Source organism: Xenopus tropicalis, chromosome 8 (genome assembly GCF_000004195.4).
Source record: "Xenopus tropicalis strain Nigerian chromosome 8, UCB_Xtro_10.0, whole genome shotgun sequence".
Classification (NCBI taxonomy): Eukaryota; Metazoa; Chordata; class Amphibia; order Anura; family Pipidae; genus Xenopus; species Xenopus tropicalis.
The window spans coordinates 144195794-144253273 of record NC_030684.2 but is presented as its reverse complement, the minus strand read 5'-3'; the positions used below and the strand labels follow the sequence as shown (position 1 = coordinate 144253273).

General features: G+C 51.7%; 1 protein-coding gene across 1 annotated transcript; it reads right to left on the bottom strand.

Moving 5' to 3' along the window:
* Positions 1-11384: 11384 nt before the first annotated feature.
* Positions 11385-55200, bottom strand: npr1 (natriuretic peptide receptor 1). The gene is made up of 22 exons (XM_031891394.1): positions 54294-55200; positions 38311-38510; positions 33932-34045; positions 31362-31497; positions 29264-29355; positions 29042-29177; positions 28787-28871; positions 23382-23502; positions 20824-20898; positions 20601-20678; positions 17611-17715; positions 17456-17527; positions 16193-16352; positions 15807-15962; positions 14982-15150; positions 14760-14906; positions 13645-13768; positions 13493-13561; positions 12362-12536; positions 12175-12273; positions 12004-12095; positions 11385-11915 (listed from the first exon to the last, which is right to left on the bottom strand). Exons 1-22 carry the CDS (start codon positions 54985-54987, stop codon positions 11853-11855), a joined length of 3162 nt encoding a protein of 1053 aa, XP_031747254.1. The 5' UTR covers positions 54988-55200; the 3' UTR covers positions 11385-11852.
* Positions 55201-57480: the final 2280 nt, after the last annotated feature.

The window sequence follows — 57480 nt, the reverse complement described above, 5'->3', positions numbered from 1 at the left end:
GGGCCAAAGAGCTTGCATTCTAATTCTTGTGACTGAGGCACCATGGTAACCCCTGGAACTATAGCGGGGTGACTGTTACCCCAATGTTTCTATATATCTGTAACCTTGTTATGGGCTAAGGGGGCCCAGCCTGAAGGCCAGTTAGGGGGGGATTTGGGGTGAGTGCTTATTTGTGCCCTGGGTACCCCTGGAACTATAGCGGGGTGACTGTTACCCCAATGTTTCTATATATCTGTAACCTTGTTATGGGCTAAGGGGGCCCAGCCTGAAGGCCAGTTAGGGGGGGATTTGGGGTGAGTGCTTATTTGTGCCCTGGGTACCCCTGGAACTATAGCGGGGTGACTGTTACCCCAATGTTTCTATATATCTGTAACCTTGTTATGGGCTAAGGGGGCCCAGCCTGAAGGCCAGTTAGGGGGGATTTGGGGTGAGTGCTTATTTGTGCCCTGGGTACCCCTGGAACTATAGCAGGGTGACTGTTACCCCAATGTTTCTATATATCTGTAACCTTGTTATGGGCTAAGGGGGCCCAGCCTGAAGGCCAGTTAGGGGGGGATTTGTGGTGAGTGCTTATTTGTGCCCTGGGTACCCCTGGAACTATAGCGGGGTGACTGTTACCCCAATGTTTCTATATATCTGTAACCTTGTTATGGGCTAAGGGGGCCCAGCCTGAAGGCCAGTTAGGGGGGGGATTTGGGGTGAGTGCTTATTTGTGCCCTGGGTACCCCTGGAACTATAGCGGGGTGACTGTTACCCCAATGTTTCTATATATCTGTAACCTTGTTATGGGCTAAGGGGGCCCAGCCTGAAGGCCAGTTAGGGGGGGATTTGGGGTGAGTGCTTATTTGTGCCCTGGGTACCCCTGGAACTATAGCAGGGTGACTGTTACCCCAATGTTTCTATATATCTGTAACCTTGTTATGGGCTAAGGGGGCCCAGCCTGAAGGCCAGTTAGGGGGGGATTTGGGGTGAGTGCTTATTTGTGCCCTGGGTACCCCTGGAACTATAGCGGGGTGACTGTTACCCCAATGTTTCTATATATCTGTAACCTTGTTATGGGCTAAGGGGGCCCAGCCTGAAGGCCAGTTAGGGGGGGATTTGGGGTGAGTGCTTATTTGTGCCCTGGGTACCCCTGGAACTATAGCGGGGTGACTGTTACCCCAATGTTTCTATATATCTGTAACCTTGTTATGGGCTAAGGGGGCCCAGCCTGAAGGCCAGTTAGGGGGGGATTTGGGGTGAGTGCTTATTTGTGCCCTGGGTACCCCTGGAACTATAGCGGGGTGACTGTTACCCCAATGTTTCTATATATATCTGTAACCTTGTTATGGGCTAAGGGGGCCCAGCCTGAAGGCCAGTTAGGGGGGGATTTGGGGTGAGTGCTTATTTGTGCCCTGGGTACCCCTGGAACTATAGCAGGGTGACTGTTACCCCAATGTTTCTATATATCTGTAACCTTGTTATGGGCTAAGGGGGCCCAGCCTGAAGGCCAGTTAGGGGGGGATTTGGGGTGAGTGCTTATTTGTGCCCTGGGTACCCCTGGAACTATAGCGGGGTGACTGTTACCCCAATGTTTCTATATATATCTGTAACCTTGTTATGGGCTAAGGGGGCCCAGCCTGAAGGCCAGTTAGGGGGGGATTTGGGGTGAGTGCTTATTTGTGCCCTGGGTACCCCTGGAACTATAGCAGGGTGACTGTTACCCCAATGTTTCTATATATCTGTAACCTTGTTATGGGCTAAGGGGGCCCAGCCTGAAGGCCAGTTAGGGGGGGATTTGGGGTGAGTGCTTATTTGTGCCCTGGGTACCCCTGGAACTATAGCGGGGTGACTGTTACCCCAATGTTTCTATATATCTGTAACCTTGTTATGGGCTAAGGGGGCCCAGCCTGAAGGCCAGTTAGGGGGGATTTGGGGTGAGTGCTTATTTGTGCTCTCGGTACCCCTGGAACTATAGCAGGGTGACTGTTACCCCAATGTTTCTATATATCTGTAACCTTGTTATGGGCTAAGGGGGCCCAGCCTGAAGGCCAGTTAGGGGGGGATTTGGGGTGAGTGCTTATTTGTGCCCTGGGTACCCCTGGAACTATAGCGGGGTGACTGTTACCCCAATGTTTCTATATATCTGTAACCTTGTTATGGGCTAAGGGGGCCCAGCCTGAAGGCCTCTTATTAAAATGCACAAGAGATGCCCAGGTCCCACCAACAGACATTTCATCTGGTATGACTTTTGGCTGAAGAAACCCCCTGAGATGGATGACGCCTTATTCAAAACAAAAGTAAGGGCACTAGGGCATCTTTGCATTGCCTTATGGTGTCCTCATTGTGCCATTTATCTGCCTCTATGGCTGTTGGTTGAGGGTGACCTACCTGAGGATCACGTCTACGTCTAGTAGGCCAAGACCATTTGTTCAATGACGTTCACCTGGCTGAGGGTAGTTCTACCACAGATTTGTTTGGTGGCTACCAATGAGATCTTTACCCATTTGGCAACTTATTGGCCCATGTATGGGGCCCTCCTGATGGTCTGTCTGGCTGAGAATCAGCCAAATATATATGGATCAGGTTATATAAGGACCACATTGCAGGTTCCTCTCCTAATGGGTCTCAGGAACCCACTGTGATCTAATTGTTACTCAGGTAACTTCCCATTGGATCATCCCGAATAGGCCCAGCCCATTAGTTGCATCTTTAGAGGTTCAGTTATCTTTCCAACCATAATATTGCTCATGGTGGCCCCCATTGGAGTCATTGGAAGGTTATGGGTGAACCACGGCTTGGTTTCCAGAAGAACTTGGTCATATTGGGAATCCTTTGTGCTGCTTTTGTAGAGACAACAGGCCTTGCCCATGATTGATACCCACCTGGCACAGTCAGTATTGCCCCCAATAGAGGGTGACGCCCAGTATAGTACTGTGCCCCCTATGAGGGTATAATATTGTGGTGGGACATGTTGTCCTTAGAAAGGTGGCTCCTAGTAGAACTTCTGCTCTTGGACCTGAACCCAATGACATCCCACTCGGGGACCCAAACAAAGTCACATGATGCATAAGTATAACCAGACCCGCCCCTCACTTTCCCTCCAGTCGTTCTACAATTAACCTTTTATTTATTTTTTTTTTTTTCTAGGTCCAGAGCTGTGTTCTTGGCCGGTTCCCCAGGACTCTTTGTTCAGAAATCCCATTTAGTGTATTTGTACAGTGAGTGCATGTCGAGTGGCCGAGTGTTTCCTGGAACAGCTGAGTATTCATCTCACAGGGGAGTGGGTCGGGAACAATGGAGAACCGGTGGGGGGGGGGACAGGATCAGAGAGCATCTTGGGTATTAATCCCAGGGCACTCTGGATATTACCCGGCCCATTACTACTTAGGGGATTATCCACCCCTTGACTTAATGTAATTACAGTTCAGAACTCCTGAAGGTCCCAGGTCTGATACCTACGTGTTCATGGGAGATCTGGGGCACGTTCATCTTCTGCGTCTGTGGGGGAATCCGTGCAACTCACCGAGATTATAGTGAATGTAGAACCACCCCAATACTGCCCCATGTTGCCCTTCTGCTCCTGTAGAACCGCAAAAAGCAAATGGCACTCAGGGCTTAGAGGAAAAATTCCTTTTTAAAAAAGATTTTATTTGCGAAACAATGCAACGTTTCGAGGCAACATAGCCCCTTTATCAAGCCTCGAAACGTTGCATTGTTTCGCAAATAAAATCTTTTTTAAAAAGGAATTTTTCCTCTAAGCCCTGAGTGCCATTTGCTTTTTGCGGTTCTACTGGATGTTGGGAGGGTGCCGATCCCTCTGGCAATGTGCACCGGGCGTTCTGATTTGGAGAGCTAGGGTGTGCGGAATAAGCCTCTGTTGTGCCCTTCTGCTCCTGCCCAGACTGGAGTCTCACCCAAATGGTGCCAAGCAGTGTTGGCTGCAAGTAGGTGAGGGCAACCCTGGCTTTTCTCATGAACAGTGCCCAACCCCAAACCCCCTACTGGGGGCTACACCCTGGTACAGTTGCTTTAACCTAAAAGCTTGGCCACCCCTGGCCAAAACCCCCTTTGGGTTTGACCCAATGCCCACACTGACTAATTTGCCTCTATGCCCATAGGTCCAGCTACCTTATACCCTCTCATACCCTCCCTATTGGGTTATAAGTTGGCCATGTAGAGCTCTTAGCACCCAACTCTGTAGGCACTGGTTTCCCCCCAACTTTCTATGTGCAGTGGTCTGTGTGTTATGGACAGGTTGGTACCCCTGGGGCTCTCTGTCTTTATACCCCTAAATTATTTGGGGCCTGACCTAAACACTACCTGTTTCTCCATCTGGCCTCTTTGCTACCCAGGTCCAGCTGAACCCCCCAATCCTGACCCTGGCCTATGTCAGCCATGTCTGTCCTGCTGAGGTTCCTATTGGTGGTCTCCCCAGCAGAACTGGTGTAGTCAACCTGTAATAGAAAGATGGGGGCAGAGAGGGAGCCCCATCCTTGTTAAAGACCCCGACAGATTCCTGGTCCAGATTAGTGGGGGGAACCTTGGAATGGAAGTGGTTTGGGGCTGGTAGGGGGCACATTTGACCATAATGGGGCCTAATCAAACAATGGTGAGTACCCTCCGGCCCTTCCTGCTGCTGCCTGGCATTTCCAACTTAACTACCCACCTGTACCCCCAGCTCCTTCATCAAGGATTTGCCCAACTGATTCAGTTCTGTTCCCTTCCTCAATAGTCGGGCAAATATTCTTTGGTGCCAGGGCAATTAGTCCCTTCCAGGGGGGCAATCTGTCCTGTCTGGCTGTATTTATGGTGCCACAGCTTCTCTATATTCTACCTCTCCCCTAATTGCCCCCTAGTAGGGGCACATTTGACCATAATGGGGCCTAATCAAACAATGGCGAGTACCCTCCGGCCCTTCCTGCTGCTGCCTAGCATTTCCAACTTGACTACCCACCTGTACCCCCAGCTCCTTCATCAAGGATTTGCCCAACTGATTCAGTTCTGTTCCCTTCCTCAATAGTCAGGCAAATATTCCTTGGTGCCAGGGCAATTAGTCTGTTCCAGGGGGGCAATCTGTCCTGTCTGGCTGTGTTTATGGTGCCTCTTACACACAGGCTCCTCTCTATTCTGCCTCTCCCCTAATTGCCCGACCCGCTGTGCGGCTGAATTAGTGGCCAACGGGGGGAGCCGGCGCTTATTTATCTCCCCGCTCGCTGGATCTATTATCTGCGTGCCAGGGACTCGCTTGTTTATTGCCCTCACAGCCCTTCGGCTGCCGCTATTGTTTTTAATTAAACCTGAGACGCGGGCGGCCGTAAATATGTGCTGGGGGGCAGAGTCCTCCAATCAGATTGGGGGCATTAGGGAAGGGCAAGTGAGTCAGGGGAGGAAGGAAAGCTGGGGCATAAGATGGGCAAGGGGCGAGAATAAACAGGAAAGTGATGAGTGGGGAAGGAAGGAGATAAAGAAGTGCAGAGGGGGCGGATGGGGCGATGAATAGGAGCAGTAACATGGGGGGGGCAGGGAGATACCAAAAGGCCGGCCGGGATTATTTTCTCCTGTCAGTCACTGGATGGGGGATATTATAGTCCAAGCCTGTCCACCTCTTGCTGCCTTTAAACACATGGTAACCATCAGCGGGGTCTCCCCACGGGCCCCCTGTCTGGCCGATGAGCCCAAGCCATTTCTCATTGCTCTTACACAACCCCGGCCCTCCATTAATCCTGCTCATAGCCCTGGGTTAGCGGGAAACTCTCATCAGTTCTTACTTTGCCTTTTAACCCCCCCTTATCTGACTCTTACTATTGCTATCTGCTGCCTATCTGCTGAGCTGGGCAGGCTCACTTTATGGCCTGCCCCTATATATTAGGTACCTACCTAGTGCTACCAACCCCTATTTCTGTAGGGAAATGAGAGCAGGGCAGGCAGTAACCCTTCCAACACTTTCCCCTGTCTCTGCCCCTATATATTAGGTACCTACCTAGTGCTACCAACCCCTATTTCTGTAGGGAAATGAGAGCAGGGCAGGCAGTAACCCTTCCAACACTTTCCCCTGTCTCTGCCCCTATATATTAGGTACCTACCTAGTGCTACCAACCCCTATTTCTGTAGGGAAATGAGAGCAGAGCAGGCAGTAACCCTTCCAACACTTTCCCCTGTCTCTGCCCCTATATATTAGGTACCTACCTAGTGCTACCAACACCTATTTCTGTAGGGAAATGAGAGCAGAGCAGGCAGTAACCCTTCCAACACTTTCCCCTGTCTCTGCCCCTATATATTAGGTACCTACCTAGTGCTACCAACCCCTATTTCTGTAGGGAAATGAGAGCAGGGCAGGCAGTAACCCTTCCAACACTTTCCCCTGTCTCTGCCCCTATATATTAGGTACCTACCTAGTGCTACCAACCCCTATTTCTGTAGGGAAATGAGAGCAGGGCAGGCAGTAACCCTTCCAACACTTTCCCCTGTCTCTGCCCCTATATATTAGGTACCTACCTAGTGCTACCAACCCCTATTTCTGTAGGGAAATGAGAGCAGAGCAGGCAGTAACCCTTCCAACACTTTCCCCTGTCTCTGCCCCTATATATTAGGTACCTACCTAGTGCTACCAACCCCTATTTCTGTAGGGAAATGAGAGCAGAGCAGGCAGTAACCTTCCAACACTTTCCCCTGTCTCTGCCCCTATATATTAGGTACCTACCTAGTGCTACCAACCCCTATTTCTGTAGGGAAATGAGAGCAGAGCAGGCAGTAACCCTTCCAACACTTTCCCCTGTCTCTGCCCCTATATATTAGGTACCTACCTAGTGCTACCAACCCCTATTTCTGTAGGGAAATGAGAGCAGGGCAGGCAGTAACCCTTCCAACACTTTCCCCTGTCTCTGCCCCTATATATTAGGTACCTACCTAGTGCTACCAACCCCTATTTCTGTAGGGAAATGAGAGCAGGGCAGGCAGTAACCCTTCCAACACTTTCCCCTGTCTCTGTCCCTATATATTAGGTACCTACCTAGTGCTACCAACCCCTATTTCTGTAGGGAAATGAGAGCAGGGCAGGCAGTAACCCTTCCAACACTTTCCCCTGTCTCTGTCCCTATATATTAGGTACCTACCTAGTGCTACCAACCCCTATTTCTGTAGGGAAATGAGAGCAGGGCAGGCAGTAACCCTTCCAACACTTTCCCCTGTCTCTGTCCCTATATATTAGGTACCTACCTAGTGCTACCAACCCCTATTTCTGTAGGGAAATGAGAGCAGAGCAGGCAGTAACCCTTCCAACACTTTCCCCTGTCTCTGCCCCTATATATTAGGTACCTACCTAGTGCTACCAACCCCTATTTCTGTAGGGAAATGAGAGCAGGGCAGGCAGTAACCCTTCCAACACTTTCCCCTGTCTCTGCCCCTATATATTAGGCACAATATAGCCAATCGGAACCAAGCCCGGGCTGAGCCTCCCCATCAGAGCGGTTCCCCATCAGAGCGGTTCCCCCCCCCCCGGCAGACAGGTGCAGAGGATGTGAGTTGGGCCATAAGAGGAGCTAATTGGCCGGGTCACTGAGGACAGAGGCAGAGACAGTGAATGAACAAACTGTTCTGGAACACGGAATAAATCTCTCGCCTCTTTATTATCCCTAATAGCTGCACCCGCTCTGTATCTGCCCTACATTTTAATCAGCCGCTGTCAGAGCCGCGGGCCACTGTCGTGCATCTATCTGTGTCATCCCCGGCAACGCAACGCGGCGCTAACAGATTGTACCACGATTGGCGCTTATCACTTATAGGGAAAAGAAACCCCTAGAATTAAAGGGGAACTGCACCCAAGAATAGTGATCAGCGTAATGATAGATAATCTAATTCTCAGCAATTTCCCTTTCCCTTCTCTGCACTGCTGGTTCTGACTCCTGATACAACTCCCCAATATCCATTCATTCCTCATTCTCACTGGGTTTATAGTTATGTGTAACTGTCACTGTGTCTGTCCCTTTCCCTTCCCTGCACTGCTGGTTCTGACTCCTGATACAACTCCCCAATATCCATTCATTCCTCATTCTCACTGGGTTTATAGTTATGTGTAACTGTCACTGTGTCTGTCCCTTTCCCTTCTCTGCACTGCTGGTTCTGACTCCTGATACAACTCCCCAATATCCATTCATTCCTCATTCTCACTGGGTTTATAGTTATGTGTAACTGTCACTGTGTCTGTCCCTTTCCCTTCCCTGCACTGCTGGTTCTGACTCCTGATACAACTCCCCAATACCATTCATTCCTCATTCTCACTGGGTTTATAGTTATGTGTAACTGTCACTGTGTCTGTCCCTTTCCCTTCCCTGCACTGCTGGTTCTGACTCCTGATACAACTCCCCAATATCCATTCATTCCTCATTCTCACTGGGTTTATAGTTATGTGTAACTGTCACTGTGTCTGTCCCTTTCCCTTCCCTGCACTGCTGGTTCTGACTCCTGATACAACTCCCCAATACCCATTCATTCCTCATTCTCACTGGGTTTATAGTTATGTGTAACTGTCACTGTGTCTGTCCCTTTCCCTTCCCTGCACTGCTGGTTCTGACTCCTGATACAACTCCCCAATACCCATTCATCCCTCATTCTCACTGGGTTTATAGTTATGTGTAACTGTCACTGTGTCTGTCCCTTTCCCTTCCCTGCACTGCTGGTTCTGACTCCTGATACAACTCCCCAATATCCATTCATTCCTCATTCTCACTGGGTTTATAGTTATGTGTAACTGTCACCGTGTCCTGTCCCTTTCCCTTCCCTGCACTGCTGGTTCTGACTCCTGATACAACTCCCCAATATCCATTCATTCCTCATTCTCACTGGGTTTATAGTTATGTGTAACTGTCACTGTGTCTGTCCCTTTCCCTTCCCTGCACTGCTGGTTCTGACTCCTGATACAACTCCCCAATATCCATTCATTCCTCATTCTCACTGGGTTTATAGTTATGTGTAACTGTCACCGTGTCTGTCCCTTTCCCTTCCCTGCACTGCTGGTTCTGACTCCTGATACAACTCCCCAATACCCATTCATCCCTCATTCTCACTGGGTTTATAGTTATGTGTAACTGTCACTGTGTCTGTCCCTTTCCCTTCTCTGCACTGCTGGTTCTGACTCCTGATACAACTCCCCAATACCCATTCATTCCTCATTCTCACTGGGTTTATAGTTATGTGTAACTGTCACTGTGTCTGTCCCTTTCCCTTCCCTGCACTGCTGGTTCTGACTCCTGATACAACTCCCCAATATCCATTCATTCCTCATTCTCACTGGGTTTATAGTTATGTGTAACTGTCACTGTGTCTGTCCCTTTCCCTTCCCTGCACTGCTGGTTCTGACTCCTGATACAACTCCCCAATATCCATTCATTCCTCATTCTCACTGGGTTTATAGTTATGTGTAACTGTCACTGTGTCTGTCCCCTTCCCTTCCCTGCACTGCTGGTTCTGACTCCTGATACAACTCCCCAATACCCATTCATTCCTCATTCTCACTGGGTTTATAGTTATGTGTAACTGTCACTGTGTCTGTCCCTTTCCTGCACTGCTGGTTCTGACTCCTGATACAGTCGCAGTTCCCCTTTAAGTTTACGGATAAGCCGCCAGGCTCCATAGGAACTGCAGGGGTTTGCGCATGATAAATACCAGGAAATAAATAAATAAATGAGCCCCGACCCCCCTGACCCATATCCCGGGGGGGCAGAGATTGCTCCAGACCTGCGTAATGTCCCCGTATGGGGGAACAGATGTTGGGGGCCCCCCTGGCAGACAGATGTTCCCTACACCTCGCTCCCAGGGTAAATAGTTGGCGTTTGGGATCCCGGCTCAGCGGGTCGGCGCCTTTTATCTGCCGAGGAATGTTTATCTCCTCTCTGTAATATTCCGCATTCTGCGCACGTCGGGGCCCATTCCCACACGGATCATTGCTCCTCATTCACCGACACACGCGCTGCCACTTACTGATACTGAGACGCGATTAGAGTGTAAGCTCTTCAGGGCAGGACTGAGTGATACCTGCCCCTCTCTTATCTGCTATGTAAATGTGGGCCCCCCAGCTGGAACAGCGCCCCCCTGGCTACAAAGGGGGGGCAGTGAGGAGGAATGGGATTTAGGGAGGGGGCCCTGGGATTTAGGGAGGGGGCCCTGGGGTTTAGGGGGGGGGTGCTGGGGTTTAGGGAGGGGGCGCTGGGGTTTAGGGGGGGTGCTGGGGTTTAGGGAGGGGGCCCTGGGGTTTAGGGGGGGGTGCTGGGATTTAGGGAGGGGGCCCTGGGGTTTAGGGGGGGGGGTGCTGGGGTTTAGGGAGGGGGCCCTGGGGTTTAGGGGGGGGGGGTGCTGGGGTTTAGGGAGGGGGGCGCTGGGGTTTAGGGAGGGGGCGCTGGGGTTTAGGGAGGGGGCCCTGGGGTTTAGGGGGGGGGGGGTGCTGGGGTTTAGGGGGGGGTGCTGGGGTTTAGGGAGGGGGCGCTGGGGTTTAGGGGGGGGGGTGCTGGGTTTAGGGAGGGGGCGCTGGGGTTTAGGGAGGGGGCCCTGGGGTTTAGGGGGGGGGGGTGCTGGGGTTTAGGGAGGGGGCGCTGGGGTTTAGGGAGGGGGCGCTGGGGTTTAGGGAGGGGGCCCTGGGGTTTAGGGGGGGGGGGTGCTGGGGTTTAGGGGGGGGTGCTGGGGTTTAGGGAGGGGGCGCTGGGGTTTAGGGAGGGGGCGCTGGGGTTTAGGGAGGGGGCGCTGGGGTTTAGGGAGGGGGCCCTGGGGTTTAGGGAGGGGGCCCTGGTGTTTAGGGTGGGGGCGCTGGGGTTTAGGGAGGGGGCCCTGAGATTTAGGGAGGGGGCGTTGGGGTTTAGGGAGGGGGCGTTGGTACCAATACAAAACAAAAGCAGCCACTGCTCCTGGCAGGGTGAGAGTTTTAGTTCAACCACAACTTCTGGGCCTGCCGGCTGGAGGGGTGGGGGGCGGGGGGGGGGCACAGTCTCCAATCCGAATGCTTTTAATTCCCTGCAGCAGGAGAAGATGTTCAGGGAGAACAAATTGCCCAATTACCCCGACCTCCCATTCACTTAATCACTGCGAGACGCGCGCCTGTAGCTCAGAGACAGCCAATGAGCAGCCGGAGGAGCGAGCGTGTGATTAGTTGGCAGGGACATGGGGGGGGGGGAATTAGGCGGCTCTGCTCCTATTGTACCCGGGGGCAAAGTGGCACACCAAACCAGCTGCCAGTTACAGCAGTGCCACAAAGAGAGACTGCGCTGTGGGCACTACTGAGCCAGTAATATATGCCAGTCATCAGGGCACATTACCCAGCATCCCCTGCCAGCCTGTGCGCCTATACACCAGTAAGAAAACAGAATTTCCCCACCCCCTTTCCTTTCGGGCATTAATTGGCACCACCGGGAGCCGCACCCAGTTAATTAATCTTTATGGCAGTAAAACGAGGGTGTTTCACATTTCTGGGCACAGGGATACCCCCCCCCCAGGATTATGGGGGGGTCTGCGCCCTCTTCTCTTGCCTGGGGCCAATGGGTCTCCCAATCAGTCTCCAAGAGCTCAGTAGGATTGTGGGAGCCTCCAGGGCTGCGGCGGAAAACATCATAGCAACGACCCCCCCCCAGTCGCTTCTCATAGCAACGACCCCCAGTCTCATAGAAATGGCCCCCCAGTTGGTCCTCTCTTGGCGTTGGCTACGTGTCCTGGGTCCATTTGGCATCAGGTTGGGGCACGAGCCACTGGGTCCGGAGACGTCCCCCCCCCACAGCACCCCAATAATGTTCTCTGTTGGGGATGAGGAGGAATTTAGTGGCCACAACCCACAGATAAAAGTTGGGGGGATCGGGGTCCCCCGTTGTCACAGTTGGAAGAGCCAGTCCTTGTCACCCGTGTGTGATACTGGCGCACTCCCCTTGGAGCCAATAGGTCCTCACCTTGCCCTTGCCCTGGAGGGGGGGGGGAAGACAAGATCATGTGACTATGGCCTACAGGTAGGACTGCCTTGTGATTGGCTACCCTGTGGGGCCTCATTACCTTCATCTCCACGTCGCCCCTCAGCTCCAGGACGAAGCAGTTGAACTCCTCCAGGACGCAGTGCGTGGCCGTAGAGACGTGGATCTTCAAGGCTGAAACAAAACAATGGGGTTAAATACGGGCCCCCCAGCAGATGCGCTGTGCATGCTGGGAGCTGTAGTTCTGCCTCACCTTCCCCATTGGATTCCATCCGTGACGCGGTGTTGACGGTGTCGCCAAACAGGCAGTAGCGCGGCATTTTCAGGCCAACGACACCGGCGCAGACAGGACCTGGGAATGGGGGGACACGAGGGGTCAGATAATGGGGTGACAGGCAGCATCCCCCAGTAACTATAATACGGCCCCTGCTGTGACACACCTGTGTGGATCCCGATCCGAAGTCGCAGCTGCTGATTGGGCCGGTGGCGGATTTTGAAACTTTTCACGGCGTCCAGAAGGGCGAGGGACATACGGGCGACTTCCCGGGCGTGGAGTTTCCCGTTCCGCACTGGCAGCCCCGACACCACCATGTAAGCGTCGCCAATGGTCTCCACCTGGGGGGGGCAAGAGAGGTGTGTAAGGGGGGGCAGGATGGGGGCAATGGGTGTAAGGGGGGTAATAGGTGTCGGGGGGGGCAGGATACGGGCAATGGGTGTAAGGGGGGCAGGATGGGGGCAATAGGTGTCGGGGGGGCAGGATACGGGCAATGGGTGTAAGGGGGGCAGGATGGGGGCAATAGGTGTCGGGGGGGCAGGATACGGGCAATAGGTGTCAGGGGGGCAGGATACGGGCAATAGGTGTCAGGGGGGCAGAATACGGGCAATAGGTGTCGGGGGGCAGGATACGGGCAATAGGTGTCAAGTGGCAGTATAGGGGCAAAAGGTGTAAGGGGGGGCAGGATGTGGGCAATAGGTGTCAGGGGGCAGTATACGGGCAATAGGTGTCAGGTGGCAGTATAGGGGCAAAAGGTGTAAGGGGGGGCAGGATGTGGGCAATAGGTGTCAGGGGGCAGGATACGGGCAATAGGTGGCAGTATAGGGGCAAAAGGTGTAAGGGGGGCAGGATGTGGGCAATAGGTGTCAGGTGGCAGTATAGGGGCAATAGGTGTCAGGGGGCAGGATATGGGCAATAGGTGTCAGGGGGCAGGATATGGGCAATAGGTGTCAGGGGGGCAAGATATGGGCAATAGGTGTCGGGGGGGCAGGATACGGGCAATAGGTATAAGGGTGGCGGCAGGATAGGGGCAATAGGTGAGTGATGGGGGGGCAATGGGCTATAGGTGAGTGTCGGGAGGCAGTATATGGGCTATAGGTGAGTGTCGGGGGGCAATGGGCGAGTGTCGGGGGGACAATATATGGGTAATAGGTGAGTGTTGGGGGCAGTATAGGGGCAAGAGGTGAGTGTCGGGGGCAATAGGTGAGTGTTGGGGGCAGTATAGGGGCAATAGGTGAGTGTGGGGGGCAGTAAATGGACAATAGGTGAGTATAGGGGCAATATTGCTGTTTCTCACCTTGTACACATCGAAGTTGTCTATAATGGCATCGAAGCAGGTGTACAGGTCATTCAGCAGCGTCACCACCTGGGGGAGGAGAATGGTATCATTATGTGGGGGGCACAGCTGGCTGGGGGGTCAGTAACCCCGAGAGGATATTCCTGGGGTACCTGCATTGGGGTGCTCTCTGCCGACAGCGCTGTGAACCCCACAATGTCACTGAAGTAAATAGTGACGCTGTCAAAGGCTTCGGCCTGTACGGTCTCCCCTCTCTTCAGCTGCTCGGCCACTGAACTGGGGGGCAGGAACGGGGCGACAGTCAGACGGGGACCGGCTGGGGGATTAGAGGGGGGCTAGGGGGACCAATCGGAGTCTAAAGGGGGTAATGAGGATTCAGAAGAGATTAGAGGGGGGCAGTGAGGATTAAGGAGAGAGTAGAGGGGGGTTAGGAAGAATAAGGGGGTATTAGAGGGGGCAGTGAGGAATACAGAGAGTAGAGGGGGGCTAGGAGGAATATGGGGGAGATTAGAGGGGGCAGTGAGGATTAAGTAGAGAGTAGAGGGGGCAATGAGGATTAAGGGGGCAGTGAGGAATACGGAGAGTAGAGGGGGCAATGAGGATTAGAGGGAGCAGTGAGGAATACGGAGAGTAGAGGGGGCAATGAGGATTAAGGGGGCAGTGAGGAATACGGAGAGAGTAGAGGGGGGCAATGAGGATTAGAGGGAGCAGTGAGGAATACGGAGAGTAGAGGGGGCAATGAGGATTAGAGGGAGCAGTGAGGAATACGGAGAGTAGAGGGGGCAATGAGGATTAAGGGGGCAGTGAGGAATACGGAGAGAGTAGAGGGGGGCAGTGAGGATTAGAGGGGGGCAATGAGGATTAGAGGGAGCAGTGAGGAATACGGAGAGAGTAGAGGGGGGCAATGAGGATTAAGGGAGCAGTGAGGAATACGGAGAGAGTAAAGGGGGGCAATGAGGATTAGAGGGAGCAGTGAGGAATACGGAGAGTAGAGGGGGCAATGAGGATTAGAGGGGGCAGTGAGGATTAAGGAGAGAGTAGAGGGGGGCAGTGAGGATTAGAGGGGGGCAATGAGGATTAGAGGGAGCAGTGAGGAATACGGAGAGAGTAGAGGGGGGCAATGAGGATTAAGGGAGCAGTGAGGAATACGGAGAGAGTAAAGGGGGGCAATGAGGATTAGAGGGGGGCAGTGAGGATTAAGGAGAGAGTAGAGGGGGGCAGTACTACATGATGCAGAGATATTGGGGGGGTAGGACTGCACACTCACTGGGGCAGGATCTGGTAGAGCAGTGCCTCGGCCTTGCGCTTCTCCTCCAGGTAGGCCTGAGTGCGGTCCTCCACCAGCTCCTCCAGGTTGTTGGCGTATTGCTCCATGCGGGACAGCAGGTTATCCAGGATGTTGGTGCTGCTCTCTCTGGGGGGGCAAGTCAGGGCAATGTCACAGGGTAAGTGGGCAAATCACACAGGGGCCGGGGCCCAACGCTCTCACCTGTTGAACTTGCGCAGTTGCACCTTGATCTGGTTAAACTCGGGCCTCTCAAAGGGGTCCTCCGCCCAGCAGCGCTGCATCAACTGCCCCAGCTCCTGGATATGGCAGTACAGGTTGGTGCAGGGGCGGAATATGGGCTTCTCTCTACTCCTCACCCGCTCTATGATCTCTGGGGGAAGGGGAGGAGTGTAAGGCTGGGGGGGGGGGCAAATAGGGGAGGGACCGTCAGGGGCCCAAATAGGGGAGGAACCGTCGGGGGGCCCAAATAGGAGAGGAACCGTCGGGGGGCCCAAATAGGAGAGGGACCATCAGGGGCCCAAGTAGGAGAGGAACCGTCGGGGGGCCCAAATAGGAGAGGGACCATCGGGGGGCCCAAGTAGGAGAGGGACCATCAGGGGCCCAAATAGGAGAGGGACCGTCGGGGGGCCCAAATAGGAGAGGGACCATCAGGGGCCCAAATAGGAGAGGGACCGTCAGGGGCCCAAATAGGAGGGGAACCGTCAAGGGGCCCAAATAGGAGAGGGACCGTCAGGGGACAGGTATAAGAGTGTAGGCAAGAGAGCTGATAGGAGGGCAGTATAAGGGGAGAGCTGATAGGAGGGCAGTATAAGGGGAGAGCTGATAGGAGGGCAGTATAAGGGGAGAGCTGATAGAAGGGCAGTATAAGGGGAGAGCTGATAGGAGGGCAGTATAAGGGGAGAGCTGATAGGAGGGCAGTATAAGGGGAGAGCTGATAGGAGGGCAGTATAAGGGGAGAGCTGATAGGAGGAGCCAACAGAGAGGAGATTGGGGGAAAGCCGTAACCAGTAAAACCCACATTCCCACCTTTCGGGCTGTAGTCGGCATTGTCCACATAGAACACCCCGTTGCGCAGGGCAACCTCCTGTAGGATGATCCCAAAGCTGTACACGTCTCCCTTCTGGGTGCCCTGCGGGGGCGGAGTTTCCATTCTCAGCAGCTCGGGGGACGTCCACAGCTTCTCTAGGGAACAGCGGGAAGCACAAGAGCGGTTTGGACCATTCATCTGAGGGGTCATATTGACCCTCCCCCCCCCCCCTTTATCTTTGGGTTGCTGGAGTACAATTAAAGGGTAAATATTCAATAGCCAGTGTGAGCTGCCATATTGCTCCTCGTCAGAGCAAACAGACTTCATGGATTTCGCCAAATACCCCCCGTCCCCCAATCCTGCGCCCCATTCCCAGCTGTCTCACTAGCAAAATAGGCATGGATGTCCTCAGAATCGGGCGAGCAGCGGAAACTCGCCAGGCCGTAATCCGTGATCTTCAGCACGAAGCGACTGTCGACGACGCAGTTGGACGACTTGAGGTTCCCGTGGGTCACAATGACGCTGTTGTGCAGAAAGAGCATCCCCTGGGGAGACATTGGGGGGAAAGGGGCGGAGTCAGTGGCCTATACACACGGGTCCAGACGTCAGGAGCCTTTGCAGCAATGCCATTAAGCAAGGATTATAGCAAAAGGGTCTTGTCTGCTTTTGGCATTCGCTGTGTGTGCCCCCTAGGGGCAGAATGAAACCTCTATTGCTACACACAGAAGTTAAAAGGGAGGTTTTATAGAATGGCCAATTCTAAGCAACTTTTCAATTGGTCTTCATTATTTATTTCTTATAGTTTTTGAATTATTTCCCTTCTTCCTCTGCCTCTTTGCAGCTTTCAAATGGGGGTCACTGACCCCGGCAGCCAAACCCTATTGCTCTGTGAGGCTCCAGTTTTATTGTTATTGTTACTTTTTATTCCTTATCTTTCTATTCAGCCCCTCCCCTATTCATATATCAGCCTCTCATTCAAATCACTCCCTGGTTGCTAAGGTAATTTGAGCCCTAGCAACAGTATATCTGACCCCGGCAGCCAAACCCTATTGCTCTGTGAGGCTCCAGTTTTATTGTTATTGTTACTTTTTATTCCTTATCTTTCTATTCAGCCCCTCCCCTATTCATATATCAGCCTCTCATTCAAATCACTCCCTGGTTGCTAAGGTAATTTGAGCCCTAGCAACAGTATATCTGACCCCGGCAGCCAAACCCTATTGCTCTGTGAGGCTCCAGTTTTATTGTTATTGTTACTTTTTATTCCTTATCTTTCTATTCAGCCCCTCCCCTATTCATATACCAGCCTCTCATTCCAACAGCTCCCTGGTTGCTAAGGTAATTTGAGCCCTAGCAACAGTATATCTGACCCCGGCAGCCAAACCTTATTGCTCTGTGAGGCTCCAGTTTTATTGTTATTGTTACTTTTTATTCCTTATCTTTCTATTCAGCCCCTCCCCTATTCCTATATCAGTCTCTCATTCCAACCACTCCCTGGTTGCTAAGGTAATTGGGACCCTAGCAACCATATAGCTGCTGAAACTCCAAAATGAAGACCAATTGCAAACTGTCTTGGAATATCTTGCTTGGTAAGATGTATAATAAATCTAAGGCTCTCATTTCCCAGCATATGGCCCCGCCCCCTTGTTACCTTCACAATGTCGTTAATTAGCGAATATCTGAACATCCAGTCCAGCGTGATGCTCTCGTTCTCCAGAATGTCCTGCAGAAACACACAGGGGCATCAGCGAGGGGCATGAAAGGGTTAACTCTAACTCTAGCAATACAAATCATGGGGGGTGGTACCTGCAAACTGCCCCGGGGGCAATACTCTGTCAGGATGCAGATGTTTGGGGGGTCGATGCAGGAACCGACAAATCGCGTGAGGTGTTCATTCTGCACATCTCTCATCTAGAAGGGAAGACAAACGGTTAAACCCAAGGGGCCCCGGCAACATTTAATAATTCATCAGCCAGCGGGGAAGGGGGGGGGGGAATCACCGGATCAATTGGGCAAAGGTTAAACGGTTCCCAAGTCGCCTGGGGGAGAAGGGAAGGATAGACTGGGGGGGGAATGATAGCCAGCCCAGTAGGGAAGCATAGGGTACTGCAGGGAAAGGGTTAAATGGCTCCATGCCCAGTGGGGAAAGGGTGGGCAGGCAAGGGTTACACAGCTTCTTCCTAACCATATAAGAAAGGGAAGGCAAGGGTTAAATGGTTCCATACCCTGTTAGAAAGGGATGTGGGAAGGCAGGAAAGTCCTATACCCAATGTAGCAAGGGTTAAATGGTTCCCTACCCAGTGGGAAAGGATAAGAGTGGGCAGGCAAGGGTTACACTTCCTAACCATATAAGAAAGAATGGGAGAGGGAAGGCAAGGGTTAAATGGTTCCCTACCCAGCGGGAAAGGATAAGAGTGGGCAGGCAAGGGTTACACTTCCTAACCATATAAGAAAGAATGGGAGAGGGAAGGCAAGGGTTAAATGGTTCCCTACCCAGCGGGAAAGGATAAGAGTGGGCAGGCAAGGGTTACACTTCCTAACCATATAAGAAAGAATGGGAGAGGGAAGGCAAGGGTTAAATGGTTCCCTACCCAGCGGGAAAGGATAAGAGTGGGCAGGCAAGGGTTACACTTCCTAACCATATAAGAAAGAATGGGAGAGGGAAGGCAAGGGTTAAATGGTTCCCTACCCAGTGGGAAAGGATAAGAGTGGGCAGGCAAGGGTTACACTTCCTAACCATATCAGAAAGAATGGGAGAGGGAAGGCAAGGGTTAAATGGTTCCCTACCCAGTGGGAAAGGATAAGAGTGGGCAGGCAAGGGTTACACTTCCTAACCATATCAGAAAGAATGGGAGAAGGGGAAGGCAAGGGTTAAATGGTTCCATACCCTGTTAGAAAAGAATTTTGGAGGGTAGGCAATGGTTAAATTATCCCATTCCCTAAGTGGAAATTATGTGAGTGGATGGGAATGGTTAAATGGCTCTATAGCCAGTGGAATAAGGATATGAGAGGGCAGGTAAGTGTTAAACAGTTCCAAACCCACCAGGGAAAGGATAAGACCGTGGTTAAATGGTTCCATGTCTAAATGGGAAAGTTCCACACCCAGCGGAGAAGGAATGCAAGGGTTAAATGTTTTATCACCAATGGAGAAAGATGAGAATGGGTAGGCAAGAAATAAATGGTTAAATCCCAGTGAGGAAAGGATCAGAGAGGGGCGGTAATGGATAATAGTCCCAAACCCAGTAACAAAGAGTTAAAATGGTCAGCATAGGGTAAATGGGTAATAGGGGAAAATGACAGCGAGCAGGCAAGTGTTAAATTATCCTACCCAGTATGGAAAGGGTCGGCAAGGGTTAAATAGTTCCGTATCCAGGAAAAGTATGAGAATGGCTAGGGAAGGGTTACACAGTTCCTTATGCAATAAATAAAGAATGAGAGAGTAGGCAAGGGTTAAGTGCTTCCATACCCAGTGAGAAGGCAAGGGTTAAACGGTACCAATCCAAGTAGATAGGGAATGAGTATGGGCAGGCAAGAATAAGGGTGAGAAGGCAAAGGGTTAATGGTGAAAAGGTGAGAGAGGGTAGGCAAGGGTTAAATGGTTTCATACGCCATGGGCAGGCAAGGGTTACACTGATCTTATAACAAACCGGAATAACCAGGAGGAGAGAGAGGCCCCCGACAAGTTAGTTTACCTTGAAATTAACTCTTTGCTGGCTCTACCCTATTAAATGCAGTTATGGAGGCCCCACTTGGTTAACTGCCCCAGTGCCCCACATGGTGCAGAAAGGGTCAACTCTTCGGCTGCATTATCTACCCCCCTCTCTACCCTTCAGATGGGATTCCTGCGCACAATTACAGCAGGGGGTTACTCGCTCTTATGTGCCTGCTGGGATCTCCAGTACGCGACCGGCCAAGAAGGGGGCACAATTTGGCCAAAGAACCAGGCTGGTCCGATTGTTTGGCCACTGGCCACATCATGTTAATAAGGGAGGAGGGGCTGCACCGTGGGCACCAAAGAGAAAAGACAGCTGGGGGGCCCCACACGCCGGGCATACCCCGTGGGCTGAATGTCCCCTTACTAAGGCCCCGTCCAATCAGGGAGGGAGCGAGAGAGTCGGGGTGAGGTGGCAGCGATGCTCCCTCTGGGGCATCTGGACACTGCAAACATTAGTGAAATGCCAGGGCCGGTTCTGAATAATATTGGGCCAGAGCAAATAACATCTGCTGTGAGAGGGAAGGGAGGGAGAGACAGTCACAGGGAGAGACAGATGGAGAGAAAGGAGAGCGAGAGAGGAACATGCTCCTCAGCTAGACCAACGTTCCTCAGGCTGCTGCTGTGGGACCTCCAAGCCCATCAACCCCCTAAAACTACTTTGCGTTGGGAATCCAGGGGGCGAACCCCCAAAACAGAAAGATCTGGAAGCAAAAGCGAGGACAAGACTGCCCAGGAAATCCCTATTGGCTGCTCTTCCCCTACAGCAGGACTCAGCTGGACTCTCAGGAATGAGCTCCCTGTGGAGAAGCTCAAACACGTGCCAGTGTGTCCGACTGACCGCCCCACCGGGGTTAAGTGGAGGGGAGCCCAGACTTTAGTTGTTTATGGGATTTTCTGAATCGTCAGCAGCTTTTCCCTGGGTCGGGAGCCAAGGAAGTGTCTTCAGCGAGACAGGTCCCAGATGGTCAGCACTGGGCAGAGGAAGGGAGGGTTACATCACTGCTCTGGTCAGGTCAGAAGAAAAGCGTAAGGGTCCGGGATCATTTAGTGGTCAGTTAGGAGGAGCTCAGCTGTTCCTTACGTGTTTCAGCTCGAACAGGACCTTGCGAGTCAGCTCGATCCGCTTGCGGTTTATGTGCTTGACGGCAATGATGTTGCCCTGCAGGGGGGAGACAATGGGTAGAGTGAGCTGGTGGGTCACATGGAAGGGGGTGTAAAGGGGGTCCTCCGACCTTGGTCACCACTGAGAGGTTTGTAACATGGTTTTGGGACATGGAGGTAACGATGGAAGGGCTGGACCTTACCTTGTAGTAGGCAGTCTTGGCGTAGATTTGGAACTGACCTTCTGTGGTGAGCAGGGACCCATAGTTGGAGCCTCTCTGTAGATAAAAGAACACATTTATATAGTACTGTGTATATATCTATATATCCCCATGCAGGAAGGGGCCCCATCGCTCTAGATAAAGCATGTCTATCTAGAACTTGTGGTTGAAGGATTTTAGGAGGGACGTAGAGCAGCCAAGGTTTGCAGGAAGTAGTTGCGATTGGTTGGGTATCATGGAACTGATGAAGTAGGAAGGAGACACTGTTGGGTGGAAAATAAAAGCGCGTGGTGGACATTTAGTTGTGATGAGTGTGATATGTTGAATTCAAGGAGAGATGATACATCAAGATCCAGAAGTGATGTGTTGGGTGAAAAGATCAAGATTATGAAGTCAGAACAGATTAGGAAGTTACAGTTTGGATGGACAGGTTATGATGTATGAGGTGAAGAAGATCAGAAGAAGTTGAAGTTTGGAGGAAGATTATGATGTATGAGGTGAAGAAGATCAGAAGAAGTTGAAGTTTGGAGGAAGATTATGATGTATGAGGTGAAGAAGATCAGAAGAAGCTACAGTTTGGATGGACAGATTATGATGTATGAGGTGAAGAAGATCAGAAGAAGTTGAAGTTTGGAGGAAGATTATGATGTATGAGGTGAAGAAGATCAGAAGAAGTTGAAGTTTGAATGGACAGGTTATGATATATAAGGTGAAGAGGATCATTTCGATGAGGAAGAATGGAAAATAAGAATCAGAGATGGATTGGCGTACATTCCAGTGAAAGAAGGACAGAAGAGTGCAAAGAGTTTAGAGTTCAAGACTGGGTGGAGACGTGGAGATGTTGTCGTAGATCAAAAGTGAGGAAGACCACACAGGCAGAGCTGAAGTTTTGGGTAAGAGGCAGAGATGTTGCATGAAAAGGCCCAGAAGACTTGGACAAAGAGATGAACAAGTTGGAGCATATAGTTTTGCTGAAGAGGTGGGAAGTAGGGTAAATAGAGATTGAGTTGAGGAAGTACATGGTGTCCAGATTCAATGAAGGGGGGAAGGCTGATGGGATCAAGCTGGCCTTATAAGCCACTGTCCCTTGTTGGTCACCTAAGGTGCTCTGTTTGACTTACGGGACAGTTATAGTATTTGTCTGAGAAGGTCTTCTCTAAGCCTCTATGCCTTGTTGGTCACCTAACCTGCTCTGTTTGACTTACGGGACAGTTATAGTATTTGTCTGAGAAGGTCTTCTCTAAGCCTCTATGCCTTGTTGGTCACCTAACCTGCTCTGTTTGACTTACGGGACAGTTATAGCGTTTGTCTGAGAAGGTCTTCTCTAAGCCTCTATCCTTTATTGGTCACCTAACCTGCTCTGTTTGACTTACGGGACAGTTATAGCGTTTATCTGAGAAGGTCTTCTCTAAGCCTCTATCCTTTATTGGTCACCTAACCTGCTCTGTTTGACTTACGGGACAGTTATAGCGTTTATCTGAGAAGGTCTTCTCTAAGCCTCTATCCTTTATTGGTCACCTAACCTGCTCTGTTTGACTTATGGGACAGTTATAGTGTTTGTCTGAGAAGGTCTTCTTTAAGCATCTACTTCATGGTCACCTAACCTGCTCTGTTTGACTTACGGGACAGTTATAGCGCTTGTCTGAGAAGGTCTTCTCTAAGCCTCTATCCTTTATTGGTCACCTAACCTGCTCTGTTTGACTTACGGGACAGTTATAGCGTTTATCTGAGAAGGTCTTCTCTAAGCCTCTATCCATTATTGGTCACCTAACCTGCTCTGTTTGACTTATGGGACAGTTATAGTGTTTGTCTGAGAAGGTCTTCTCTAAGCCTCTATCCTTTATTGGTCACCTAACCTGCTCTGTTTGACTTATGGGACAGTTATAGTGTTTGTCTGAGAAGGTCTTCTTTAAGCATCTACTTCATGGTCACCTAACCTGCTCTGTTTGACTTACGGGACAGTTATAGCGCTTGTCTGAGAAGGTCTTCTCTAAGCCTCTATCCTTTATTGGTCACCTAACCTGCTCTGTTTGACTTACGGGACAGTTATAGCGTTTATCTGAGAAGGTCTTCTCTAAGCCTCTATCCTTTATTGGTCACCTAACCTGCTCTGTTTGACTTATGGGACAGTTATAGTGTTTGTCTGAGAAGGTCTTCTCTAAGCCTCTATCCTTTATTGGTCACCTAACCTGCTCTGTTTGACTTACGGGACAGTTATAGCGTTTATCTGAGAAGGTCTTCTCTAAGCCTCTATCCTTTATTGGTCACCTAACCTGCTCTGTTTGACTTATGGGACAGTTATAGTGTTTGTCTGAGAAGGTCTTCTTTAAGCATCTACTTCATGGTCACCTAACCTGCTCTGTTTGACTTACGGGACAGTTATAGTGTTTCCCTGAGAAGGTCCCTGGGTTACAGAAGAACTGGGTTTGATGGGACCCCAGTGGACTCCATTATAACCATGCTAAGATGGACATGGATGGTGAGATAAAGGGCCCCCCCCCAGATTTACTGTGCGTTGCTAGGGGTTGGGGGGTTGTTACCAGTGATAATGTAAGTTTGCTGCCTGCCCTGCGCAAGTTCTTCTCCAAGTTGCTGGTATGGATGTCCTCCCAGCGGATTCGCCACAGCTCTGCCGCCAGTTCCTTCTCCAGCCGCAGCTTCCTGCAGGGGGAGACGCCAACAAGATGAAGGGGGGGGGGCATCACCAGGGGCATAAGATTCCTGCGGTTTAGTTGCGTTTGATACCTCGCCGAATAGCAAAAATGGCGGCCAATGTTTGGAATCAGAAGGAAGTGATCGAAGGAGCCGACACAAGGAAATGGGAGGATATTTGGATTATTTTATGTTGAACTTCCCCTTTAAAACCAATATGTGACTGGGAGCAACGATTCCCCGCAGGCAGCTCATTCCCACATTCCATCCTGGCTAAACCCACAGCAAATAGGGGGGTCTCAGCTCCTACCCATAATCCTAGTGCCCCCCCCCATGGGTCTGACAGTTAAACTGTGATTCCATCCAATTAGAGCCTCAGCCTGCAGCTCTCATGGTAACGAGGTCAGAAAGGTCTGCCGGAAGCTAACGAGGTCTCCCATGATGCACAGCACCCAGCCCCCCCCCCCCATATCTACAGGGGAGCCAAGAACTGAGAATCCCCCCCCCCTCACTAAATCAATGGAAAGATAAAAATAACCCATTAGCTTATTTATACAGGGACCTGCTCTGTATGGGGGAGTTAGAGCCTGGATATTACCTGTAGGTATTGGGGGGTTACCTGTATATACAGAGGGGGATAGGGGGGTTACCTGTATATACAGAGGGGGATAGGGGGGTTACCTGTATATACAGAGGGGGATAGGGGGGTTACCTGTATATAAAGAGGGGGATAGGGGGGTTACCTGTATATACAGAGGGGGATAGGGGGGTTACCTGTATATACAGAGGGGGATAGGGGGGGTTACCTGTATATACAGAGGGGAATAGGGGGGTTACCTGTATATACAGAGGGGGATAGGGGGGTTACCTGTATATACAGAGGGGGATAGGGGGGTTACCTGTATATACAGAGGGGAATAGGGGGGTTACCTGTATATACAAAGGGGAATAGGGGGGTTACCTGTATATACAAAGGGGGATAGGGGGGTTACCTGTATATACAGAGGGGGATAGGGGGGTTACCTGTATATACAGAGGGGGATAGGGGGGTTACCTGTATATACAGAGGGGGATAGGGGGGTTACCTGTATATACAGAGGGGGATAGGGGGGCTACCTGTATATACAGAGGGGGATAGGGGGTTACCTGTATATACAGAGGGGGATAGGGGGGCTACCTGTATATACAGAGGGGGATAGGGGGGTTACCTGTATATACAGAGGGGGATAGGGGGGCTACCTGTATATACAGAGGGGGATAGGGGGGTTACCTGTATATACAGAGGGGGATAGGGGGGTCACCTGTATATACAGAGGGGGATGGGGGGGTTACCTGTATAAACAGAGGGGGATAGGGGGGTCACCTGTATATACAGAGGGGGATGATAGGGGGGTCACCTGTATATACAGAGGGGGATAGGGGGGTCACCTGTATATACAGAGGGGGATAGGGGGGTTACCTGTATATACAGAGGGGGATAGGGGGGTTACCTGTATATACAGAGGGGGATAGGGGGGTTACCTGTACATAGAGAGGGGGATAGGGGGGTTACCTGTATATACAGAGGGGGATGGGGGGGTTACCTGTACATACAGAGGGGGATAGGGGGGTTACCTGTATATACAGAGGGGGATAGGGGGGTTACCTGTATATACAGAGGGGGATAGGGGGGTTACCTGTATATACAGAGGGGGATAGGGGGGTTACCTGTATATACAGAGGGGGATAGGGGGGTTACCTGTATATACAGAGGGGGATAGGGGGGTTACCTGTATATACAAACGGGAATAGGGGGGTTACCTGTATATACAGAGGGGGATAGGGGAGTTACCTGTATATACAGAGGGGGATAGGGGAGTTACCTGTATATACAGAGGGAGATAGGGGGGTTACCTGTATATACAGAGGGGGATAGGGGGGTTACCTGTATATACAGAGGGGGATAGGGGGGTTACCTGTATATACAGAGGGGGATAGGGGGGTTACCTGTATATACAGAGGGGGATAGGGGGGTTACCTGTATATACAGAGGGGAATAGAGGGGTTACCTGTATATACAGAGGGGAATAGGGGGGTACCTGTATATACAGAGGGGGATAGGGGGGGTTACCTGTATATACAAAGGGGGATAGGGGGGTTACCTGTATATACAGAGGGGGATAGGGGGGTTACCTGTATATACAGAGGGGGATAGGGGGGTTACCTGTATATACAGAGGGGAATAGGGGGGTTACCTGTATATACAAAGGGGAATAGGGGGGTTACCTGTATATACAAAGGGGAATAGGGGGGTTACCTGTATATACAGAGGGGGATAGGGGGGTTACCTGTATATACAGAGGGGGATAGGGGGGTTACCTGTATATACAGAGGGGGATAGGGGGGTTACCTGTATATACAGAGGGGGATAGGGGGGTTACCTGTATATACAGAGGGGGATAGGGGGGTTACCTGTATATACAGAGGGGGATAGGGGGGTTACCTGTATATACAGAGGGGGATAGGGGGGCTACCTGTATATACAGAGGGGGATAGGGGGGTTACCTATATATACAGAGGGGGATGGGGGGGTTACCTGTATAAACAGAGGGGGATAGGGGGGTCACCTGTATATACAGAGGGGGATAGGGGGGTTACCTGTATATATAGAGGGGGATAGGGGGGTTACCTGTATATACAGAGAGGGATAGGGGGGTTACCTGTACATAGAGAGGGGGATAGGGGGGTTACCTGTATATACAGAGGGGGATGGGGGGGTTACCTGTACATACAGAGGGGGATAGGGGGGTTACCTGTATATACAGAGGGGAATAGAGGGGTTACCTGTATATACAGAGGGGAATAGGGGGGTACCTGTATATACAGAGGGGGATAGGGGGGGTTACCTGTATATACAAAGGGGGATAGGGGGGTTACCTGTATACACAGAGGGGGATAGGGGGGTTACCTGTATATACAGAGGGGAATAGGGGGGTTACCTGTATATACAGAGGGGGATAGGGGGGTTACCTGTATATACAAAGGGGAATAGGGGGTTACCTGTATATACAAAGGGGGATAGGGGGGTTACCTGTATATACAGAGGGGATAGGGGGGTTACCTGTATATACAGAGGGGGATAGGGGGGTTACCTGTATATACAGAGGGGGATAGGGGGGTTACCTGTATATACAGAGGGGGATAGGGGGGTTACCTGTATATACAGAGGGGGATAGGGGGGTTACCTGTATATACAGAGGGGGATGGGGGGGTTACCTGTATATACAGATGGGGATGGGGGGGTTACCTGTATATAAAGATGGAGGATAGGGAGGCAGGGGGAGTTACCTGTATATAAAGATGGAGGATAGGGAGGCAGGGGGAGTTACCTGTATATAAAGATGGAGGATAGGGAGGCAGGGAAGAGTTACCTGTATATAAAGATGGAGGATAGGGAGGCAGGGGGAGTTACCTGTATATAAAGATGGAGGATAGGGAGGCAGGGGGGAGTTACCTGTATATAAAGATGGAGGATAGGGAGGCAGGGAAGAGTTACCTGTATATAAAGATGGAGGATAGGGAGGCAGGGGGAGTTACCTGTATATAAAGATGGAGGATAGGGAGGCAGGGGGGAGTTACCTGTATATAAAGATGGAGGATAGGGAGGCAGGGAAGAGTTACCTGTATATAAAGATGGAGGATAGGGAGGCAGGGGGAGTTACCTGTATATAAAGATGGAGGATAGGGAGGCAGGGGGGAGTTACCTGTATATAAAGATGGAGGATAGAGAGGCAGGGGCGAGTTACCTGTATATAAAGATGGAGGATAGGGAGGCAGGGGGGAGTTACCTGTATATAAAGATGGAGGATAGACAGGCAGGGGCGAGTTACCTGTATATAAAGATGGAGGATAGGGAGGCAGGGGGGAGTTACCTGTATATAAAGATGGAGGATAGGGAGGCAGGGGGGAGTTACCTGTATATAAAGATGGAGGATAGGGAGGCAGGGGGGAGTTACCTGTATTTAAAGATGGAGGATAGGAAGGCAGGGGGGAGTTACCTGTATATAAAGATGGAGGGTAGGGAGGCGGGGGGAAGTTACCTGTATATAAAGATGGAGGATAGGGAGGCAGGGGGGAGTTACCTGTATATAAAGATGGAGGATAGGGAGGCGGGGGAGTTACCTGTATATAAAGATGGAGGTAGGGAGGCAGGGGGAGTTACCTGTATATAAAGATGGAGGATAGGGAGGCAGGGGGGAGTTACCTGTATATAAAGATGGAGGATAGGGAGGCAGGGGGAGTTACCTGTATATAAAGATGGAGGATAGGGAGGCAGGGGGAGTTACCTGTATATAAAGATGGAGGATAGGAAGGCTTAAGATGGGAGGAGCAGGGGAGTTACCTGTATATAAAGATGGAGGATAGGGAGGCAGGGGGAGTTACCTGTATATAAAGATGGAGGATAGGGAGGCAGGGGGAGTTACCTGTATATAAAGATGGAGGATAGGAAGGCAGGGGGGAGTTACCTGTATATAAAGATGGAGGATAGGGAGGCAGGGGGAGTTACCTGTATATAAAGATGGAGGATAGGGAGGCAGGGGGAGTTACCTGTATATAAAGATGGAGGATAGGAGGCAGGGGGAGTTACCTGTATATAAAGATGGAGGATAGGGAGGCAGGGGGAGTTACCTGTATATAAAGATGGAGGATAGGAAGGCAGGGGGAGTTACCTGTATATAAAGATGGAGGATAGGGAGGCAGGGGGAGTTACCTGTATATAAAGATGGAGGATAGGAAGGCAGGGGGGAGTTACCTGTATATAAAGATGGAGGATAGGGAAGGCAGGGGGAGTTACCTGTATATAAAGATGGAGGATAGGAAGGCAGGGGGGAGTTACCTGTATATAAAGATGGAGGATAGGGAGGCAGGGGGGAGTTACCTGTATATAAAGATGGAGGATAGGGAGGCAGGGGGGAGTTACCTGTATATAAAGATGGAGGATAGGGAGGCAGGGGGGAGTTACCTGTATATAAAGATGGAGGATAGGGAGGCAGGGGGGAGTTACCTGTATATAAAGATGGAGGATAGGGAGGCGGGGGGAGTTACCTGTATATAAAGATGGAGGATAGGGAGGCAGGGGGGAGTTACCTGTATATAAAGATGGAGGATAGAGAGGCAGGGGGAGTTACCTGTATATAAAGATGGAGGATAGGGAGGCAGGGGGGAGTTACCTGTATATAAAGATGGAGGATAGGGAGGCAGGGAGGAGTTACCTGTATATAAAGATGGAGGATAGGGAGGCGGGGGGAGTTACCTGTATATAAAGATGGAGGATACGGTGATGATCAGGAGGATAAAGCAGATCACTATAGACAGGATCTCCAGGATGGTAAAACTGGCTGCAGGGGGGGCACAAAGCAGAATACGGGGGGGTCACACAGCAGCCAGGAGAGTAACAGCGCCCCCACATGCCCATAATCCCTAGCTAATAGCCCCCAAGTGAGGCTACAGCCTCTATAACAAATCCATATACCTGATCCCTACATGCCCCCCCCCCCCTGGCACCTACATTTCTTGCACTTGGGGTCACTGTGATCAAACCCACAGGGAGGGACATCCCTCGGGATCCGGTTTCCCGGCCACTCGATCTCCCGTCCCGGCAGCGGAACAATCTTCCTCAGTGTCCCATTGTAATTATACACAATCTGGGGGAGAGAAATTGCATTAAAGGGGAAGTTCACCTGCATTTCATTTTCCCGGGACCCCCCCCCCCCCAATACCGGTTCCTCACCTGGAAGGTTCCGTGGGGTTCATACATGTCCCACAGGGAAAAGTCGTTCTCCCGGTCGCCATTGTCATCGATCTTCACAAACCCAGAAGCCCCTGCGGCAGATAAAGGGTAAGTTAAACCACTACAAATACACAGCTTTACCAGGGGCCCCAAAGCAAATACATAGGGCCAATTAGCGAGTGTATCACATGGTTGAGTATAAGCTCTGCGGTCCAGCCGCTGACCCTGATTCTGCCCGAAGCACAGCTGGCGGTGTCAGTGTACGGCAGCCCGAGGGGATCAGCCTGACATATAGAAACCCCCCAAGCGTTACAGCAAACTCTTCCCACCCACACATCCCTCCCAGCCAGAACATTCCTCCTGTCTAATTACCAGCCTGCCTTGGCTGGAGTCATTAGCACAGCCTGCACGGTGAGAGCTGGGGGAGAGCGTGACCCCAATCTTATATAGACAGCAGCAAGGCTGAGGGAGGAGAATTCTGGGAGATGGGAGAGGATTGTGGGATACATCAATTACATGAGAAAAGACAGATCAGTATAAAGGCATAAGGCTACACTCGTGTATTGTAAGGGATAATGTACCCCCTACTGTAACTGATAAGGATATTAGCAGTCACTGAGGGGTTCTGTGCCCCCCATATAAAGGCACAAGGCTGCAGGCTGAGTTATACAGGGAACTCTGAGTATCACTCATGTATTATAAGGGATAATGTACCCCCTACTGTATATGATAAGGATATTAGCAGTCACTGAGGGGTTCTGTGCCCCCCATATAAAGGCACAAGGCTGCAGGCTGAGTTATACAGGGAACTCTGAGTATCACTCATGTATTATAAGGGATAATGTACCCCCTACTGTAAATGATAAGGATATTAGCAGTCACTGAGGGGTTCTGTGCCCCCCATATAAAGGCACAAGGCTGCAGGCTGAGTTATACAGGGAACTCTGAGTATCACTCATGTATTATAAGGGATAATGTACCCCCTACTGTAAATGATAAGGATATTAGCAGTCACTGAGGGGTTCTGTGCCCCCCATATAAAGGCACAAGGCTGCAGGCTGAGTTATACAGGGAACTCTGAGTATCACTCATGTATTATAAGGGATAATGTACCCCTACTGTAAATGATAAGGATATTAGCAGTCACTGAGGGGTTCTGTGCCCCCCATATAAAGGCACAAGGCTGCAGGCTGAGTTATACAGGGAACTCTGAGTATCACTCATGTATTATAAGGGATAATGTACCCCCTACTGTAAATGATAAGGATATTAGCAGTCACTGAGGGGTTCTGTGCCCCCCATATAAAGGCACAAGGCTGCAGGCTGAGTTATACAGGGAACTCTGAGTATCACTCATGTATTATAAGGGATAATGTACCCCTACTGTAAATGATAAGGATATTAGCAGTCACTGAGGGGTTCTGTGCCCCCCATATAAAGGCACAAGGCTGCAGGCTGAGTTATACAGGGAACTCTGAGTATCACTCATGTATTATAAGGGATAATGTACCCCTACTGTAAATGATAAGGATATTAGCAGTCACTGAGGGGTTCTGTGCCCCCATATAAAGGCACAAGGCTGCAGGCTGAGTTATACAGGGAACTCTGAGTATCACTCATGTATTATAAGGGATAATGTACCCCCTACTGTAAATGATAAGGATATTAGCAGTCACTGAGGGGTTCTGTGCCCATATAAAGGCACAAGGCTGCAGGCTGAGTTATACAGGGAACTCTGAGTATCACTCATGTATTATAAGGGATAATGTACCCCCTACTGTAAATGATAAGGATATTAGCAGTCACTGAGGGGCTCTGTGCCCCCCATATAAAGGCACAAGGCTGCAGGCTGAGTTATACAGGGAACTCTGAGTATCACTCATGTATTATAAGGGATAATGTACCCCCTACTGTAAATGATAAGGATATTAGCAGTCACTGAGGGGTTCTGTGCCCCCCATATAAAGGCACAAGGCTGCAGGCTGAGTTATACAGGGAACTCTGAGTATCACTCATGTATTATAAGGGATACTGTACCCCCTACTGTATATGATAAGGATATTAGCAGTCACATAGAATGGTTTGTGTAGGTTCTCACCGTAGAAGGATTTATTTCTCATGTAACTGGTGACGGCCGAGGCATTCTTCATGCTGTAGCCGTTGGCGCGGGTCTCATTGACAGCGTGGGCATACAGCAGCACCGAGTCGTGGAACGACGCTGACAGGGCATTCATCTGTACAAGGGGGGGGGGGGGGGGGGGGGCAAAAATAATTTATTAAAGGTGGCAGAAATCAGTAAGTAGGTGCTGAGCGGGCAGTTACCCGGGCATTGGGGGAAAGGAGATTTAAACCTTAGGAAAGGGAATGGCTCTGTGCCCCGAGGTGCCTGAGGCTGCAGTTGCAGTTGGTCGTCTTTTCTTGCCATTCTGATTGTTAATGTGATTTATTATTACATGGGTGCTTAGCTATAGAAGGTGTATATATATATACTGTATAATACACAGGAGCCAGGAATATATTGTAAATTATATCCTTATAATCGGTGCTTAGTGATGTCATTTCTGTCACATGACTCACTGAAACTTGTATATTATACTAAAGTACCCCCTGTTGTAACATATAGGGATATTATAAGTCACAGAGGAGTTCCTTACAATATATAGTGAATAAAGTGCCCCCTATTGTAACATATAGGGATATTATAAGCCCCCGAGGGGTTCCTTATAATATATTGTGAATAAAGTGCCCCCTATTGTAACATATAGGGATATTATAAGCCCCCGAGGGGTTCCTTATAATATATAGTGAATAAAATACCCCCTATTGTAACATATAGGGATATTATAAGGCACAGAGGGGTTCCTTATAATATATAGTGAATAAAGTGCCCCCTATTGTAACATATAGGGATATTATAAGTCACAGAGGAGTTCCTTATAAAATATAGTGAATAAAGTACCCCCTATTGTAACATATAGGGATATTATAAGGCACAGAGGGGTTCCTTATAATATATAGTGACTAAAGTGCCCCCTATTGTAACATATAGGGATATTATAAGTCCCCGAGGAGTTCCTTATAATATATAGTGAATAAAGTGCCCCCTATTGTAACATATAGGGATATTATAAGCCCCCGAGGGGTTCCTTATAATATATAGTGAATAAAGTACCCCCTATTGTAACATATAGGGATATTATAAGGCACAGAGGGGTTCCTTATAATATATAGTGAATAAAGTGCCCCCTAATGTAACATATAGGGATATTATAAGGCACAGAGGGGTTCCTTATAATATATAGTGAATAAAGTGCCCCCTATTGTAAAATATAGGGATATTATAAGCCCCGAGGGTTTCCTTATAATATATAGTGAATAAAGTACCCCCTATTGTAACATATAGGGATATTATAAGGCACAGAGGGGTTCCTTATAATATATAGTGAATAAAGTGCCCCCTATTGTAACATATAGGGATATTATAAGGCACAGAGGGGTTCCTTATAATATATAGTGAATAAAGTGCCCCCTATTGTAACATATAGGGATATTATAAGGCACAGAGGGGTTCCTTATAATATATAGTGAATAAAGTGCCCCCTATTGTAACATATAGGGATATTAGAAGTCACCCCGGCTTTCCATGGCCATATAAAATCACTTGGCCTTCGGCCCCGTCCCTTGTCCTATATGGCCATGACTTATAATATCCTTATATTTTATAACAGGGGGTACATTATTCACTATATATGCTTTAGCAGGGGGCAGATCCCAGCAGCTCACACTCACACACAGAGAGCGCCACATACGTCCCACTCTGAGCGCACACTTACCCCCCCCCGACACCCCCCTGCCGCCCGGGGGGGGGGGCACCACACGCTGACAACAAGCACATCCTTCCTGCCCCGCTCACAAACACCTCTCCCTGCCACTGGCGCCCGTCCCACATTGTCCCTTTGTCTCTCGGCCAGCGGCCGGTAATGAAGCTTTTCCTGCTGACCTGCCCGGCTCACAAGTGCTTCAGGCACCCACATGTGGCGCACACAATTGGGGGTTGGAAGTGGGGGGGTGCGGGGGGGGGTCTGACACACACACATATACACAGAAATGGCTGAGAGTGACACATAAATAAACACTGGAGCCAATTGCTTTGCTGCTGTTTGAATCTCCTTTCCTCCACTTGGGTTAGGGGGCTGTTCAGAGAGTGATATTCTAGGACAGTTTGCAATTGGTCTTCATTTTTTATTATTTGCAGGTTTTTTAATTATTTTGCTTTTTGTTCAGCAGTTTGGAGTATCAGCAGCTATCTGGTTGCTAGGGTCGAAGTTACCTTAGCAACCAGGGAGCGGTTGGAATGAGAGGCGGGTATATGAATAGGGGAGGGGCTGAATAGAAAGATAAGGAATAAAAAGTAACAGTAACAATAAAACTGGAGCCTCACAGAGCAATAGGGTTTGGCTGCCGGGGTCAGTGACCCCCATTTGAAAGCTGCAAAGAACAAACAAATAATGAAGACCAATTGAAAAGTTGCTTCGAATTGGCCATTCTATAACAAACTAAAAATTAATGTAGAGGTGAACCTCCCCTTTAAAGAGGGCTGGGGGTACAGTTGAATATTCTGAGGGGGAGGAGTCAGCAGTAAGTGGGCGGGGTTACACAAACACTCACCAGGGTGCTCTCCTGCCTGTAGTAGAAGGGGGCCTCGCTGTAACGGCTCAGGTTGGCCAGGAACTCCCTGTACTCGGGGTTGTCCGGCTCTTTGTATGTAATGATCATCACCGCCTGGGCAGGAGGAGACACTCAGTGAGTGGGCACTCATAATTCTTATTTCATTTGTGACACTGCTGCAAAAGAACACTGGGGCTGTAACCATGGCAACCAAGTCATTGATTTGGCCACACACAGCCTGATGATGAGGAGGAGTGAGGGGAATGTACCATAGGTGCCAGTGTGTATGGGGGGGGGGGCTTATTGCTCTCAGGCTCTGGGGGGTGCAGGTGTGAGGGGAATGTACCATAGGTGCCAGTGTGTATGGGGGGTGGCAGGTGTGAGGGGAATGTACCATAGGTGCCAGTGTGTATGGGGGGTTCGGGTGTGAGGGGAATGTACCATAGGTGCCAGTGTGTATGGGGGGTTCGGGTGTGAGGGGAATGTACCATAGTGCCAGTGTGGTATGGGGGGTTCGGCGTGTGAGGGGAATGTACCATAGGTGCCAGTGTGTATGGGGGGTGCAGGTGTGAGGGAATGTACCATAGGTCCAGTGTGTATGGGGGGGGGCTTATGCTCTCAGACTCTGGGGGGTGCAGGTGTGAGGGGAATGTACCATAGTGCCAGTGTGTATGGGGGGTGCAGGGTGTGAGGGGAATGGTACCATAGGTGCCAGTGTGTAGGGGGGGTGCAGGTGTGGCGGCGAATGTACCATAGGTGCCAGTGGTGTATGGGGGTGCAGGTTGGTGAGGGGCAATGTACCATAGGTGCCAGTGCTCTGTATGGGGGGTGCAGGTCGTGAGGGTGAATGTACCATAGGTGGCCAGTGTGTATCGGGGGTTCGCGGTGTGAGGGGAATGTACCAATAGGTGCCAGTGTGTATGGGGGTCGGGTGTGAGGGGAATGTAACCATAGGTGCCAGTGTGTATGGGGGGTTCGGGTGTGAGGGGAATGTACCATAGGTGCCAGTGTGTATGGGGGGGGCTTATTGCTCTCAGACTCTGGGGGGTGCAGGTGTGAGGGGAATGTACCATAGGTGCCAGTGTGTATGGGGGGTGCAGGTGTGAGGGGAATGTACCATAGGTGCCAGTGTGTATGGGGGGTGCAGGTGTGAGGGGAATGTACCATAGGTGCCAGTGTGTATGGGGGGTGCAGGTGTGAGGGGAATGTACCATAGGTGCCAGTGTGTATGGGGGGTGCAGGTGTGAGGGGAATGTACCATAGGTGCCAGTGTGTATGGGGGGTGCAGGTGTGAGGGGAATGTACTCTGTGTATCTGTGTATCTCTGTGTATCTCTCTTTGTATCTCTGTATCTCTCTGTGTATCTCTGTGTATCTCTCTGTGTCTCTCTGTGTATCTCTGTGTATCTCTCTTTGTATCTCTGTGTATCTCTCTGTATCTCTCTGTGTATCTCTGTATCTCTCTGTGTCTCTCTCTGTGTCTCTCTGTGTATCTCTGTATCTCTCTTTGTATCTCTGTGTATCTCTGTGTATCTCTGTATCTCTCTGTGTATCTCTGTGTATCTCTCTTTGTATCTCTGTGTATCTCTCTGTGTATCTCTCTGTGTATCTCTGTGTATCTCTCTTTGTATCTCTGTGTATCTCTCTGTGTATCTCTCTGTGTATCTCTGTGTCTCTCTCTTTGTATCTCTGTGTATCTCTCTGTGTATCTCTCTGTGTATCTCTGTGTATCTCTCTGTGTATCTCTGTATCTCTCTGTGTATCTCTGTATCTCTCTGTGTATCTCTGTATCTCTCTGTATATCTCTGTATCTCTCTGTATATCTCTGTGTATCTCTGTATCTCTCTGTGTATCTCTGTATCTCTCTGTGTCTCTCTGTGTATCTCTGTATCTCTCTGTATCTCTCTGTGTATCTCTGTATCTCTCTGTGTCTCTCTGTGTATCTCTGTATCTCTCTGTGTCTCTCTGTGTATCTCTGTATCTCTCTGTGTATCTCTGTATCTCTCTGTATATCTCTGTGTATCTCTGTATCTCTCTGTGTATCTCTGTATCTCTCTGTGTCTCTCTGTGTATCTCTGTATCTCTCTTTGTATCTCTGTGTATCTCTGTATCTCTCTGTGTATCTCTGTATCTCTCTGTGTATCTCTCTGTATCTCTCTGTATCTCTCTGTATCTCTCTGTGTCTCTCTCTGTGTCTCTCTCTGTGTATCTCTCTGTGTATCTCTGTATCTCTCTGTGTATCTCTGTGTATCTCTGTATCTCTCTGTGTCTCTCTCTGTGTCTCTCTCTGTGTATCTCTCTGTGTATCTCTGTATCTCTCTGTGTATCTCTCTGTGTCTCTCTCTGTGTCTCTCTCTGTGTATCTCTCTGTGTATCTCTCTGTGTCTCTCTCTGTGTCTCTCTATGTGTATCTCTCTGTGTATCTCTGTATCTCTCTGTATCTCTCTGTGTATCTCTGTATCTCTCTGTATATCTCTGTGTATCTCTGTATCTCTCTGTGTATCTCTGTGTATCTCTGTATCTCTCTGTGTATCTCTGTGTATCTCTGTATCTCTCTGTGTATCTCTCTGTATCTCTCTGTATCTCTCTGTGTCTCTCTGTGTCTCTCTCTGTGTATCTCTCTGTGTATCTCTCTGTGTATCTCTGTATCTCTCTGTGTATCTCTCTGTGTCTCTCTCTGTGTCTCTCTCTGTGTATCTCTCTGTGTATCTCTCTGTGTCTCTCTCTGTGTCTCTCTCTGTGTATCTCTCTGTGTATCTCTGTATCTCTCTGTGTATCTCTGTATCTCTCTGTGTATCTCTGTATCTCTCTGTATATCTCTGTGTATCTCTGTATCTCTCTGTGTATCTCTGTGTATCTCTGTATCTCTCTGTGTATCTCTGTATCTCTCTGTGTATCTCTGTATCTCTCTGTATATCTCTGTGTATCTCTGTTATCTCTCTGTGTATCTCTGTGTATCTCTGTATCTCTCTGTGTCTCTCTCTGTGTCTCTCTGTGTATCTCTGTATCTCTCTTTGTATCTCTGTGTATCTCTGTATCTCTCTGTATCTCTCTGTGTATCTCTGTATCTCTCTGTATATCTCTGTGTATCTCTGTATCTCTCTGTGTATCTCTGTGTATCTCTGTATCTCTCTGTGTCTCTCTCTGTGTCTCTCTGTGTATCTCTGTATCTCTCTTTGTATCTCTGTGTATCTCTCTGTGTATCTCTGTGTATCTCTCTGTATCTCTCTGTATCTCTCTGTGTATCTCTCTGTGTCTCTCTCTGTGTCTCTCTCTGTGTATCTCTCTGTGTATCTCTCTGTGTATCTCTGTATCTCTCTGTGTATCTCTCTGTGTCTCTCTCTGTGTCTCTCTCTGTGCTCTCTCTGTGTATCTCTCTGTGTGTCTCTCTGTGTCTCTCTCTGTGTATCTCTCTGTGTCTCTCTCTGTGTCTCTCTCTGTGTATCTCTCTGTGTCTCTCTCTGTGTCTCTCTCTGTGTATCTCTCTGTGTGTCTCTCTCTGTATCTCTCTGTGTCTCTCTCTGTGTATCTCTCTGTGTATCTCTCTGTGTATCTCTCTGTGTATGTCTCTGTGTGTCTCTCTCTGTATCTCCCCAGAGGATGTTCTATCTTCTCAAGTTCTATCTCTCATTATTTCCCCGGCTGCACTCTGACATGTCTCTCATCCAATGCCCTTTCCTCCCTACGTCTTTTCCTCACTCTGACAGTCTCATCTGCGCTTCTCTCTCTCACCCCTATACTGTTGTTCCTCTCTGCTTTCCTTCCCCCATCTCCTACTCTCTCCTACTCTAACCCCTCTCTCTTCTCTCTCCTACTCTAACCCCTCTCTCTTCTCTCTCCTACTCTAACCTCTCTCTCTTCTCTCTCCTACTCTAACCTCTCTCTTCTCTCTCCTACTCTAACCCCTCTCTCTTCTCTCTCCTACTCTAACCTCTCTCTTCTCTCTCCTACTCTAACCTCATCTCTCACTTGCTTCTGTCTCCTATCCAACCTCTACTCTTCTTACTCTCTCTTAGGCTCTAACTCTCTCTCTTCTCGGGTCTCCTTATGCTATCAACTCTCTTCTCTTCTCTTCCTACTCTAACCTCTCTCTCTTCTCTCTCCTACTCTACCTCTCTCTCTTCTCTCTCCTACTCTAACCCCTCTCTCTTCTCTCTCCTACTCTAACCCCTCTCTCTTCTCTCTCCTACTCTAACCCCTCTCTCTTCTCTCTCCTACTCTAACCCCTCTCTCTTCTCTCTCCTACTCTAACCTCTCTCTCTTCTCTCTCCTACTCTAACCTCTCTCTCTTCTCTCTCCTACTCTAACCTCTCTCTCTTCTCTCTCCTACTCTAACCTCTCTCTCTTCTCTCTCCTAGCAGCAGAAACATCGGATCTTACCTTGAAGGCTTCCCTGGCTTTGGCATCGTCGGGGTCCCCTCTGTACCAGGGGCGTTGGGGGTCGGGGAAGATGGCACCCTGCAGGCTGGCACCCCAAATATCCACGTAGAAGAAGGCGTAGTCCCCAGAGCAAAGCCCCTCGCGCCAGGCCTGGATCATCAGCTGGCGGAACATGTCGGGGTAACAGCACATGTAGATAACTGGGGGGTGGGGAGAGAGGGGTGAGCACTAGGCAAGGCAGGCACCCCAAGCAAGCATCTGATTGGCTGGTAGAACACATGTCCAGTAACTGGACTTGACCCCCAAATCTAGTGTAGATCTGCTGCATATACTGCACATAGTACCCCCAGAACTTTGTGAGCCCCAACCCTGGCATGATGCCCTACAGGCCGCTGTGCCCCAATATCATCCCCTACAACCCACTGTACCCAACAACCCACTGTACCCAACAACCCACTGTACCCAAAACCCCCAGTGCCCCTTGCCCTACAGGCCGCTGTGCCCCAATATCATCCCCTACAACCCACTGTACCCAACCCCAGTGCCCCTTGCCCTACAGGCCGCTGTGCCCCAATATCATCCCCTACAACCCACTGTACCCAACCCCAGTGCCCCTTGCCCTACAGGCCACTGTGCCCCAATATCATCCCCTACAACCCACTGTACCACCAAGACACTGTAATCCCAACTTCCCCAGTGCCCTTCCTACGGGCAGGCGTTGGTAGCCACTTAATATCATCCCTACAACCCACTTGTATTCCAACAACCACTGTAAACAACCCGTGCCCCTTGCCCTAGCGGCGCGCTGTGTCCCAATTACTCATCCCTACAACCACTGTATCCAACCTTCCAAGTGCCCTTGACCCTAACCAGGCCCACTGTGCCACAGATATCATTCCCCTACAACCACTGTAAGACCAGCCCCCACTTGTGCCCCAATAGGTCAAACCCTTACAACCTCACCGTATCCAACCCACGCAGTAGGGAACAGTGCTCTCCCTCCAATGACAGGATAAAGTTCACAGCAGTTGACGAAGTCCTATCCCCCTTGCCCTAGTCAGGCCGCTGTGCCAATATCATCCCTACACCCACTTGTACCCAACAAACCCCTGTTACCGCACAACCAACAACTGTCACCCAACCCACAGTGCCAACCTTGCCCACAGGCGCTGTGCTCCAATATTCATCCCCTAACAACCCAGCTGTACCCAATTCCCAGTGCCAGCTTTGCCTACAAGGACCGCTTGTGTCCCAATATCATCCCCTATTCAACCCACTGTACCAAACAACCATACTGTACCGCGAACAACGCACTGTACCCAACCCATCCCCATTGCCACTACAGGCCGCTGTGCCCCAATATCATCCCCTACACCCACTGTACCCAACCCCAGTGCCCCTTGCCTTACAGGCCCACTGTGCCCCAATATCATCCCCTACAACCCACTGTACCCAACCTTCCAAGTGCCCTTGCCCTACAGCACACTGTGGCCCATTATCACTCCATCCCCCTACATTCCTTCACTAGTAACCAACAACCACTGTATTCCCAAACCAGTGCACCTTCCTTGCCTACAGGGCCACTGTGCCACCAATATTTCATTTCCCTACCAACACACTGTACCAATACACTCCCAAGTGCCCCAATAATATCCCTACAACCCCCGTATCCACCTCCCCAGTGCCGCCTTCCTACAGGCCACTGTGCCCCCAATATTTCATTTCCCCCTACACTTTACCCACTTGTAACCCAAAACCCACTGTACCCAAACCCCGTGCCCCTTGCCCTAACAGGCCGCTGGGTGGCCCGCAATATCATTCCTTACAACCCCACTGTACCAACCCAGTGGCCAATATATCCCACTAACAACCCACCGTAAATTCCAATCGACAGTGCCCTTGCGCTCATACAGCCTTATAGTGCCGCAATATCATCCCCTACAACCCACTGTACCCAACCCCAGTGCCCCAATATCATCCCCTACAACCCACCGTATCCAACCCCAGTGCCCCTTGCCCTACAGGCACTTGTGCCAATATCATCACCCTACACCCACTGTAACCCAACCCCCAGTGCCCCATATTCATCCCCTACAACTCCACCGTATCCCAACCCCAGTGCCCCTTGCGCTACAGCGAGCTGGGATAGATTGGGACAATGCACGGGGGTTGGCATTATTGTCCCATAGTCAATCCCTACAACCCACTGTACCCAAACAACCCGATGTAACTCAACGCCCAGTGCACCTTGCGCCTACAGGCCACTGTTGCCCCAATATCATCCCTACACATCCGCACTGTTCCAAAAACCGCTGACCCAACCCAGGCCACACGTGCCCCTGCCTACAGGCCGCTGTGACCGCATATAGGTCATCCACTACAACCCTGTACCCAAACCCTAGTGCCCCAATATCATCCCTACCCAACCCACCGTAAACCCAAACCAGTGCCTCCTTGCCCTACAGGCGCTGTGCCCCAATATCATCCCCTATTCCACAAAAACAACCCATGTACTCAACGACCCACTGTAACCCAACCCAGTGCCCCCTCTGCCCTACAGGCACTTTGTGCCCCAATATCATCCCCCTACATCCCACTGTACCGCAACAACGCCACTGTACCCACACACCAATCACCAGTGCCCCTCTGCCCTACACGCCGCTGTGCATCAATTAATCATCCCTACACACTGTACCCAACCCAGTGCCCCAATATCATCCCAAGCCACCGTATCCAACCCTAGTGCCCTTGCCCTACTAGACTGACTTTACCTTTTAAAGAGGCTAATGCCATTACTGCCACTGTCACAATGTGCATATTTAACTATTACAACTTTTTTTTTTAAACTTAACTAAACTCATGAAATTATGTAAAAACCAGACTTAGTGCCCATCATTCCCTACAACCCACTGTTACCAACGGGCAGTGCCCTTGCCTTACAGGCAAACTTGTGGCTCAATATTCCATCCCCTACCAACCCACTCGTACCTTTACAACCCAGTGCCCAATAGCTCCTACAACCCATCGTATCCAAACTCCCATATCTAGTGTCCTTGCCTATAGGCTTTATTTTATAATGAAACGCTGTGCCCCATATCATCCCCTACAACCCACTGTACCCAACAACCATGTATCCACCAACAACACCACTGGTAATCCAAACCCCAGTGCCATCTTGCCACACTGATCAGGTCGCTGTGACCCAATATCATTCCCTACCAACCCCACTGGTACACCCAACACCCGCTTAGTGCCTGGTGCCCTACAGGCGCTGTTGCCCCAATATACATGTCCTACAAACACATTTCTGTCCCAAACCCCATGTGCCCTTGCCCTTTACAGGCCCTGTGCCCCAATACCCATTCCCTTGACATCCCACTGACCACAACAACCGCACTGTAACCAACCCCAGTGCCCTTGCCGAAACTATCAGGTCGCTTGTGCCCCAATAATTCATCACCTACATACCCACCTGTACGCCAACTATTTCCCACTGTCCTCACCTATCTCCAGTGCCCCTTGCCCTACAAGGAACAGCTGTGACCAATTATTTCAATACCCACCTACATTACAAACACTGTATTCACTGCACCTGGCCATCTGCCCTTCCAAATAGCACATAAGGAAACTCGTAGGAACCAAAGGATTGGTGGTTCCTGGGTCAGCTTATTGACCAACTCACATATCTCTGGAATAAACTCACATGACTTGCCTGATCCATTTCCCCCTCAACACAGTTGCTCGTGTCACATGGGTTCCACATTGGTTTATTCAACGTGTGGGGTGGCACCCAACCAATTAACCCCACCAGCAAGAGCCTTAAATTGAGCGCCTACGTTCCCCAGCTCAGAGGCGAGATCTCACCATGGGGTTCCCCTACACCCAAGAGACCATATATGGTGGACCTGCCAATGCCAAAGCACAGACAGAACCAGACATACCTACACCAGAGACAGACCAGACGTGCCTACACAGAGACAGACCAGACGTGCCTACACCAGAGACAGACCAGACGTGCCAATGCCAGAGACAGACAAGACAGGCCTACACCAGAGACAGACCAGACGTGCCTACACCAGAGACAGACCAGACAGGCCAATACCAGAGACAGACAAGACAGGCCAACACCAGAGACAGACCAGACGTGCCTACACCAGAGACAGACCAGACAGGCCAATACCAGAGACAGACAAGACAGGACCTACACCAGAGACAGACCAGACGTGCCTACACCCAAGAGACAGACCAGACGTGCCTACACCAGAGACAGACCAGACGTGCCAATGCCAGAGACAGACAAGACAGGCCTACACCAGAGACAGACCAGACGTGCCTACACCAGAGACAGACCAGACAGGCCAATACCAGAGACAGACAAGACAGGCCAACACCAGAGACAGACCAGACGTGCCTACACAGAGACAGACCAGACAGGCCAATACCAGAGACAGACAAGACAGGCCTACACCAGAGACAGACCAGACGTGCCTACACCAGAGACAGACCAGACGTGCCTACACCAGAGAGAAACAGACAGACAGGCCAATACCAGAGACAGACAAGACAGGCCTACACCAGAGACAGACCAGACATGCCGATGCCAGAGACAGACCAGACACGCCGATGCCAGAGACAGACCAGACATGCCAATGCCAGAGACAGACCAGACATGCCAATGCCAGAGACAGACCAGACATGCCAATGCCAGAGACAGACCAGACGTGCCAATACCAGAGACAGACCAGACACGCCAATGCCAGAGACAGACCAGACATGATTACACCAGAGACAGACCAGACATGCCAGAGACAGACCAGACATGCCAGAGACAGACCAGACATGCCAATGCCAGAGACAGACCAGACATGCCAGAGACAGACCAGACATGCCGAGACAGACCAGACGTGCCAATGCCAGAGACAGACCAGACATGCCAGAGACAGACCAGACGTGCCAATGCCAGAGACAGACCAGACATGCCAGAGACAGACCAGATGCCAATGCCAGAGACAGACCAGACAGGCCTACATTCCAGAGACAGACCAGACACGCCAGAGACAGACCAGACAGGCCTACACCAGAGACAGACCAGACATGCCAATGCCAGAGACAGACCAGACATGCCAATGCCAGAGACAGACCAGACATGCCAATGCCAGAGACAGACCAGACATGCCAATACCAGAGACAGACCAGACAGGCCAATGCCAGAGACAGACCAGACGTGCCAATGCAGAGACGACCAGACATGCCAATACCAGAGACAGACCAGACAGGCCAATGCCAGAGACAGACCAGACAGGCCAATGCCAGAGACAGACCAGACAGGCCAATACCAGAGACAGACCAGACATTGCCAGAGACAGACCAGACGTGCCAATGCCTAGAGACAGACCAGACATGCCAGAGACAGACCAGACGTGCCAATGCCAGAGACAGACCAGACATGCCAAGAGATCAGACCAGACATGCCAATGCAGAGACAGACCAGACAGGCCTACACCAGAGACAGACCAGACACGCCAGAGACAGACCAGACAGGCCTACACCAGAGACAGACCAGACATGCCAATGCCAGAGACAGACCAGACATGCCAATGCCAGAGACAGACCAGACATGCCAATGCCAGAGACAGACCAGACATGCCAATACCAGAGACAGACCAGACAGGCCAATGCCAGAGACCCACTGTACCCAACCCCAGTGCCCCTTGCCCTACAGGCCGCTGTGCCCCAATATCATCCCCTACAACCCACTGTACCCACTGCACTGGCCCATTGCCTTCCCACAAAGCACATAAGGAAACTCGTAGGAACCAAAGGTTGGTGGTTCTGGGTCACTTATTGACCAACCCAACACATCTCTGGAATCACATGACTGCCTTGATCCATTTCCCAGACACAGTGCTGGGCCAATGGGCACAAGGTTTATTCAGACCGTGGGGTGGCACCCAACCAACTTACCCACCAGCAAGAGCCTTAAAGAGACCCTTCCCCCAGCCAGAGGCGAGATCTCACCATGGTTCCCTAAACCCAAGAGACATAATGGTGACATGCCAATGCCAGAGACAGACCAGACATACCTACACCAGAGACAGACCAGACGTGCCTACACCAGAGACAGACCAGACGTGCCTACACCAGAGACAGACCAGACGTGCCAATGCCAGAGACAGACAAGACAGGCCTACACCAGAGACAGACCAGACGTGCCTACACCAGAGACAATTGTTTGGACCAGACAGGCCAATACCAGAGACAGACAAGACAGGCCAACACCAGAGACAGACCAGACGTGCCTACACCAGAGACAGACCAGACAGGCCAATACCAGAGACAGACAAGACAGGCCTACACCAGAGACAGACCAGACGTGCCTACACCAGAGACAGACCAGACGTGCCTACACCAGAGACAGACCAGACGTGCCAATGCCAGAGACAGACAAGACAGGCCTACACCAGAGACAGACCAGACGTGCCTACACCAGAGACAGACCAGACAGGCCAATACCAGAGACAGACAAGACAGGCCAACACCAGAGACAGACCAGACGTGCCTACACCAGAGACAGACCAGACAGGCCAATACCAGAGACAGACAAGACAGGCCTACACCAGAGACAGACCAGACGTGCCTACACCAGAGACAGACCAGACGTGCCTACACCAGAGACAGACCAGACAGGCCAATACCAGAGACAGACAAGACAGGCCTACACCAGAGACAGACCAGACATGCCGATGCCAGAGACAGACCAGACACGCCGATGCCAGAGACAGACCAGACATGCCAATGCCAGAGACAGACCAGACATGCCGATGCCAGAGACAGACCAGACACTGCGATGTCCCAGAGACAGCGCAGACATGCCAATGCCAGAGACAGACCAGACATGCCAATGCCAGAGACAGACCAGACATGCCAATGCCAGAGACAGACCAGACGTGCCAATACCAGAGACAGACCAGACACGCCAATGCCAGAGACAGACCAGACATGATTACACCAGAGACAGACCAGACATGCCAGAGACAGACCAGACATGCCAGAGACAGACCAGACATGCCATGCCAGAGACAGACCAGACATGCCAGAGACAGACCAGAAGCATGCCAGAGACAGACCAGACGTGCCAATGCCAGAGACAGACCAGACATGCCAGAGACAGACCAGACGTGCCAATGCCAGAGACAGACCAGACATGCCAGAGACAGACCAGACATGCCAATGCCAGAGACAGACCAGACAGGCCTACACCAGAGACAGACCAGACACGCCAGAGACAGACCAGACAGGCCTACACCAGAGACAGACCAGACATGCCAATGCCAGAGACAGACCAGACATGCCAATGCCAGAGACAGACCAGACATGCCAATGCCAGAGACAGACCAGACATGCCAATACCAGAGACAGACCAGACAGGCCAATGCCAGAGACAGACCAGACGTGCCAATGCCAGAGACAGACCAGACATGCCAATACCAGAGACAGACCAGACAGGCCAATGCCAGAGACAGACCAGACAGGCCAATGCCAGAGACAGACCAGACAGGCCAATACCAGAGACAGACCAGACATGCCAGAGACAGACCAGACGTGCCAATGCCAGAGACAGACCAGACATGCCAGAGACAGACCAGACGTGCCAATGCCAGAGACAGACCAGACATGCCAGAGACAGACCAGACATGCCAATGCCAGAGACAGACCAGACAGGCCTACACCAGAGACAGACCAGACACGCCAGAGACAGACCAGACAGGCCTACACCAGAGACAGACCAGACATGCCAATGCCAGAGACAGACCAGACATGCCAATGCCAGAGACAGACCAGACATGCCAATGCCAGAGACAGACCAGACATGCCAATACCAGAGACAGACCAGACAGGCCAATGCCAGAGACAGACCAGACGTGCCAATACCAGAGACAGACCAGACACGCCAGAGATAGACCAGACATGCCTACACCAGAGACAGACCAGACATGCCAATGCCAGAGACAGACCAGACATGCCAATGCCAGAGACAGACCAGACAGGCCAATACCAGAGACAGACCAGACAGGCCAATGCCAGAGACAGACCAGACAGGCCAATGCCAGAGACAGACCAGACATGCCAATGCCAGAGACAGACCAGACACGCCGATGCCAGAGACAGACCAGACAGGCCAATGCCAGAGACAGACCAGACATGCCAATGCCAGAGACAGACCAGACATGCCAATACCAGAGACAGACCAGACAGGCCAATGCCAGAGACAGACCAGACAGGCCAATGCCAGAGACATACCAGACATGCCAATGCCAGAGACAGACCAGACACGCCGATGCCAGAGACAGACCAGACATGCCAATGCCAGAGACAGACCAGACATGCCAATGCCAGAGACAGACCAGACATGCCAATACCAGAGACAGACCAGACAGGCCAATGCCAGAGACAGACCAGACAGGCCAATGCCAGAGACAGACCAGACATGCCAATGCCAGAGACAGACCAGACATGCCAATACCAGAGACAGACCAGACAGGCCAATGCCAGAGACAGACCAGACATGCCAATGCCAGAGACAGACCAGACATGCCAATACCAGAGACAGACCAGACATGCCGATGCCAGAGACAGACCAGACATGCCAATACCAGAGACAGACCAGACAGGCCAATGCCAGAGACAGACCAGACACGCCAATGCCAGAGACAGACCAGACAGACCAGAGACAGACATGGTGGGGCAGGGGAGGGAATACGAGGAAGAGACAGGAAAGGGAAGACAAGCGAGAGAAGGAAGAGAAGTGACAGACAGTGACAGACGTGAGGAAATGGTGCCCAGAGTTAAAGTGTTATTTTCGGCTACAAGTTGCCCCCCAGGGGGGTTTATATGATGAATAATGAATGGTGGGAGGCTGGCGGCTTCTCATTCTGCCAGGGATTCCCGCGGGGCGAGGGGATGTGAGCGCCATGGGGGGCACGGGGCTTTAATGTCAGTGTGTCCGGGTGGGAGCCAATGCCCCGCGGCACAGGAACTCTGCCCCTCCCAGGGCACTGCTTGTCTCCCTGGCACAATGGGCACCCCCAGGGAGGGCGATGTTTGGGTGCCAGTTACCCCAGGGCACCCCGTGTGTGTGTGGGGGGGGGCTGACCCACAGGTACCGGGACCTGCACCGGAGAATCCATGGGTACAGGGGGTGCCAGGGAGTATTTCCCCTGCTGTTCTCACAGAGCTGTGGGAAACTTCTGTCAGGGAGGTAATTACCCCGACACCGGCACTTCCTGTCCCTGAGTGTGTGTAACAGAGATCCCCTCCCTCCCCATGTCAGCACTTACTGGGTTGGGAGCCAACAGCTGATAGTTGCTATGGGATACAGGAACCGGGAAACTTTCCTGTGTAACTATAAATCCTCATCCTCGGTGACTTCTAATATCCTTATCATTTACAGTAGGGGGTACATTACCCCTTATAATACATGAGTGATACTCAGAGTTCCCTGTATAACTCAGCCTGCAGCCTTGTGCCTTTATATGGGCACAGAACCCCTCAGTGACTGCTAATATCCTTATCATTTACAGTAGGGGGTACATTATCCCTTATAATACATGAGTGATACTCAGAGTTCCCTGTATAACTCAGCCTGCAGCCTTGTGCCTTTATATGGGGTCACAGAACCCTCAGTGACTGCTAATATCCTTATCATTTACAGTAGGGGTACATTATCCCTTATAATACATGAGTGATACTCAGAGTTCCCTGTATAACTCAGCCTGCAGCCTTGTGCCTTTATATGGGGGGCACAGAACCCCTCAGTGACTGCTAATATCCTTATCATTTACAGTAGGGGGTACATTATCCCTTATAATACATGAGTGATACTCAGAGTTCCCTGTATAACTCAGCCTGCAGCCTTGTGCCTTTATATGGGGGGCACAGGAACCCTCAGTGACTGCTAATATCCTTATCATTTACAGTAGGGGGTACATTATCCCTTATAATACATGAGTGATACTCAGAGTTCCCTGTATAACTCAGCCTGCAGCCTTGTGCCTTTATATGGGGGGCACAGAACCCCTCAGTGACTGCTAATATCCTTATCATTTACAGTAGGGGGTACATTATCCCTTATAATACATGAGTGATACTCAGAGTTCCCTGTATAACTCAGGGAACCCCTGTACCCCTGAAGGAGAGACCAGTGAGCCCCCAAACCCCATCAGCCATGTTTGGGGAGAGACTGAATGGAGATGCCCACTATGGGTTAACTGGCACGTGAACAATAAACTCTAATTCCCTGGTTGGCACGGTGCCCCCTGACGTAACTTACCCCCCCAGTAATGCCCGGCAGTGGGAGCAGGAGACTGGCCACCTGGCTGGTAAGGGTAACCGGGTTATTCATTCACCGGATCAGCGCTGAGATCCATCCGGAACATTCCTGCCAGTTAACCCTACGAGTGCCACTCACCAGAACTGATCCCCACTCACTGGGGTAGAACTGGGGCAGGGCCCTACTCACCGGAACTGATCCCCACTCACTGGGGTAGAACTGGGGCAGGGCCCTACTCACCGGAACTGATCCCCACTCACTGGGGTAGAACTGGGGCAGGGCCCTACTCACCCTAAACACAAGGAACTGAGCTAGTGAGGAGTAGGTTCCTACTCATCAGAACTGATGGTAGATAAGTAGAGAAGTGTCCTACTTACCATAACTGTAAGGAACGTGCTGGGGTACCTAGTGGGGCACCTAGTGGGGCACCTAGTGGGACCCTGAGCAGTGGCAAAGCCTGGAGACCACTTAGGGTGAGAGCTTAGGAGGAGAACATCTAGTTGGTCTCCTACATCTCCTAGAAACAACATTTAGATCATTTATTGAGAGCTTTAGGGAGAATATTGTAGACATTGCCGACCAACGAGTAACCTACTAACCAACCGGCCAAACACTGAAACCCCAACATGGGATCTGAGTAGAACCGAACAGAACCCAACAGGCCAACAGAACCGAGTGGAAGGAACTCGCCGAGTAGAACCAGGGGAGCACTCAGTAGAACTGGATCCGCTGGGGTAGAACAATAAACCCACAGGGCGGAGTAGAACTCAGGGGTAACTATAAGCCCCACCCACTGGCAGGGTGGGAGGAGCTGTTTGCAGAACTGGGTAATAAACAACTCACTCCCTTAGTTCTGACTCAGAGACACATGTAGCATGGAGTTAACTCCTTATGTGCCAACCCCCCTAACTCCTTACGTACCAACCCCCCCACTCCTTACATACCAACCCCAATCCTTATGTGCTAACCCCCCAACTCCTTATGTGCTAACCCCCCAACTCCTTATGTGCTAACCCCCAATCCTTATGTGCTAACCCCAACTCCTTACATACCAACCCCCCCAACTCCTTATGTGCTAACCCCCACTCCTTACGTACCAACCCCCCCAACTCCTTACATACCAACCCCCCCAACTCCTTATGTGCTAACCCCCAACTCCTTATGTGCTAACCCCCCAACTCCTTATGTGCTAACCCCCCAGATCTTATGTGCTAACCCCCCAACTCCTTATGTGCTAACCCCCCAAACTCTTATGTGCTAACCCCCCAAATCCTTACCTGCTAACTCCCCCAACTCCTTATGTGCTAACCCCCCAACTCCTTATGTGCTAACCCCCCACTCCTTACCTGCTAACCCCCCCAACTCCTTATGTGCTAACCCCCCCAACTCCTTACCTGCTAACCCCCACGTCTTATGTGCTAACCCCCCAACTCCTTACCTGCTAACCCCCCAACTCCTTACCTGCTAACCCCCAACTCCTTATGTGCTAACCCCCCCAACTCCTTACCTGCTAACCCCCCAACTCCTTATGTGCTAACCCCAACTCCTTATGTGCTAACCCCTCAACTCCTTACCTGCTAACCCCGTCCCAACTCCTTACCTGCTAACCCCCAACTCCTTACCTGCTAACCCCCAACTCTTACCCTGCTAACCCCCACTCCTTACCTGCTAACCCCCCCAACTCCTTACCTGCTAACCCCCAACTCCTTACCTGCTAACCCCCCCAACTCCTTACCTGCTAACCCCCCCAACTCCTTACCTGCTAACCCCCGAACTCCTTACCTGCTAACCCCCAACTCCTTACCTGCTACCCCCAACTCCTTACGTGCTAACCCCCCAACTCCTTACCTGCTAACCCCCAACTCCTTAGCCTGCTAACCCCAAACTCCTTACGTGCTAACCCTCCCAACTCCTTACCTGCTAACCCCCCAACTCCTTACCTGCTAACCCCCCAACTCCTTACCTGCTAACCCCCCAACTCCTTACCTGCTAACCCCCACAACTCCTTACGTGCCAACCCCCCAACTCCTTATGTGCTAACCCCCCGGACTCCTTATGTGCTAACCCCCCAACTCCTTACCTGCTAACCCCCCAACTCCTTACCTGCTAACGCCCCACTCCTTACCTGCTAACCCCCCCAACTCCTTACCTGCTAACCCCCCAACTCCTTACCTGCTAACCCCCCAACTCCTTACCTGCAACCCCCCCAACTCCTTACCTGCTAACCCCCCCAACTCCTTACCTGCTAACCCCTCCAACTCTTCATGGCTAACCCCCCAACTCCTTACCTGCTAACCCCCCCAACTCCTTACCTGCTAACCCCCCAACTCCTTACCTGCTAACGCCCCCAACTCCTTACCTGCTAACCCCACTCCTTACCTGCTAACCCCCCAACTCCTTACCTGCTAACCCCCCAACTCCTTACCTGCTAACCCCCCAACTCCTTACCTGCTAACCCCCCCAAATCCTTACCTGCTAACGCCCCAACTCCTTACCTGCTACCCCCAACTCTTACCTGCTAACCCACCAACTCCTTACCTGCTAACCCCCCAACTCCTTACCTGCTAACGACCCCCCAACTCCTTACGTACCAACCCCACTCCTTATGTGCCAACCCCCCAATCCTTACCTGATAACCCCCCCAACTCCTTACCTGATAAGCCCCCAACTCCTTACCTGCTAACCCCCCCGAACTCCTTACCTGCTAAACCCCCCAACTCCTTACCTGCTAACCCCCCAACTCCTTACCTGCCTAACCCCCAACTCCTTACATGCTAACCCCCCAACTCCTTACCTGCTACCCCCCCAACTCCTTACCTGCTAACCCCCCAACTCCTTACATGCTAACCCCCAATCCTTACATGCTAACACTCCTTACCTGGTAACCCCCCAACTCCTTATGTGCTAACCCCCCAACTCCTTACCTGCTAACCCCCAACTCCTTACGTACCAACCCCCCAACTCCTTACCTGCTAACCCCCCACTCCTTACCTGCTACCCCAACTCCTTACCTGCTAACCCCCCAATCCTTACCTGCTAACCCCCCAATCCTTACCTGCTACCCCCAACTCCTTACGTGCTAACCCCCAAACTCCTTACGTGCTAACCCCCAACTCCTTACGTGCTAACGCCCCCCAACTCCTTACCTGCTAACACCCCCAACTCCTTACCTGCTAACCCCCAACTCCTTACCTGCTAACCCCCAATCCTTACCTGCTAACCCCCCAACTCCTTACCTGCTAACATACGCCCTCCCCCCACAGAATTAGCCCTGAATATAAGCACCTATATCCCCCCCCCCATATAATGCCCATTCTGACACCCACTTATTGCCCCCTCAAAGATTGCTATTTGCCCCTCACAGTGGGTCGGGGGGGACAGGTGATTGGGGTAAGTCCGGGGTAACCAGATCTCCATAAGCAACGGAATCTAATGAGCCCATTACAATAAGGTCCAGATAGTGATACTCAGTACAGCTCTACATTCCTGCCCCCTCCGAGAGGAGTGTGTGTGCCCCAGAGAGTGCTGTGTGCCCCCCAGAGAGTGCTGTGTGCCGGCCCCCCAGAGAGTGCTGGGTGCCCCCCAGAGAGTGCTGGTGCCCCCCCAGAGAGTGCTGGGTGCCCCCCCAGAGAGTGCTGTGTGCCCCCCCAGAGAGTGCTGTGTGCCCCCCAGAGAGTGCTGGGTGCCCCCCCAGAGAGTGCTGGGTGCCCCAGAGAGTGCTGGGTGCCCCCCCCAGAGAGTGGCTGTGTGCCCCCCCAGGGAGTGCTGTGTGGCCCCTAGAGAGTGCTGTGTGGCCCCCCCAGAGAGTGCTGTGTGCCCCCCCGAGAGTGCTGTGTGCCCCTGTCCAGAGAGTGCTGTGTGCCCCCCCAGAGAGTGCTCTGTGTGCCCCCAGAAGAGTGCTGTGTGCCCCCCCAGAGAGTGCTGTGTTGAGCCCCCCAGAGAGTGCTGTGTGCCCCCTTACTGTACTAAAATCGGAGGGAGAGAGTGCTGTGTGCCCCCCCAGGAGTGCTGTGTGCCCCCCCGAGAGTGCTGTGTGCCCCCTCAGAGAGTGCTGTGTGCCCCCCAAAGAGTGCTGTGTGCCCCCCCAGAGAGTGCTGGGTGCCCCCCCAGAGAGTGCTGGGTGCCCCCCCCTGGGAGCCAAGCAATTAGTACAGAATATTTGGGCACCAATCGTTAATAATCCGGTTATTAGAGGTTAATGTGATACCGGCTGGTGCCGGAGGAGCCGAGAATAAGAACCTCAGTGTGCAAATGCCCCAATGTACTGGCACTATTACCCCCTGTACTGGCACTATTACCCCCTGTACTGGCACTATTACCCCTGTACTGGCACTATTACCCCTGTACTGGCACTATTACCCCCTGTACTGGCACTATTACCCCCTGTACTGGCACTATTACCCCCTGTACTGGCACTATTACACCCTGTACTGGCACTATTACCCCCCTGTACTGGCACTATTACCCTGTACTGGCACTATTACCCTGTACTGGCACTATTACCCCCTGTACTGGCACTATTACCCCCTGTACTGGCACTATTACCCCCTGTACTGGCACTATTACCCCCTGTACTGGCACTATTACCCCCTGTACTGGCACTATTACCCCTGTACTGGCACTATTACCCCTGTACTGGCACTATTACCCCTGTACTGGCACTATTACCCTTTACTGGCCTATACCCCTGTACTGGCACATACCCCTGTACTGGCACTATTACCCCTGTACTGGCACTATTACCCCCTGTACTGGCACTATTACCTGTACTGGCACTATTTACCCCTGTACTGGCACTATTACCCCCTGTACTGGCACTATTACCCCCTGTACTGGCACTATTACCCCTGTACTGGCACTATTACCCCTGTACTGGCACTATTACCCCCTGTACTGGCACTATTACCCCCTGTACTGGCACTATTACCCCCAGTAACCCTTAAACTGCCTGATTGTAAGCCTCGGCGGAGTGTGTATATGTAGTGCAGAGGCAGTTCCCCCCCGTATAAATAACACACACCCAACCTGCCTACCCCTATCCCACCCACCTACCCCTACCCACCTGCCTACCCCTACCCCACCTACCTACCCCTATCCCAACCACCTACCCCTACCCACCCGCCTACCCCTACCCCACCTACCTACCCCTACCCAACCTACCTACCCCTACGCAACCTACCTATCCACCCACCCCTACCCCACCCACCCCTACCCACTGCCTACCCCTACCCCACCTACCTACCCCTATCCACCCACCTACCCCTATCCCACCCACCTACACCTACCCAACCTACTTACCCCTATCCCACCCACCTACCCCTACCCACCTGCCTACCCCACCCGCCTACCCTACCACCTGCCTACCCCACCTACCTACCCCTATCCCACCCACCTACCCCTACCCAACCTACCTACCCCTATCCCACCCACCTACCCCTACCCACCCGCCTACCCCTACCTCACCTGCCTACCCATACCCACCTACCTACCCCTACCCAACCTACCTCCCCCAACCGAACCTGCCTACCCCTTCCTCACCTACCTACTCATACCCACCTACCTACCCAACCTACCTTCCCATACCAAACCTGCCTACCCCTACCCCACCTACCCCTACCTCCCCATTACCCCACCTGCCCCGGGCAGTACTCACTGCGCCCCTTCTGCTTGATGTCGTGGATGAGGGAGGTGTAGTTCGTGAGCTCCTTGTCTTTGAACTGCAGGTCGAGGACGGTGAGGTTGAACTTGAGCAGCTCCATGTAAAGCCCCTCCATGGTGAAGAAACAGGGCCGGTCGTCGAGGCTGCTGTCCCTATAGACGATCATGGCGCGGCTGCTCCAGTTGTAGCGCTGGTGAATGTGCCCCACAAACTGCCCCAGCTTGGTGGGGATGAGCCCCGTGCGGGTGGTGTACTGGTACACGTCGCTCTTGTCGTTGAAGCCGAAGGCGGCGGCCCCTACGGTGATAAGTGGGACCTTCCAGTGCGCCGTGAATCGGGCCACCGGCGCCGCCGTGTAAATGCACCCGGGTCCCAGGAAGACTTCGGGGTGATGGGTGAACTGGAGATCCACCGCCACCACCGGCGCCGTCGAGTCCGAGCAGTTACCGTCCTTGTCCTCGCTGTCCCCGAAGAAGGTCTGAACGCGGAGGTCGGGGAGCAGCGCCGGGTCCCTATTGATCCGCTCTATGGCCATGTGAATAGCCGGCCCCACGCGCGGCCAAGCCCAGGGGTACCCCCGGTTGGTTCTGGGGAGCAGTATGGCCATGGTCAGGTTACTGAGCCCCTCGGCCACTCCCTGGCAAGCCCAGCACCCGGCCAATAGGAGCAGGACCCCCGCTCCCGGCATGGCACCCTCGCTCAGCGGGCTACTGGCCAGCCCATGTGCCCAGGGGAGACTCAGCAACTGGCAACTTGGCTACTTGGCTCATCCACGCGGCGGCGAGAGCGTTAATCCTGTGCGAGAGCGACGGAGCCGCAGCCTGAGCTTCCCCTGAGCTGGAAGTGACTGCCCGAGAGCGAGCGAGACTGCTATTCTCTTACTTTCCTTCCCCTCAGCGACAAAAGGGCTCGTTATCATAAGCCCCGCTCATTAACCCTCCCCTGCCCACACACTCCCACTCCAGCCGAGGGGGGCACTTACTGGGGGGGGGTGCGCCGGCCGCTTGGCTCCCAGTATTCCCCACACTCAGCAAATATTTACCCTGTTACCCTGGAAATTGGGGCAGCGGGGAATTGGGGCTGAACGTAAATACAAATAAACCTGTCAGTATGGGGGGGCAAGAGCGGGTAATTAAAGGCAATGTGTGGGGGGGGCAGAGAGGCAGAGAGGCAAAAGGGGAGAATGTGGGGGGGGCAGAGAGGCAAAAGGGGAGAATGTGGGGGGGGGCAGAGAGGCAAAAGGGGAGAATGTGGGGGGGGCAGAGAGGCAAAAGGGGAGAATGTGGGGGGGGCAGAGAGGCAAAAGGGGAGAATGTGGGGGGCAGAGAGGCAAAAGGGGAGAATGTGGGGGGGGCAGAGAGGCAAAAGGGGAGAATGTGGGGGGGGCAGAGAGGCAAAAGGGGAGAATGTGGGGGGGGGGAGAGGCAAAAGGGGAGAATGTGGGGGGGCAGAGAGGCAAAAGGGGAGAATGTGGGGGGGGCAGAGAGGCAAAAGGGGAGAATGTGGGGGGGGGCAGAGAGGCAAAAGGGGAGAATGTGGGGGGGGGGCAGAGAGGCAAAAAGGGGAGAATGTGGGGGGGGCAGAGAGGCAAAAGGGGAGAATGTGGGGGGGGGGGCAGAGAGGCAAAAGGGGAGAATGTGGGGGGGGCAGAGAGGCAAAAGGGGAGAATGTGGGGGGGCAGAGAGGCAAAAGGGGAGAATGTGGGGGGGCAGAGAGGCAAAAGGGGAGAATGTGGGGGGGGCAGAGAGGCAAAAGGGGAGAATGTGGGGGGGGGGCAGAGAGGCAAAAGGGGAGAATGTGGGGGGCAGAGAGGCAAAAGGGGAGAATGTGGGGGGGCAGAGAGGCAAAAGGGGAGAATGTGGGGGGGGGGCAGAGAGGCAAAAGGGGAGAATGTGGGGGGGCAGAGAGGCAAAAGGGGAGAATGTGGGGGGGGGGCAGAGAGGCAAAAGGGGAGAATGTGGGGGGGGGCAGAGAGGCAAAAGGGAGAATGTGGAGAGAGGCAAAAGGGGAAGAATGTGGGGGGGGCAGAGAGGCAAAAGGGGAGAATGTGGGGGGGGCAGAGAGGCAAAAGGGGAGAATGTGGGGGGGGGCAGAGAGGCAAAAGGGGAGAATGTGGGGGGGGGGGGGCAGAGAGGCAAAAGGGGAGAATGTGGGGGGGGCAGAGAGGCAAAAGGGGAGAATGTGGGGGGGGGCAGAGAGGCAAAAGGGGAGAATGTGGGGGGGGCAGAGAGGCAAAAGGGGAGAATGTGGGGGGGCAGAGAGGCAAAAGGGGAGAATGTGGGGGGGGGGCAGAGAGGCAAAAGGGGAGATTGGGGGGCAGAGAGGCAAAAGGGGAGAATGTGGGGGGGGGCAGAGAGGCAAAAGGGGAGAATGTGGGGGGGGGGCAGAGAGGCAAAAGGGGAGAATGTGGGGGGGGGGCAGAGAGGCAAAAGGGGAGAATGTGGGGGGGGAGATGTAGGATCAGAAAGAGAGAGGGGGCAGATATCAGTGAGAGGGGAGTGGATTAGAGACAGGCTGAGGCATTAGACAGATATGGGGAGTGAGGCAGAGAGTGCAGGCGAGACTGCAAGGGATTACAGCGAGAGAATGGGATTAGGGGGAGAACTCTATGAATTATAGAGATATCGGCAAAGACCACAGGGTTACATTGGGTTTATACACGGAATGAGAGACATCCCAGGCACGGAGTCAGAGAGACAGCACATTGGATTAGAGACAGGGATTATTCCATATAATGGAGATTGGGGGATAGAGATACTGGGATTATGTGAGAGAGATAGGAGCGAGAGAGAGAATGGGGAATCAGACAGAGCTCTCTCTATATATATATATATTACAGGGAATGTGAGGCTGGGGTGGGGCAGAGGGGGGCACAGGGGTATATGGGGGTACAATAAGGGGTATATGGGGGTACAATAAGGGGTATATGGGGGTACAATAAGGGTATATGGGGGTACAATAAGGGGTATATGGGGGCACAGGGGTATATGGGGGGTACAATAAGGGGTATATGGGGGCACAGGGGTATATGGGGGTACAATAAGGGTATATGGGGGGTACAATAAGGGGTATATGGGGGGTACAATAAGGGGTATATGGGGGTACAATAAGGGGTATATGGGGGGTACAATAAGGGGTATATGGGGCACAATAAGGGGTATATGGGGGTACAATAAGGGTA

Excerpts from the sequence above, each read along its gene's own strand:
- npr1 (XM_031891394.1), bottom strand. The coding sequence starts at position 54,987 with ATGCCGGGAGCGGGGGTCCTGCTCCTATTGGCCGGGTGCTGGGCTTGC. Across the intron at positions 38,511-54,293 it reads CATCAAGCAGAAGGGGCGCA|TTATCTACATGTGCTGTTAC; the intron begins GTGAGTACTGCC and ends CCCACCCCCCAG. Across the intron at positions 16,353-17,455 it reads TAATTAACGACATTGTGAAG|GGGATGCTCTTTCTGCACAA; the intron begins GTAACAAGGGGG and ends ATGTCTCCCCAG.